Consider the following 72,089-nt stretch of genomic DNA (forward strand, 5'->3'; position numbering starts at 1 on the left):
GCCACGACGTCAAGCATGAAACGAAGGGTTGTCATTTTCACCACTGGTGAAAAGATTTCGTTGAAGTCGAAGTCGAAGCCATATTCTTGTCGAAATCCCTTTGCAACTAATCTACCCTTGTACTTTGGGTTGGTCGAGTCATACGTCTCTTTTAGTCGATAGACCCACTTACATGGAAGAGCACATCGATTCTTCGGTAATTCGACCAAGTCCCAAGTCTTGTTTGCGCAAATGGAGTGCATATTTCCGACTCCATCGGCAGATGCCAGGTGGCTGAGTCGGCAGGTGGTGATGCTTCTTCGTAAGACGTGGGTTTGTTGGCGTCGTTAAAGAAAATTCCGGGAGAGTACCTTTCCGGAGGTTGCGACAATCTCTCGAATCTTCGAGGTATGACTGGACTGGTCGCACCGGGTATAGGTGTCGGATGGTCGGAAGCCAAGCCATTCGGTTGTGCTGAATCGGTGGATTCAAGACGGGAGGTGTCGGTTACCTATGAAACCGATCTCGTGTTGTGGGTTGGGCCTTCATGAAGGGTTGGCACTTTGGAAAATATTACCCTTCGGACTTCAATAGGCCTTTCAGCCGTTTTATGCATAGCCGACTCGTTGAACACGACGTCCAAACTTCAGACGATTTGTCAGTGCTCGAGGTCCCAAAGTCGGTATCCGATCTCGGCGTCGAGTCCATATCCAAGGAAAACGCATTTCCTTGATCTTGGTTCGAGTTTCCGGCGGTCATCATTTGGTATGAGGGCATGCACCTCGCAGCCGAAGATCCTCAGCTTGTTATAATTCAGTTACTGCCGGTCCATGTTTCCTGAGGTATTTTAAGTCCTAGAGGTCTACTTGGCGACATATTTATTATGTGTACTCCCGTAAGTAGAGCCTCCGCCCAGAAGCCATCTGACAGTCCGGAGTGTTGGAGCATGGATACTATGCGTTCTTGAATCGTTTGATTCATGCATTCAGCAATTCTGTTCTGCTCCAGACTATAGGGTGCTGTATATTCACGTCGAATGCCGCGTTCCTGGAAAAATTTGACGAATTTGTGAGACTTGAATTCTCCTCCATTATCGGTTCGGAGACATTTTAGTTTCCGACCGGTCTGGTTTTCGACCATTGCAAGACATTCAGAGAAGATCGAGAACACCCGATCCTTGGTTCTAATGGAGTAAGCCCACACCTTCTGAGTCGAGTCGTCAATAAAACTGACAAAGTATGAAGCACCGTCGAGAGACTGATGTGGCATCTAGGCCACAGACGTCCGAGTGGACCAAATCGAGAGGACTCGATTCTCTTGGTGCTGATGTCGTGTGTGATGTGGCTACCTGTTTGCCGTTGTCGTGAAGAAAACCGTCCACAAGCGGAATCGGTGTACCGGAGCGTAGAAACCGACTCTTCATGCACGTGCGCCTGAAATTGTACATAGGAGATCCTAGGTAGATTCGGTAGGTAAGGAGTAAAGGGGAAACGGCTCCTTCCTTGCCTATAAAAGGAGGGAGACGAGGAGAGTAAAGGGATCGCGGGGAGTCGAGGACGAAGTGCTGTCGGTTTGCGTGCGAAGGCTTCTCTCTCTCTCTCTCTCTCTTTCTGGTTGCAAACGCCATAGCTTCCTTCTGTGCAGGTTTCGGGAGGCTCGCGCTGCTCTGAGGAATGCCCGAGTGCTTCCGGCAGCACCTCCAACCTGTTCCTGTCTTTCTGTGCGTTTACGAACAGGTATCGGCATCTGTTCGCCGGCCTGTTCGGTTGTAACCGACTTCGTGTTTTGTAGTCTTCGTGTTCTTGTTGTTTGTCTTGTCAATAAATACATACTTTCGTGTCTTTCTGTGTCGCTGTCCCACTCGCGTCTTTGCGTCGAAGGGCCGTGTCCCTGTGAATCTACGCTCGCACGTAGTGGGTCTCTCTCTCTCTCTCTCTCTTACTCTTCGGTACAGGACCCCCGAGGTCCCGCCTCACTCCACACATCCGCGAGAAATACCTCGATACCGTACTAGCAATGCTCGCAGAATTGGTGATCCGAGAAGGAGAGCTTGGGTATGTAACCGGCTCTGGATAGGTGCGTTATGCCAGCCTTGCTGAGGTGTCCAAATCGTCCATGCCATAACGATGCCACGAGGATATCAACCAAAAATATAAAGGGTACAAAGACTGTACCTTTGGTTCTCGAGCAAGCGGGAGGTTCCCTTTGTGGAGTGTCCACCCTCTTGATGAGAACCCGGCACGGATGCCGGCTTCGTCAAGCTGTCCGACTGAGATCAAGGGTCTTGAAAGCTCTGGAACATGTCGGACATTGTGTAGACGAGTGTAGAGCCATCCCGAAGGTTGAGCTCTACCGTGTCGATTCCGATTATGGCACAGTGTTGCAAGTTCCCGACTTGAACTAAGTTGGAGTGTCGGTCCGAGTATTGCCGAAACTGAGATTGGTGAGGTGTCACATGATACAATGTGCCCGAGTCCAGGAGCCATGTGCTCGATTCCTCAGTCGTAAGCAGAACTTCTGATTCGACTGGGTTCTCTATGGACAATATGTTCGGGTCGGTCGTCAAAATTTCGGCTGAAGAGCTGACGTAGTTGACCTCCTCGTGCTGGCTACTCTTCTTATCCGCTCTTTGAGCTTTGTCAGTTTTTGCTTTGAGTGCCCGGCAGTCAGCTTTGATGTGTCCCGGTTTCTTGCAGTAGTTGTAGATTCGGTTGTCCCAGGACTTGCTCCGGCTTCACTGATTGTTCAGTGGTCGGGAAGAACTTCTTCCCCGGTTGTTCAATTGGTCGGTCGAACCTTGTACTACATAAGCTTCATCTGCCGAGTCTTTGGCAAAAGAATTTCTCCGAGCTGCTTCAGTCAGGATTGCGCTCGTGATTTCAGAGTACTTAATGGCAGTTGTTGAAGCGTTGCACACGGTTGTGACGAAAGTTTCCCAAGAAGAGGGGAGACTACTCATGAGTATCATTGCTCTGAGTTCATCCTCTATTGTCGTCCTCTGCGACGATATTTGGGAGCTTAGGCTTTCGTAGTCGTTGAGGTGTGCCTAAACCGAATCAGATTCTTTCATCCGCAAGTTGTAGAGGCGCCTGATCAGATACATCTTAGTTGCGGCGACCTTCTTTTCATAAGTTTCCGACAGTGTTTTCCAAAGTTCAAAAGTTGTCGAGCATGATTGCACTGTGAAGTACACTGACTCTGACAAGTGCATCTGAATCGTGGCGTGGACGATTCTGTCTAGCTTTAGCCACTCGTTTGCCTTGTATGCTTCTGGAGGATTTTCATTCTCCATCGGGTCTATTTGACCCTTGATTATGAGATAGTCCTACATTTGTTCCTTCCAGAAGTTGAAGTTCAAACCATCGAACCTCCTTAGACTCATTTCCATGAGCCGGATGTTGATTCGGTTTCGGTTGGTAAGACTCTATTCAAAGTTGACTAGGAACCTTAGTGGGGTGCAGCCGGTCGGCTCACCCGATATCGTTCTAGTTAGTCTTGAACCCGAGTCGATTCTACTTCGGATGACTGCATCGACGAGAGGGACAGATCCAACTGATCCTCCTGAATGTCGATCAGCCGAATGAAGCATGAATTTGGTTGTTGCTTGGAGACCAATCTCAGGTGGTTACAATCACAGGAACAGAGTACAGCCGGCTAGCTTACTCCAATTAGTGATTTAACACAATGAGATGCATACCTCTTGTTTGTCTTCTCTCTTCTCTGTTCTTCAAGAAAAACAGAAACAAAATGTTGTGTGGTGTACTATGATGGCCGACAGTGGGTTGAAGAACCTCCAACACTCTGATACCAAATGTTGGGGACAAGGTCGTCAATGCGGAAGAACAAACAACATCTGTGATGTTGAAGGACCTGTGTATGAGAATAAACAAGATACACACACAGAGAGAGAGAGAGAGAGAGAAAGAAAGAAAGAAAGATATATTAACGTCTTCTAAGGCCAAAATTGGCCCATGAGACAAATGGTGTACAACAAAAATGGGATATTTACCCATTCATCGAAAGTAAAAATAAAAATAAGATAAAATAGAGTTTAAGCTAAATAGTTCTAAGAAAACAACAAACATGTTCTATATAAAAAACATGTTCTACAATGAGAATGATTCTATACTAGGCCTAATTTCATTTCCATCCAAGTCTCTCGAAGAGAAGCGGGGGGTCAAAGGGTTGCCATGTGGATGTGGCCCGTGGTCCCCATGTAAGAGGTACCCCAACCATAGCTTCGAGTCGACGTAGCTCACGTTCCCTTATCTTCTTAATCTTTTCTACTCCACGTTGACTTGTGTTGAAGCCCAACATCCGAGGACGTTTGGTTGCTCTTTGTATTTCTGCTTCCTCAAGGGAGAGGCCGAGCGGCATAAGTGTATCCACATTCATCGTCTCCCCATGTTCCTGAAAAATTACACTAGGTACATGTTGATGAGTAGTAAAAGGGTTATGATTAACACTTTGTAATTTATCCTCCCTATGTTGTTTTAGCTCTAAGATATACCTACCTAGTCTCTTTACACTCGGGGTATCTAATAGTTTGGAGAGGGTGGGAGAGGGTCCTAGTATGTCTTGGTATTCCGCCCGTATCTCGGCATAAGTTGGGCACTTGCATGTGAAGTGATACTCATCCTCTATCTCTATGTGGCATAACCTACATAGCCTTTCCTCTCTAGGGACTCTATTAGCTCGACCATTCTCAATCTCAAGTTGGTGAGATGATATCCTAAGTTGTCCAATGGCCACCCTTAGTGCATTTGATAAGAAAGTATCTTGGTATCTTGGTCGTGTAATAAACCCTAACTTAGAGAAGTGCAAGAAGTGTTCCTTATAGTACACCATTTTAGATGGGAGTGGCTCTCGTGGGGTGATCCATGTGTATCGAGTGTAGATTTGCCATATTTCTTGGCGTATCACTTTATTACGATCTTCACGAGAGATTAAAGTTTGATCAGTCCCATGGTTGTACTTAAGGGGAGGTAGGTTATTAATGTCTATGCCATTTGCAAATAACCAACTCACCACAATGCTATACCAAGAGTTAGTGTCTCCAGACACATGTAAGGATCGGGATGCCTCAAAGGCTCGACGGGATATCCTATCTTGTGGTTGACTATGTATCCGATGAATAAAAGCTACCACTTGAAAGAGTGCTTCTACTAACATCGGGGGTAGGCTAAACTCCGCTCTAATAATGTCATGTGGTACTGTCGATTTGCTTCGGAGTTGACGTGATAACATCACCACTAAAGGTCTCTCCAATTGTGTCCACATGAAAGATGGTAGACCTGGAGCCCATACTACTGATGCATACATGAGGGACGTGTTGGGATTTCGGTCCCTCCGGATGGGATGTCCGGAGATGAATGACGGCAAGCTCGGTTGCGGTTACGGAACCGGATGATGAAGAGTACCCGGCATGAAGCCGGATGAAGAGTACCCGGATACGGATCCGGATGATGAAGACCCCGGTTACGGAGCCGGATGACGAATGTACCCGGAGAGAGATCCGGATGCGGGGACATATTTGTGAATATGTTTGCCAAGGGCCCTTGAGGCTATATTTGTAAATAGCCCGAAAGTCATATGTGTATAAGTATGACTTAGGGCAAACAGTTTGTTGTGTTGTTGCTCATTTTTCTGTTTTCCACTGAGAGGAAGCGAAGTGAGAGCAGCCGAGAGAGAGTGAGCGAGAAAGAGGAAGGAAGAGGTCGACGCCTCTGTGTAATACCGCCGCCTGTGGCGAGGACAACGAGCTCAAGGTCGTCGCCTTGCAGCTCGCCATTGTACATTCCCCGCGTATAGTGATAGTTGGAGTCTTGCACTCCCGTGGTTTTTCCCATTTAGGGTTTTCCACGTAAAATATCCAGTGTACCCTTCTCTTTATTGTTTTCGTGCATTCTTGTATTTCCCGTTTTCTGTGAGTAGATCCTATTCCTCGGTTGTGGCCGAGCGCTGTTTGCAACAGGACGGGGTCACTAATGAGTCGAAAAGCCATCCCTTAGTCCGTGGCTCTTGAAAGTATGCTTGGTGGCATTGTCTCTCTAAGAGTGAGAGGGATGCATATCCTCTCGTTAGCCTATCTTTGGCTGCCTGGGTCATCGAGAATTTACCTGAGCGAGCACTAACAGTGACTCCCAAGTATACATAAGATCCCACCACCTCAACTAGTTTATGAGAGAGGATGAGGTGACATTTACTCCTAACTCTGGACGATGTATGAAAGATAAGGACTTTAGTTTTCGCTAGATTCACTACCAGTCCTCGTTGTGTACAAAAGTCATCTAGGGCATTAAGATGCTTTTGTAGGTCGTGTTGCGACTCCGAGAGCAAGACAATGTCGTGTGCGTAGAGTAAGAGACTAACTTGCGTATCCCCAATAGCCACTCCTTTGCCTCCCTTACGAGCAATAAAATCAGTGATCTCATCAATGTAGATCCCAAAAAGAGTCGGTGATAGGGGGCAACCCTGTTTTACACCAATGGTGCTAGTGAAACAATCGGATAGGCCACCTGGGCATCTTACGCGCCCACAGACTTGCTCATATAGGGCATACATGGCCCAAATCATGTCATTTGGTATCTCCAAGCTCTTAAGTCTATCAAACAACCTCTCCCTAGGAACTGTATCAAAGGCTTTGCGAAAGTCCACAAAGCAACAATATAGTTTCTTCTTACGAGCCTTTGTTTGGTCAATTAAGCACCTAAGTGTGAAGATGTGGTCAATAGTGGAGAAGGCTCGTCTAAAGCCAGCCTGCTCAGGTGCTCGAAGACTTAATGTTTCCATATAATCACTGAGCTCCGCTTCCATTACTGCACCATATAGTTTAGCAAGCGTATGACCTATCATAATGGTCCTATATGTATTTGGGTCCATTGGGTCCCCTCCTTTATGTATAGGGGCCACAATGTTCATGGCCCATTGTGGTGGAAAACCCTCGGCGAGGGCGCGGTTGAAGATTAGAGTGAGAAGGGGAGCTAGGCACTCTCGAGCATATATGATGTGCTCGGCTCGCAATCCTGTGTGGTCCATGGATTTCCTATGTTGTAATTTTTTTATGACCTTCGTGACCCTAGAGGTCGTGAAAAGTGTCCCCATGGTAGGTCGAGGTGTGGAGGGCATTGGATGGGTGGTTGGTTCGGGACATGGTAGAGTCTCTCGGTATATGTGTGCCAAATATTGGGATCCTCGATGGGTGTTTGTGGTCTCGGTTCCCGTAGTCTCTTCCATGCAAGGGCACAATCCCTACTCATGAGCATATGGTAGAGTTCCCAATATTGAGATGCTTCCCAAGCTCGTCTTTTACGACGTGTCATCTTGCGCATCTCTTTGCGAGCCTGTACTAAGGAGATAGTACCACTGAGTCGCGATACTTTAAGTTGTCTATACAACTCTCTACAATCCTCGTCATACCACTTGTTTTGTGGCATAGACCCTATTCTACTATGATTGGAGTCTTTCGTGTATGGGAAGCTACTAGTGGCGGCTGAGTGAAGGATGTGTGTGAGTTCTGTAGTGAGGTTCTCTAAAGGCAAGGAAGAATCAAACGAGGAAAGATGAGCTTGAACATGTCGAGAGTAGATGTCCGCGAGCTCATGCGTGAAATGTATTATAGTGTGATGGGTTGGTTTACTAGAGTTGGTGGTGTGGGAGGTGTCACATTTTAGCTCAAAGTATAGGAAGGTATGGTCTGCCCCAATGGGGCATGGGGCCACCCGGAAGGAGCTAACCATGTGGGTAGCTTCAGGGCGTCCTATTAGATAATCAACGGTGCTTTCCCCTCCTCCATGTGGGAAACATGTGAGCTCTTCCGAGCCCGGCCACTTGGCTAAGCCATTATATATGATCATCTGGTGTCGGCTTCCAAGTTCAAGCAGATGATGGCCAAAGCTTGTGGCATCCGCACCTTGATCCTTCGATGTACGTGTTATGCCTAAGGCTAAAGGGTCGACATTCACCATTTCTAGGTTCACAAAGAAATGTTTTATTTCTTAATAGCAATAGTTACAAATGACAACCAACCTGCATTAAAGGTTACAAAGTCACTTTATATAGTGACTATCCTAGGGCAACTGCCCTTTATGCTATTTACAGAAATAGCCCAAACTTGGGTTGTCCAAAGGGATAGTGTGAATACGGCCTTTATACACTCGTATTCGACAAGATGGAGTGGTGGGGGGAGATGGTGCATGACCGAGACGCTCATCAGCATGTCCTCCTTAGTATTACTTTTAATATTTATATATATAGTGCTACTTGTTTATAACTAACTTCACCTATAAATTCATTTTTTAGATCTAGACGTGCGCGTAGGCTAGAGGTCCCTTCTCCCTCTAGAACTACTAAGAGCTCACATGGCTCAGTGCCATTGTTGGGCCTCACTTGTGTTGGTTCTCTCAGGATCACTTGTGAGATCGACGAGAACCAAGAGATAGTGAGGGCCAAAGGGGGCATCATATTTCATAGGAGGCTCTAGGACTTGGTAGAGTCATATCTACCAAGAGTGGAGATGTTGTGGAGGTATACTTATATTTATGGATATTACATAATTAAGATTGTGATTTTATATTTACTTTTTCTTTTACATTTTCTTGAAGGGATAAAGATAAAGAATACAAAAAGTATGTTATTTATGGATCACAAAGGGAGTTTGGAACCGGATGGCAAACAAAATCATTACTTAAGGAGATATCCGGATTAATCCAACGTAGGAGGGATTGGGTGAGATATAGTATTTTATTTGTGTTCTAATTAATTTGAGTCTTAAGGGATTCGATCCCTAAAAGCAATCTACTTTTCACCATGAGACTCCTTGTTATTAAATTGTTAGAGTGTTCTTGAAAATAATAATCAATAGACGTAAATAAAAATGTTTTATAATACCTTGAAATGTTGGAGTAGAGTGTTGATAATAATATATACACTTTCATGCCCTACAATTATATTACAAATACATTATAAGTTGCAATTATTTTATAGGAGCACGGTCAAGAGAGAACGTGACACGGCTTGTGTCCATAGCTAAAACAACAAGGACACATTTTCAACACGAGTTAGGATTTGGGGCGCAAGCTCCCCAAGCAAAAGGTAAAGTAGGGCCAAATCTATTTTTATGGAGTGACTATGGTTTGATTTCTAATGGACACATTTTCAACACGAGTTAGGATTTGGGGCGCAAGCACCCCAAGCAACAGGTAAAGTATGGCCAAATCTATTTTTATGGAGTGACTATGGTTTGATTTCTAATCCTATGTATTTTTTGACTCAACTTAGGTGGCCGCTACTAGCATATTGCGAAAAGGTCACAGTTCTCGACTCGGGAGTGGGGGCCTAAAGAGATTTTGTGCACAATGTTTAAGTGTATTTTAAAGAACTTTATATGTTATTAGCAATTGTTATCATTTCTAGTATAACTCTATAAAATATCGTTAAAAGATTATAGACATGCATCGAATGAGGAGCAACATATAGCCACCTATCATGTCTATATATACTTGACAGAGCAGTATCCACCACCACATAGAGGTAAGTCTAACGAAAGTCTACCTTAATTATATTTATAATAGATTACGTTAATCTTAAATACATTACAGTGTTTATAAAATATGAAGAGAAAGAAGAGGAGACTACATAGGATGTCGATGTGGAAGACTCGGTAGCAGATCCTCTCGGTGGGACACACGATGACGACAACGAGCCTCATGCATCATTGGATGCATGCGCAATAGCTATATGAGCTATTTACTTGTATATATGATTCATATTTTTTACATGTATTCATGTATGTACATAAATAATGTATTCAATAACTATAATTTTTTTTAGTTAAAACATGTCTTTTACCTTAGATTTCAATTGTGTTTGCTACTATGTCCTCTTGATCTCTTGTTAGCTCATGTCGCTCTTCCTCTGTAATTTCAATTAGGATGTCTTCATTTAATTCTATATCATCTTGTAGATCGCTAGATTCCTCATCTTCATTGTCTTCGCTCTCTGCGCTTTCCTGACTATCTGAACCTCTTAGAGACTCTATAGTTTCAACACATGGTTCATTTAATGACTCATCATCTATAGTGATGGAGGGTGGGATAGGTGTGCTTGTGTCAAATATCCTTCTCCCACGCAGGTTTACATGAACTATTATCCACCATGTTGTATTCAGATTTTTTAAGAAGGCTTGTTGGCAATGTGTTGGCCAAAATATAAGGGTCCTTAGTTGCTCTCAACATCTTAGATGAATCTACTAACCAAAACCCTAATGGTCCACATCGCATAGATGCACGTGGACCTTTATATTTTGCCCTAAAATAATTCACTTTAAATAATGACCTGTATTTTTTTTTCCAAATAAAAACTCCTTCCATTAGTTATAAACATAATGACATGTATTATTTTAATCAATTAGTTTAGAAATAAGATAAATATTGTCAAGGATAGTGTATAAATAGAACAAGGGATAAATAGAAAATAGAAAATAATAGAAATGTATATATATTAATCGTCGAAGATACAATGGTAACTGCAGATACTAAAACTGCAGAGGCATAAAAGGCAAAAAGGATGTGTTGAACCAGAATGGTTCTACAATGAGCCTAAGATGTCCTTATATACTGCACGCGATCCTCGATGCTATGCCACGTGTCATACATGCATGGCCACACTGCATGCATGTGGATTGCATGCAAGATCCTCATGCATACAATGCATGCCATGACCATGATGACCATCATCCCATGCCCATCATCCTCATTCCCATCATCCACATGACCATCATACATCCATGCATAATGTCATCTTCATGTGCATCGATCTCAACAAAATGACATGGTCCATTGCTTAAGACCTCGCCACGTGTATTTGACGGTCAATGGTTCGAGTCAAGATCATGGCACTGATCATGACACTATCCCCCTCTTAGAACGACGAGTCGTACGAGTCGACATGGAGACATGAGGATCGGGCTTCTGAGGATAGCAGGGATGAAACTCCTAGATAAGATCATGAGCATTCACCAAATTCTCAGAAGGTTCCCAGATGTGATCTTGTGGGCCATTGCCTTCCCAATCAACTAAATAATATAGATGACCATATCGGATCTTGGAATTGAGAATGGTTGCAACCTCATATTCAGTTCCACCAACAAGCTCTACTGTAGGCGATGAAACACAGGATGAAGTTGCATGTGAGAAGGTAAATCAAGATGGAATGTCACCTCATTAATCTAAATGGAGTGACCTTTGTTGAGGAGTGTACTGAAATGTAGAATATCCACCCAATTATCTTGTTGATACCTAATAAAACATCGGAGATATTGCTCCAAAGTTTGATTAGTACGCTCTGCTTGACCATCAGTTTGAGGATGATAGCTAGAAGATAGACTGCAAGAAATGTGTAATAATGACAACAAGTGTCGCCGGAATTTAGACACAAACTGTGGACCTTGATCGCTAATGATGGTGTATGGTAGGCCATGATGTTGGAATACTTCTCGCATAACAAGATCTAATATTCCTTCACTAGTAATACTCTTTGTACACACCAAGAAATGTGACATCTTTTTAAATCTATCAACCATTGTTAAAATAGCATCAAAACCTTTAGAACATGGCAAATCTGTGATAAAATCTAAGCAAATAGATTGCCATGGTCGTTCTGGAATCGGTAGGGGTTGTAAGAAACCATAGGGTCTATGTCATGGAATCTTGGTACGACAACAAGTGTCGCATGTGCGAACATAATCTTGTGTTGGGATTACGGTCCCTCCGGATGGGATGGTCAGATGTCCGGGAACCGGATGATGAAGACCCGGTATCGGAACCGGATGATGAAGACCTGGTTACGGAACCGGATGATGAAGACCCGGTTTCGGATCCGGATGATGAAGACCCCGGCTACGGAGCCGGATGACGAATGTACCCGGAGAGAGATCCGGATGCGGGGACATATTTGTGAATATGTTTGCCAAGGGCCCTCGAGGCTATATTTGTAAATAGCCCGAAAGTCATATGTGTATAAATATGACTTAGGGCAAACAATTTTGAGTTGTTACTTATTTTTCTGTTTTCCACTGTGAGCAGCCGAGAGAGAGAGAGAGTGAGAGAGAGAGAAAGGAAGAGGTCGACGCCTCTGTGTAATACCGCCGCCTGTGGCGAGGACAGCGAGCTCAAGGTCGTCGCCTTGCAGCTCGCCATTGTACATTCCCTGCATATAGTGATAGTTGGAGTCTTGCACTCCCGTGGTTTTTCCCGTCTAGGGTTTTCCACGCTAAACCCTGTGCATTCGAGTCTCTCTCTGTGTTTTCGATTTACTACTGCATTGATCCGTGTTTCCTCGGTTGTGGCCGAGAGGAGAAGGTTTGGAAAGCGTCATTTCCTAACAATCTGGTATCAGAGCGACTGCAGTGCAGAAAATGGAAGGCGGCAGCAGCGGACAACCGGGGATGATGGTGCTGAATGCGCAGAACTACGCCGACTGGAAAATAAAGATGGAGGATCTGCTCATTGTTCGAGACCTGTATGAACCGATCGACAGGTCGGAAATACCCAAGGGGGTACTTGAGACGGAATGGAGGCTTCTGAACCGGAAAGCCGTTGCAACCATTCGGCAATACGTCGACGTGAGCGTTCTACAACATGTGGCGAACGACACCAACGCATATGAGATGTGGCAGAAGCTGTCGGGCCTCTACGAGAGGAAGAATGCGTTGAACCGGACCTCCCTGATGAGGAAGATAGTGAACCTCAAGTACCGGGACGGCGAGAGTATGGTGGAACACGTAAGCACGTTCATGGGATTCGTGAACCAGCTTGCGGCGATCAAGTTCCCGTTGGAGGATGCAATGCAAGCCATCATGCTGATGTGTACATTGCCGGAAAGCTGGGAGAACTTGGTGGTGACTCTCAGCACCTCCTGCACCGAAGATAACTTGTCCCTACAAACGGTAAAGACAAGCATTTTGAACGAAGAAGCGCGTCGGAGAGATAAAGAATCGGCCTCCGATCCGAAGATGCTGCTTACCGAATCGGATCGGGGAAGACAACGGAACCGGAGTCCGCAAAGACGGGAGAAGTCGGGGACCCGGTCGCAGTCAAGAGGAAGGCCCACATGCTTCCACTGTGGGAAGCCGGGGCACTTCCGAAAGAATTGTCGGCATTACCGAAAAGACAACGGAGCCGACGACACCGATTCGAAGAAGTTTTCGGAACGGAACGGTGCTTACCGGGGAGCCACGGACCAGAATGGTTCGGATCGGCGAGGGCAGGACCGGAAAGGAACGACGGCACTCGCGGCAAGTGAAGAGGAGATCATGCTCATCACCGAAGAAGGTGAACTAAACATTGCCGGCGATGAGACTACCTGGGTGGTCGATTCCGGAGCGTCGTTCCACCTGACCCCGGAAAGAAGATACTTCTCATCCTACACAGCCGGTGAGCATGGCTGTGTTCGGATGGGAAATGAAGGTACGTGCCGGATTGCCGGCATAGGAGACGTGTGGTTGACAACCTCGACCGGATGCAAAATGTTGCTGAAGGATGTCCGACACGTTCCGAAGGTTCGATTGAACCTGATTTCGGCCGGGAGGCTAGACGATGAAGGCTACACAGGTAGCATCCGGAACTACGTAATGAAGTTCAGCAAGGGGAGCCTGATAGTGGCTCGGGCCCGGAAAGTCAACACACTGTACCTTATGAATGCCTGGTTGTGTCCGGAGGAGTTGAACGTGGCAGCCGACACTGCCGGTGAGCTGTGGCACAAGAGACTGTGCCACATGAGTGAGAAGGGGATGAAGAGGCTTGCAGAAGACAACCTTATTCCAGTGAAGCATGTGCACCTGGAGAAGTGCACCGATTGCCTAGCCGGTAAGCAGAACCGAACCTCCTTCCACTCAAGGCCACCGATGAGACGTAGCGCACCATTGGAGTTGGTGCACACTGACGTGTGTCAAGTAGAAACGAAGTCACATGGCGGAGCCCAGTACTTCGTGACATTCATTGATGACCACAGCCGGAAGCTGTGGACGGCACCGTTGAAGACAAAGGACCAAGTGTTGTGTGTCTTCAAAGAACTCCACGCGAGAGTGGAAAGGGAATCCGGCAAGAAGCTGAAAGCGATACGAGCGGATAACGGAGGGGAATACCGGGGGCAGTTCAAGGAGTACTGTCGCTCGAAGGGAATCCGGCTCGAGTTTACTGTGCCGAAGACGCCGGAACTGAACGGGCTGGCCGAGAGGATGAACCGGACCATAATGGAGAGGGTCCGGAGTATGTTGGCGCATGCGAAATTACCCAAGGGGTTTTGGGCTGAGGCAATGTCGACGGCGACATACGTGATAAACAGATCACCCTCAGTACCTTTGGACGGAGACACGCCGCAGAGAGTGTGGACCGGTAGGGAAGTATCCTATCGGCATCTGAAGGTGTTCGGGTGTCTCGCATATGTGCATGTGGCAAAGGACCGGAGAGGAAAGCTAGATCCAAAGACCCGGCCATGCATATTCCTCGGTTACGACGATGACGAGTTCGGCTACCGAGTATGGGACCCGGTCGACAAGAAGATATTCCGGAGTCGTGATATCATCTTCATGGAGGACAAGACACTTGCCGACTGGGAGTCGGAGAAGAAGATGAAGAGCTCCAAGTCGACCGGTGAGGATCAACTCTACGAGGAGCAGTCCCGACCGGCAAGGGACCGGTTAGCACTCGAGGATCCGGCCGAAGACGGTGAAGAAACAGAACCGGCCGAGGAAGATGAAACTGATACCGGAACCGGCCCCGATCCCGAAATGGATTCGGATGAAGAGGAAACGGAGGAGCCGGTTACCGAAGCTCCGAAACGGAGATATCCTCTAAGAGAGAGAAGGGCCCCCCGGAGATTTCCGGAACCAGAGCACGTGCTGCTAACCGACGAGGGGGAGCCGGAGAGTTTTGAAGAAGCAAAGCTTGACACCCATAGCCGCAGGTGGTTAAGTGTCATGCAGGAGGAGATGGATTCCCTGCATGAGAACCACACATATGAACTTGTGGAGTTGCCGAAAGGAAAGCGGGCACTTCGAAACAAGTGGGTGTTCAAGCTGAAACCGGGAGATGCCGGAAACCCCCCGAGATACAAAGCCAGGATCGTGGTGAAGGGGTTCCAGCAGAAGAAGGGCGTCGACTTCGACGAGATATTTGCCCCGGTAGTGAAGATGACCTCCATCCGGACGGTGCTGAGCATAGCGGCAAGCATGGACCTCGAGGTAGAACAGATGGACGTGAAGACGACATTCCTTCACGGTGACCTCGAAGAAGAGATCTACATGCAGCAACCGGAAGGATTCGAGAAGAAAGGGAAGGAGCACCTGGTATGCCGGTTGAAGAAGAGCCTTTACGGACTGAAGCAGGCTCCCCGGCAATGGTACCGGAAGTTCGACTCTTTCATGACCGACGAAGGGTACCACAAAACGCAGTCCGATCACTGCGTGTTTGTGAAGAAGTTCGAAGGAGGAGACTTTCTAATACTCCTCCTGTACGTGGACGACATGTTGATCGTCGGACGGGACCAGGTCAAGATACGGATGCTGAAGAAAGCGCTTCACCGAACCTTCTCAATGAAGGACCTGGGTCCGGCGAGGCAAATACTAGGGATGCACATCATCTGGGACCGGAAGAAGAAGCAGTTGTGGCTGTCACAGGAGAAGTACGTGACAAAGGTGCTTCACCGGTTCAACATGTCGGAAGCAAGACCGGTCGGGTCAACCCTCCCGGCAAACTGCAAGTTGTCCAGCAAGCAAAGCCCCAAGACAAAGGCTGAGAAGGAGGACATGATGAAAGTACCATATGCCTCTGCCGTCGGAAGCTTGATGTACGCAATGGTGTGTACAAGACCGGACATAGGATATGCAGTCGGAGTGGTGTGCCGGTACATGAGCAATCCCGGCAAAGAGCACTGGAACGCGGCCAAGTGGATACTCCGATACCTGAAGGGCACGGCAAACGTGTGCCTCCGATTCGGCTCCGGTAAGCCCGAACTCGACGGCTTTACCGATTTGGATATGTCGGTTGATGCAGATACCAGCCGGTCCACATCAGGGTATGTGATGACGTATGCAGGGGGAGCTGTTTCGTGGCAGTCGAGGCTGCAGAAGACGGTTGCGTTGTCAACCACGGAGGCGGAGTACATGGCGGCTGTTGAAGCCGGCAAGGAAATAATATGGATGAAGGACTTCATTAGAGAGCTCGGTATCCGGCAGGAGGAGTACCTACTCTACTGCGACAGTCAGAGTGCCATCCACCTTGCGAAGAACGCGGCCTATCACTCCCGGACGAAGCACATCCAGCGAAGATATCACTGGATCCGGGAAAGGATAGAAGACCAGGAGTTCGTGCTGACGAAGATCCACACGGACGAGAACGGGTCAGATATGCTGACCAAAGTGCTCACACCCGACAAGCTGGAAGCGTGCCGGAAGAGGGTCGGACTGGAAAGACATCCCATGCCGAAGTGAAGGGGGAGTTTGTTGGGATTACGGTCCCTCCGGATGGGATGGTCAGATGTCCGGGAACCGGATGATGAAGACCCGGTATCGGAACCGGATGATGAAGACCCGGTTACGGAACCGGATGATGAAGACCCGGTTACGGAACCGGATGATGAAGACCCTGTTTCGGATCCGGATGATGAAGACCCCGGCTACGGAGCTGGATGACGAATGTACCCGGAGAGAGATCCGGATGCGGGGACATATTTGTGAATATGTTTGCCAAGGGCCCTCGAGGCTATATTTGTAAATAGCCCGAAAGTCATATGTGTATAAATATGACTTAGGGCAAACAGTTTTGAGTTGTTGCTTATTTTTCTGTTTTCCACTGTGAGCAGCCGAGAGAGAAAGGTGTATTAACGTCTTCTAAGGCCAAATTTGGCCCATGAGACAATTGGTTTACAACAATAGAGTATTTATCCAGTCATCATAACTAAAAATAAAATTAAGTAAAAAAAAATAGAACTTAAACTAAAAGAGTTCTAGTAGTGTACAATATGTAGTATACTCGAAAGTGACTATACACTAAGCCTAATTTTATTTCCACCCAAGCCTCTCGAAAAGAAGTGGGGGGTCAAAGGGTCTTGATGTGGGTTCCAATGTAGAGAGTGCCCTAGCCATGGCTTCTAGGTGGTGTAGCTCACGTTCCCTTATTTTCAATATTGCGTCCACATCACGTTGAGTTGTTTTGAAACCCGGCACCCAAGGACGTCTGGTTCTTCTCTGGTTTTCTGCCTCATCAATGGAAAGGCCGAGTGGTGCAAGTGTGTCGGCATTCGTTGTCTCCTCAGGTTCCTGAAAAACTGCATTTGTTACATGTTCGTGATCATTAGCAGCATTATTGTCAACATTTTGTAATTTATTCTCTCTGTGTTGTTTTAGCTCTAGAATGTATTTGCCTAATTTCTTTATATCTAGAGTATCTAATAGTTTGGGGAGGGTGGGAGACGGACCAAGTATGTCTTGGTATTTTGCCCTTATCTCGGCATAGGTTGGACACTTGCAAGTAAAGTGGTACTCATCCTCTATCTCTATGTGACATAACCTACATATCCTTTCCTCCCTAGGGACTCCACTAGTACGGCCATTTTCAATCTCAAGTTGGTGAGATGATATTCTAAGTTGTCCAATGGCAACCCTTAGTGCATGTGGTAAGAATACATCTAGATATTTTGGCCGTGTGATAAAACCTAACTCAGAGAAGTGCATGAAGTGTTTCTTATAGTACGACATTTTAGATGGGAGTGGCTCTGGTGGGGTGATCCATTTACACCGAGTGTAAATTTGCCATATTTCTTGGCGTATTACTTTATTGCGGTTCTCATGAGAGATTAAGATGTTATCACTCGTGTGGTTGTACCTAAGGGGAGGTAGGTTATTAATGTCTAGACCATTCGCAAGAAGCCAAGTCACCATCATGCCATACCATGAGCTAGTATAGCCGGACTCATACAATGATCGAGAGGCCTTAAAGGCTTGATGAGATATTCTATCATGTGGTTGGCTATGTATCCTATCAATAAAGACTACAAGTTGAAAAAGTGCCTCTACTAGCATTGGGGGTAACGTGAACTCGGCCCTAATAATGTCATGTGGTACAGTCGATTTGCTTCGGAGTTGGCGTGATAGCATCATCACCAATGGTCTCTCTAATTGCGTCCACATGAAGGATGGTAAACCTGGAGCCCAAACCGCAGATGCATACATGAGGGAGGGGGTCACTAATGAGTCAAAGAGCCACCCTTTAGTCCGTGGCTCTTGAAAGTGTGCTTGGTGGCATTGTCTCTCTAGGATTGAGAGGGATGCATGTCCTCTCATGAGTCTATCCTTCGCTGCCTGTGTCATCGAAAATTTACCTGAGCGGGCACTAAAAGTGACTCCGAGATATACGTACGATCCAACCACCTCGACTGGGCTATGGGAGATAGTTAGGTGACACTTAGCTCTAACTTGGGCCGATGTGTGGAAGATAAGGACTTTCGTTTTCCCTAGATTCACTACCAATCCTCGTTGTACACAAAAGTCATCTAAGGCATTGAGGTGCCTCTGTAGGTCGTGTTCGGATTCAGAGAGCAAAACTATGTCATCCGCATAGAGCAAGATACGAACTTGCGTATCCCCAAGGACCACTCCGGTGCCTCCCTCACGAGCAATAAAATCTGTGATCTCATCAATGTAAATCCCAAAAAGCGTCGGTGATAGGGGGCAACCTTGTTTTACACCAATAGTGCTAGTGAAACGATTGGATAGGCCACCTGGGCATCGGACACACCCGGACACTTGTTCATATAGTGCGTAGATGGCCCATACCATATCATCTGGTATCCTCAAGCTTTTAAGTCTATCAGACAACCGATCTCTAGGGACTGTGTCAAAGGCTTTGCGGAAGTCCACAAAACAACAATATAATCTCTTCTTGCGAGCCCTAGTTTGGTCAATTAGGCATCTAAGTGTGAAGATGTGATCAATAGTGGAGAAGGCTCGTCTAAAGCCAGCTTGTTCAGGTGCACGAAGGTTTAGGGTCTCCATGTAGTCGCTAAGCTCTGCTTCCATTACTGCACCATATAACTTAGCAAGGGTATGGCCTATCATAATGGTCCTATATGTATTTGGGTCCATGGGGTCCCCCCCTTTATGTATGGGGGTCACTGTATTCATAGTCCACTGTGGTGGAAAACCCTCCGCAAGGGCACGATTGAAGATTAGAGTTAGCAAGGGAGCTAGGCACTCTCTCGCATATATAATGTGTTCTGCTCGCAATCCTGTGTGGTCCATGGATTTCCTATGTTGTAATTTCTTTATGACCTTCATGACCCTAGAGGTCGTGAAAAGTGTCCCCGTGGTAGGCCGGGGTGTGGAAGGCATTGGAAAAGGTGGTTGGTTTGGGATTTGGTAAAGTCTCTCTGTATATGTGTGCCAAGTTTCGGGATCTTCGATGGGTGTTTGTGGTCTTGGCTCCCGTAGTCTCTTCCATGCCGTGGCGACGCCTCTGTGTAATACCGCCGCCTGTGGCGAGGACAGCGAGCTCAAGGTCGTCGCCTTGCAGCTCGCCATTGTACATTCCCTGCGTATAGTGATAGTTGGAGTCTTGCACTCCCGTGGTTTTTCCCGTCTAGGGTTTTCCACGCTAAACCCTGTGCATTCGAGTCTCTCTCTGTGTTTTCGATTTACTGCTGCATTGATCCGTGTTTCCTCGGTTGTGGCCGAGAGGAGAAGGTTTGGAAAGCGTCATTTCCTCACATCTTGCACAAAAGCACGAAGTTGTGGCCACCAAAAGGAACGAGATACTAGCTCCAATGTTTTTTGAATTCCAAAATGGCCAGCCATGTAGCCATCATGTCATTGCTCCAATACCCTAAGACGACCAGGTCCGTCTGTAACATATAAAAGCCCTTTGTAGGAGTAAGGTAGGAGCGTCATGACAATGCATCTGCCTTTCCTTGCAATACTTCTCGCTAATATGTAATCTTAAAATCAAACCGAGTAAGAAATTGTGCCCATCGAATTTGTCGTCTATTAAGCACTCGACCAGACTGGAAATACGTGAGGTTCTTATGATCATTATATACAATGATCTGATGAGGAGACCCTTCCAAAAAAATTCGCCATTGCTCAAAAGAATCAACAATAGCTAATAACTCTTTATCATGGATCTCATAATTAATCTCAGTTGCATTGAATTTACGTGAATGAAAAGCTATCAAATACAATTTCCCATCATGTCCTGATTGTGATAGAATACTTCCAAGTGCAAAATTTGATGCATCAGCTTCAATACCAAAAGGCTTACCAATATCAACATGTGCTAGAATGGGTGTTGAGGTAAAGGCGAGCTTGAGTTCCATGAATGCCTTTTCTGCATCCTTTGTCCACACGAATGAATGATTTTTCTTTGTAAGTTGAATGAGGGGAAGAATGATCTTTGAGTAGTCCCTGATGAATTTACAATAAAAATTAGCAAAACCTAAAAAACATTGTACATCATGTATAGAGCTCAATGATTTCCAATCAAGGATTGTTTGGGCTTTAGCAGGATCCATAATAACACCATGTTCTAAAACTATGCAGCCTAGGAATTCCACTTGCTTGCAATCAAAATCACATTTTTCCATTTTCGCATACAAACCATATTCCCGTAATCTTTGTAGCACTTTCTTAACATGAATATCATGTTCCTCCTATGTTTTCGAATATATCAAGATGTCATCGAGATAAATAATAACAAAGATATCCAAGAAATCTCGAAATATATCATTTGCCATATGTTGAAACACTGCAGGAGCATTGGTAAGGCCAAAAGGCATGATTGTATACTCAAAACGTCCATAGCGAGTACAGAAAGTTGTCTTCCAATCGTCCCCAGGCCGAGTTCGAACTAGATTGTATGCACCTCGTAAATCAATCTTCGTAAAAAACTTTGCTCCACTAAGCCGCTCTGAGAGACTTGATATCAAGGGTAAAGCATATCTATTACGAATTGTGACTTTGTTCAGGCCTCGATTGTCTACCACTAAACGAAGGGATCCCTATTTTTTCCTCACAAAGAAAATAGGGGCCCGAACTGGTGATCTCGAATGTCTGATGAAGCCTCATGACAATATGATAGAATACCACCACCGCCCGGAGGCAAACACGGCCCGAAGGCGCCACATAATTGGCCCGAAAGCCTAGAACTGGTACTGGTAGTGAGTCCATATTCGCTTGATGAATGTACATTTCCGTCAGCGGATTCGTTACCCATTCCATTAAATCCAGGTAGATTTATATTGTCTATCCATCTATTGGGATGGGTAGACACCAACAACTTCGGAGTCTAGCTAGCTCAACGATATGGGCAACCTCAAAACAAAAAAATACAATAAGTTTTTTTGCAGTAATGAATGTTAGAAAAATGCAATTTTGTACCTACCCTCCTCAAATTAGTGTATTGGTTTATGCATATGATTCTAGAAGATGCACATCTAAGTAAGTAGGCACCATACCGATGAAATCAAAAGATATCTTCTCTATGTCAAAGGTTTTTCATATAGTTGCTCATTACACTCTTGATATTGGGTAGTATATCCATGCATTTGAAAATTTCAAAGGCTTTGCTATGACTTCATAATTTGGTGAAGTTGGTTTCACCATCCTATGATTTCGTTATTCATTTATCTAAAACATGAATGTGGAAGTCAAACTATTTACTTTTTGTGTTAGTGACTCTTCTATTGTATGGTTGCTCATGATTCTACAACCAGATGTGACATGGTACTAACCATTCATGATTCTTTTTTTTGCATCATGTCCATTTGCTTAAAACAATCATGATTCATGCACATATCTACAAAATGCTAGAGGAGGAAAATTTTTCTTTTTGATGTTATGATCTATTACGGATAATCATCTTCAACCAGTTTATCAAATGCCTTTGGATAGGAACTCAAGATAGCCTATTACACTATCTTAAAGGCTATGCACCTGGGCTACAACATCACATCAGGATAACTACATGCATCTCCACCACTGGAGTGGATTTCTTAGATATCCGCCTTTTCAAAGGAGAAGATTTTCTTCGCACGAACAAGCTTTCTACTAGTTGTTATCAGAAGGAGCTCAACAGGTATCAATACCTTCCACACTCCTCCTGGCATCCTCAACATCAAAAGAAAGTGTTTATTATCGGTGAGCTGCGAAGATACGTCCTACGAGAAAGCACCACAGAGGGCTATAAAAGAATAAGACGTCTATTATTCGAACAACTTCGCGCTAGAGGCTACCCCGATAAGTTCCTTAGATCATGTTTTAATCAGATCACATACTCGATGAGGATATCACTGCTTCACGCACCCTCCAAGAGAAACACAATGGATAAGGGTAATCCTTTAGTTTTAAAACTGTATTTTTCTAAATACACGAAAGCCTTAAAACTCGGTAAAACCCTTATTCGTACTATCCATGAGCTACTCAAAGATGATCCTGAGTTGTGCCATCTTCTGAAACCAATGATCTGCTGGAGAAACCCTAGGAACCTCCGTTCTTACCTAGTAAGGACAAGGTTTCCTCCAAGGGTTTAAAATACCCCGTGGATTTTCCATTTTTTAGATTTTCTCTAAATTTTACCTTTATTGTAAAGGATACTTTAAGAGGCATCACATAAGACCCTCGAAAAGTATACCTTAAACAAGGTAAAATAACGCGTAGAAGTCTAAAAGTCATGGAAGTCCAAGGGTTATAGCCAACAGTCAAAATTACCGTTGCCTTTTTTATTTCTCCCGCATTTTTTATTTTCTCCCGCCTATTTTCGAGACTAAAATTTTCCCTCCACTCGCTCCTATAAAAAGGAGAGTGCGAGGGCTAATTTCTTGTATCCACAGTCTAGTGTTCCACTGAAGAGCTCACGATTAGCTGAGCAAAACATGTATGGAGATACACTAATCCTTTGGTAATACAAGTTTTTTTTTAAATTTTATGTCTCGTTTCTTCTTAATATTGTAATTAAGTTTTATGTAATCTTAATTAAGCCACACTATATCTCTCTCAATCCCTTTCTTCTCCGCTCCCGCATGCCTAATGGTGTCATCGACTTGTCTCTCATATCCTCTCACATAACAAGCTCTCAACACTCTACCTTACTTTTCGCACATCATTATGTTGCACACCATTCATTATGTTGTAAGCATGGGACTACATTCGGTAGCCATGCATTTTCCCATTTCTTATCCCTCTTTCATTGTATATGTTCGGGACTACATTTGGTAGCCGACATTATTTTGATTTTGTATCTCAAACCCTAAACTATATCACCAATCACAATGCTTGTCACCCACATCCCTACATATGCACTCTCTCCTTGTTAGATTTTTCATATTTTTAACCCTACCCCTACCATTTCCCTACTTTCTTCTATTTTTAACCCTACCCCTCCCCTACTTTCTCCTATTTTCGGCCCTACCCCTAATACTTTCTCCTAATCTCAGTCTTACCCCTTCCCCTACTTTTTCATATTTTTACTTATACCTCTCTCCTACACTTTTATTAAAAACATAATCTTTAGATTATATTTACCCACTACCCCCGTCATCAATTTCCATATATTTTTCTTGGTTGCTCCATATGTTTTTCTTTTCTCTCTCTCTCTCTCTCTCTCTTTCTTACTTTCATATCCTCTTTTGTCACTCTTCGTCTCTCTCTCTCTCTCTCTTCCTCTATATTTCTTACTTTTATATCCTATTCTCTCTCTCTCTCTCTCTCTCTCTCTCTCTCTTACCTCTACCCCTCCCTTTACTTTTTATTACCACCCTACCCCTAACCTTAACCCTCTCTAGCTCACACCAAGTGTATCAAACGGTTTGGGTGCGCTCAAATTGTTCTTGGTGAACTTTTCACTTCATCCCCACTTTGTCAATTTACCCCCTTACCCCTCCCTTACCTTCCAAAATTACCCTCCTACCCTTCCCCCTCAGTTTTTCAAATTTACCCCCTTTCCCTTCCCCCTTAGTTTTTCAAAATTACCTTTCTACCCCTCCTCCCACTTTTTCTTATTGCCACCCTACCCCTCCCCTAAACCCCCCCCTCATTTCTTAAAAACTAAACACCCTACCCCCACCCCGCCTCTCTCTAAATATTTTCCTCTCTTTTTTTCCTCTCTCACACTTAAGCTATCACTTCTCCCTCTCTTGGTTTTTCCTTTCCTATCTCAAAATCTTTTCCTATCCTATTTTATCCACCTTTCGATTTTTATTTTTCTACCCTCACCCATGTTTTACTTTTTCTTACCCTACCCCTCCCCATCCTCTTCCTAAATCTATAGCCTTCCCCCTTTTTCTTTTCCTCTTTCCCCACACTTGTCCCTCTCCCTTACCTCTCTCCTATTTCCTCTCTCTCTCTTACTTTGTTTAGTTTACACATGCATCTCTCTCCTCTCTCTACCCTCTTTCTCTCTCTTACTTTTTCTCTCGTTTTCCCACCCTTGATCCTCGTAGATCTACTCACTCCCCTTATGTCTACTCATTCCTCTCTCTCTCTCTCTCTCTCTCTCTCTCTCTCTCTCTCTCTCTCTCTCTTGCCTTTTTCCTTCCTTTCTCATCATCTCACATATTTTCCTTATTTCCCCCTCAATCTTAACTCCCCTTTGAATATTTCCCCTCATTTTACATTTCATATCCTAACTCTCTCTTTTCTCCTTATCTCTCGTTAACATTATAACCTCTTTTCCCTTGTACCAAAACCCCCCCTTGTCACATTAAAGCTCATAGTATCCTTTTCCTTCTTCTCCAAATCTTCCCCTTTTCAAATCATATCCATAAGCACACACCCCCACTCCCTATTGTCATTTCTCTAAACCCTCTCCTAAAACTCCTTATATAAACCTATCCACCCCTAATGGTCATTTTAGCACTGATGAGCACCGTGGTGGCCGAAACTAGTTTGCTCATGACCATATCCCCATGTAATTTCTTTTTCAATCTTAATGATAATTAGTAATAGCTTTGCTCTTAATCACTCTCTCTCTCTCTCTCTCTCTCTCTCTCTCTCTCTCTCAACATGTTAGTAACATTTGTTTTAGTCCATTTAATTAATACTTAATGGCTAGCCCTCTCTCCCTTTCTCATTATATTTAAGTTTTAATCCCTATAATAATTTAAGTTATCAAGGTTTAATCTCTCTCTCTCTCTCTCTCTCTCTTTTGCTCTTAATCACTCTCACTCTCTCTCTCTCTCTCTCTCTCTCTCAACATGTTAGTAACATTTGTTTTAGTCCATTTAATTAATACTTAATGGCTAGCCCTCTCTCCCTTTCTCATTATATTTAAGTTTTAATCCCTATAATAATTTAAGTTATCAAGGTTTAATCTCTCTCTCACTCTCTCTCTCTCTCTCTCTCTCTCTCTCTCTCTCTCTCCATTTAATTAATACTTAATGGCTAGCCCTCTCTCCCTTTCTCATTATATTTAAGTTTTAATCCCTATAATAATTTAAGTTATCAAGGTTTAATCTCTCTCTCTCTCTCTCTCTCTCTCTCTCTCTCTCTCTTTCTTATCTCTCGTTAACATTATAACCTCTTTTCCCTTGTACCAAAACCCCCCCTTGTCACATTAAAGCTCATAGTATCCTTTTCCTTCTTCTCCAAATCTTCCCCTTTTCAAATCATATCCATAAGCACACACCCCCACTCCCTATTGTCATTTCTCTAAACCCTCTCCTAAAACTCCTTATATAAACCTATCCACCCCTAATGGTCATTTTAGCACTGATGAGCCCCGTGGTGGGCGAAACTAGTTTGCTCATGACCATATCCCCATGTAATTTCTTTTTCAATCTTAATGATAATTAGTAATAGCTTTGCTCTTAATCACTCTCACTCTCTCTCTCTCTCTCTCTCTCTCTCTCTCTCAACATGTTAGTAACATTTGTTTTAGTCCATTTAATTAATACTTAATGGCTAGCCCTCTCTCCCTTTCTCATTATATTTAAGTTTTAATCCCTATAATAATTTAAGTTATCAAGGTTTAATCTCTCTCTCTCTCTCTCTCTCTCTCTCCAAGCCGTGCACCGATGATACACCATTCGCACTCCTTGTCGACGATCGTATGATCAACAAAACCCTAAACCCTAAACCCTACCGCGTTCGTATAATAGTCCCTTGTCCTTAGTGCCGCTAACATAGCGGAGTATCCGGTGTGTGCACTAAACGTGATCTATGGTTGGCTTCTACATAAACTAACTTATCACACCGACCGGATAACTGATGTCGGGTTGGGTGACTGTTGAGTAGATTAGGCTTCCAACAAGCTGTCGGAATCATTTCTCATTGCAGGTCAATCTGAAGTTTGGATGTAGCTTCTTGCGGGGGGGTTGCTTGCTTCAGGTCGTAAAGCGACTTCTTGAGTCGGCACACTGTTGACTTGTTCATCTCCTACTGAAATTTGCGGGGTTGGATCATATAGACCTATTCTTCAAGGTCACCTTGAAGAAACACATTCTTCACATCCATCTGATGAAGATTTCACCCCCTTGCCACAACAACTACCAGCACCACACGAATCGTTGACTACCGGAACAAAGGTCTCGTCAAAATCGATTCTGTGTGTCTACGCATATCCTTTGGTCACTAACCAGGCCTTATACCTTTGACCAAACTGTCGGAGTTGTACTTCACCTTATATACCCATTTGCAGCCGATCAGTTCACATTGTTGGGGAGGGTCAACTAGGTCCCATGTGTCGTTGGCATTGAGTGCCTGCATTTCTTCCTCCATAGTAGCAGGCCAATTTGTGTCTTTCGCTACTTCTTCGTAGCTCTCTAGCTCACACACTTCCGCCACTTTTGTCATGTACACATAATGTTGCGCCATGTACTCTTTATACTCATGCCATTTTCAGGGTTCTTCTAGTGGGTAGATCGGCGAAGCTGTTGGTTCACCGATTTTTGGGCCTTCTTGGGCGACTCGAACTTCATTTCTCACAAGGCATTTTTTTGAACCGGGCCTTATACCTTTGACCAAACTGTCGGAGTTGTACTTCACCTTATATACCCATTTGCAGCCGATCAGTTCACATTGTTGGGGAGGGTCAACTAGGTCCCATGTGTCGTTGGCATTGAGTGCCTGCATTTCTTCCTCCATAGTAGCAGGCCAATTTGTGTCTTTCGCTACTTCTTCGTAGCTCTCTAGCTCACACACTTCCGCCACTTTTGTCATGTACACATAATGTTGCGCTATGTACTCTTTATACTCATGCCATTTTCAGGGTTCTTCTAGTGGGTAGATCGGCGAAGCTGTTGGTTCACCGATTTTTGGGCCTTCTTGGGCGACTCGAACTTCATTTCTCATAAGGCATTTTTTTGAACTAAATCAGTTCGAAGTCAGTCTTAAGCCTCCTAGCTATATTTGTATATTCTTTCCACATAATATATCTTTTGTCATTATCATTCTCTCTCTCTCTCTCTCTCTCTCTTGGGGAATGGACACCGGAATCCGATCATAGGACTTTATGTATTGATGTCAAATGTATGCATAGGTTTGATGGCCAAAATGTCATTGAAGATAGTAAACAAACGCACTTGAGCATGAATCTTAAGCGAGCGCCCATGTATTCCAAGATGGTTGAGGATATGTTACAAATGACAAAGACACAACATGGTGCCATGCTAGAATGCAAATGGGAAGCTTTTAAGAATGTCATTCTCTCTTGTACAAACAAATGTTTTTGGATCAACCACACATCATGGAAATGCGCCAAGAAATGTAAGAAAAAATGGTTTGATAAAGAATGTCATGAAGCTCGAAAGTGTCTTATGGTTTTGGATGTAGTTAAGGATAAAGAAAATTACCAAAAGGATTTGTATGACTATAAAAGGCTTATTCAAAGAAAGAGACAAATATGGGAAGTTACTCAACAACTTCTCCAAACGCAAGAGAAAGCACATGCATGTGCTAAATTTTGGGGAAATATAAAGGGGAAACATGTTGAGAGTTATGGTGACTTAACTCTTCATGATTTGTCTATGCATTGTAAGAATTTATATGAGTTATCTCTTGTCGGAAAGATGATGTGTTATGGTTCTCTTTCACATATGTCTCCCTTCTTTACAATTGAAGATATATGCATAGGACTTAAGAAATTGGCCTCTCAAAAGGCAAGCGATCTTCAATGTATAAAAGCTTAAATGCTCAAATGGACGGGAAAGGAAGCACATATATGGATATGCGATATGTTTAATGATGCATTGCAACATGGTATGCCATATGATTGGACTACAAATTGGATCAAACCTTTGCATAAAGGCGGAGATGTAAATAATGTAAACGACTATCGAACCATCATGGTTGGCTCATTAATGGCAAAACTATTTGGATGTATAATGGAATCAAAGATAAGTGTATGGGCAGAAAAAAATGGTAAGAGAGCTTATGGACAAGCTGGCTTTCGAAAACACCATAGCACAGTTGATCATCTTGTCACTCTTCGAGTATTAATGGAGGAAAGTCACCTTAAAGGTAAAGGTTTATATTGTTGCTTTGTAGACTTCAAGAAAGCTTTTGATATGGTACCTCGTGAGCATTTATGGAGGCGAATGGAAGAACTTGAGGTGCCAAGTGAATATATGCTTGCAATTTCCCGAATATATGAGAAGGTTATATGTTGTGTGCGTATGAGAGATAGACTTTCAGATTTTCTCAATAGCACTTTTGGTGTTAAGCAAGGATGCCCACTCTCACCAACATTATTTGGTTTATGCATTGATGAATTAGAAGAAATGGTTACCAAGTTTTTAAAGGAAGAATGTGTTAAAGAAGTTGCCATTGGGAATGTTGTGATTATGCTTTTGTTATATGTGAATGATGTAGTGCTTTTTGCAAATACTTTAGGAGATGCACAAAAGCTTATGAAGGCATTGGAAAAATTTTGCATGCATACTAAATTAAGTGTCAATAGCTCTAAAACAAAGATTATGCTTGTGAAGAGTAAAAAAAGAGATAAACCTTGCATTATGTACAACAATGAGCCACTTGAATGTGTGGAAAGCTTCAAGTATCTTGGCCTTGAAGTTCCTTCAAATCATAGATGGAATGAATGTGCTACACACCGCTTAGAGGCGGGTAAGTGAGCATATTATGCATTTGAGAACACATGCAATCTTGGAGATATTAAGTGTTGGGTCCTAAAGAAATATCTTTTCGACACTTTGGTGACCCTGGTTCTTCTCTATGGGGTAGAAGTATGGGGTAGTAGCATCCCTAAATCTATGCGGAAAGAGTTTGAAAATGTACAAAAACATTTTCTTACAAAATTTCTACAAGTTAAGAAACAAACGCCCTACACCCTCCTCCTCCTTGAGACGGGATCGCTTCCCATTGAGATCATGGCCATGGAAAGGGTTGTTGAATACATGCTTAAGGTTCAAAAAAGCCCCTCACAACGACTTCCTAGAATTGCATGGGAAGCAAGCAAAAAGATCCAAAAGATGCATTAAAGCAAAATTTTGTGTTCCAATTGGATGCAAGATTTAGAAAAATGGCTTGGTAGATGGGATGCAAGACACTTGCTTCATGATGTGTCACTAGATTCCTCTGTAAATGAGGCCTTTTTGCAACTCCAATGTATCATGAAATGGGACAAATGTGGTGGCTCACGCTTCACACATTATACTACAAATGTTGCACCTAACTACAAAACCATATTCTTCGCAGAACGGGGAGCCCATTCTGATATCTGCCATTCGAACCATTGCTTCCATGCGACTTAGCTCGCATGCATTGAGATGTGAGACGGGGCGTTGGGGCACAAGTGATGAGAGTGACCGACTATGCACACTTTGCCCTAACCAAGTTCGAGAGTTTGAGTATCACACTTTGATACAATGCTCTACCTTTGATCATATTTGAGCATGCTTTCCACATCTCTTCGACCAAGCCCAATCCTTGCACGAATTTCTCTCACAACCACGATGTGCACTCTCGATTGCAACATTCATTGGTAAAGTTCTTGAACATCGAGAGTCGCTACTCACCTTCACACGTATGACGTGAAATGTAATATTTTTGGTCTCATAGGTCATATTTGACCTCCGAAGACGATAATATAATCTATCTATCTATCTATCTTCTTCCTTCTCTTGAGTGTTTTACAACCTCTTTCCTCTTAGTACTAATTTCCTCTCTGTGTCAATACTATTCTTGACAGTTACGAGTTGGATCAAAGACGAATGGGGCCGGACAAGAAAACATCTATAACATAATTAATGGAAGTAGTAGTGGTTCATGTCCAGACGTAACTGTTAGGATCATAACTGGCCACAACCGATTTTGTGTGTAGTTATTTGGGCGCAAAGAACGAGTGAAATGATGAACAGACAAACCGAAAAAAAAATAGAGACAGAGAACACAAGATTCTAACGTGGAAAACCCGAATCGGGAAAAACCACATGGAATCCACAAACTCCAAAACTCATCACTATGGGGAGAGGAGTACAACAAGAGGATTCAAGGCAACAACCTTGAGTTCTTCCTTGTCAAGTGACGGCTAATGGAGTTACACTCTTTCACTCTCACCAGTTATAGAGGCCACTACCACTCTAACTATCTTACAACAATAATGATTCGCTCTATCTTCATCATACCATAATGATTGCCCTAAGTGTATTTATATTCATACAACTTTTTGGCTATTTACACACATAGCCCACAAGGGGCACATTTAGACTATTTACAAATACAATCTCCTGAATTAGCTATAAAATCGATTTCGGTTTCAACCTCAACCGAGTTTCCCACTTACTCCACCTGATTCAGTTCGAACTCTTCTGCTCATCCAGAGGGACATGTTATCTAACAGTAACCGCACAGGCTCCCTATAAAAAGGGACATGGAAAGAAGTAAAAACTAATCAGTTGTATCAGTGTATGAAGTCTACGTCATGTAATAGAATATCTATTTTTTTATACTCTATCCATGTGTTGAGAGTTTTAATCCATGTTGAGCATTTGTAGTATGTTACCATGCATTGTATATCACCAGTCGGCAATCCGTTGTACTCAGCTTGGTTTCAAGTCTCCACAATCTCTACAACTTGATTCGTTAGCTATGTAGGTTTTTGCACCTCAATGTATTATCAGTGTTTGCTTGGATAGAGAACTTGTACACGTTTTTGTCTCCCTACCACAAGACCCCGACCCGAGTCCATATCTGACATTGTGTTGCCCTAAGCGCAGAACGAAACTAATGCAAAAGACAAAGGAACAGAACAACAAACACACTCCACAAAGCATAGAGCAAATAGAGATAATTGATACCTCAAAAGAAGCTAAGTAGATAAGACATGAGTAGGAGTAAGCTGAGCAAGAACCAGACCAAAAGAATACGAAGGAAATGCGAGCGCTAGACGAGAAACACAATATGCCTAGGACAGAGCAAGGTGTACAGCCGAAAGATCTATAGACAAAAATGTGTAGATAACGACAATGGTTTAGAGTCAACCTTGCAAGCCAAACAATTACAACGCAAGGAAAGTCATCAAGCCCTTGATGACGCTGACCAGAATGAAGATCAGAATGAAGAGGAGCCAAATATGTTGGACATTTTGATTTTGGATGAAGAGGAGGATGAGAATGAAGATGAGGATGAGAATGAGGATGACGACTACTAGACACTAGTTTTTGTGGGTTTGACTGTGCAAGACACTGTCCCATGAGCGTGCCATGTATTAGCCGATCGGATTGACCAAGCTAGTCAAAGTATATAGGTCAACAAACTAATATAATGAAAGTAAAAAATAGTTGTAGTAGTAGTAGTAGTCGTAGTCGTAGTCGTAACTGACAACTGGGAAAGAAGATAATAAAAAATTATTAACGCCAAGAAGAAAAAATAGAACAATTAGTTGTAAGTGTAGATTCTTGCCAAATGGCAATTGTAAAATCTTGGTAAAGCTTCTCAGACCACCTATAAACATGGGCTGAGAGCATTTTAACAACATTGATTATATTGTTATAAGTTCTTAACATAACTTTTGTTAGTTAGAGTATATCTTGTGCTTTAAACTACTATTTCGTGTCTTCAATTCCTCTTACTCAGAATACGCATAGCTAACAGTCGATCATACTTAGTATTTTTTATAACAAGAGTGGTTAAGTAAGTAATTTGAATCTGTGTTATATGGTATTTAAGTAATCACTTAGCAGAGTTGACCGACTCCAATGACAATCTCCAACCACATCCCATTGACAAAACGACTCTATAAGTAAGTCATTCGACCCTTTCTGTTGGTCGATCAATGCAACAATCATAGACTGGTCAAAGATAAGAGCTTATGTAGCGAAGAAGGTATTGGATACATGGCACATTACCTGATTTGTAAAGTGTCAATGTCGAGATTTAGATGGGGGAGGGCATGCATTCATCATCTTCCATGCAAAAGGTATTTAGTTGGTGTGTGGTCGGTGGGCTGGTTGCCTTGGGCAATCTTGGGTTTCAAAACAAGGAAGAGCAGTTGTTTGGGGACGTTGCCCCAAGAAGAGAGAGGTTAGGTTTTGATGTCTATGTGGTATGGAATGGTATGTATGTGTTTCCGGGGGGGGGGGTTAGTTTAATATGCCCATGCTATGCCATATGTACATATATGTATGTAGATGGAGGGCTACTAATGAGGTAAAAGTGGATACATACAAACATATACATAGTTGAGTTGTGATATACCTAGAGGAAGGTCATCTTGGACCTTGGTTCAGTTCAATACAAACAAACATAAGAGCCGCCTCCGCCTGTTGTTGTTGTTGAGGAAGGATGGAAGGAAGAAAGAAGCATATCTATCTATCTATCTATCTATATGTATGTATGTATGTATGTATGTATGTAATAATGTATGTATGTACGTACGTACGTATGTACATATAAGAAGAGAAATGTTTTCGGTGGGAAGAAGATCTTTCTTCTTCTCCTCCTCCGTTTGTTATTTCCGACGACTTTTCCTTTTCTGAGAGGCAGCCGCAGCCGCCTTTCTTCTTCTTCTTCTTCTTCTTCTTCTTCTTCTTCCTGAAAGCTCCAATGGCGGAGGGATCTCCATAGCTAAGCATCAATCAGACCAGATCCATTTTACTTCTCCCATTTCCACCACCATCCAAAGCAAGCAACCAAGCTTTGACGAACAGAAAATGGGTCACCGTGCAAAGGCAGATTATGATCTTCTCATCAAGCTCCTGCTTATCGGAGACAGTGGTAACTCTAGTCTCTCCTCCATTCCTTTCCATTTCCTTCTGCCGATTCATAGCAGCTTCCTGTTGATGCTGCTATTACAAAAAATCTCATGACTTTATTTATTTATTTTTATTTATTTTATTTTATATCCCCTCCATTCGCCTCTGCTGTTTCTCTGTAGGCGTGGGAAAGAGCTGCCTTTTGCTCCGTTTCTCCGACGATTCATTCACCACCAGCTTTATCACCACCATCGGGTAAGGAAAGATACTTTCTTGATCCAAGCTTCTCTCTTTCTTTCTCATGGAATCCGCTGGTTATAATGTTAAAAAAGCACCGAAATCCCAATTATCAGGCATCTGCAAGGTTCCATGGGTAGGCGTCTTTTCAGTTCCTAAACACAATGTGGATTGATGTTTAGTTTGCATTTCCCTCCTCAGTACAATTGCTTTCATGTGGATGCATACACAAGAAATGATCACAAATTATGGGGGCTTACTGTGGGAATGTGATATTGGAAATTATCTGTATATTGAAAGCCAAGTTGTGTGCATACATAATCCTTTGGAATTTGAGTACAGAATACTGCTACTGACATGTGTTTGCTAATGTGATAAACTGGAAGCTCAGCCTTCCTTCGAATAGAGCAGTGTGAGGTCAATTTCTGAGAAGGATGCCCTGATATATTCAAAGCTAATGTAGTCAGCTCTTTCTACTTTACCGAAAAATAGATGGAAGGGCTGCACAATGATATGCAAAAGGTTGCATTCCTATGAGATCCAAGTAGTAACGAGAGATGGATTCATATGTGAAAGTCGATGGCACATGAAATTCAGGATCTCCTTAGCCACTTCTTGTTTCTGAAAACGAGCTAGGAAGGCGGAGTGCGAAATATTGGAGAGAAGCAGGAATGAATGAGCGAGACCAGTGCACATTTTCTGCCAGAGATTGTAGTTTTTTTAGTTTTCGAGCAACAGAAAACAGCTCTTCTTCTTGTTTTTGAAATTGCCCTGACTGAAAATGCAGGATAGATTTCAAAATCCGCACGGTTGATCTTGATGGGAAGCGCGTCAAATTGCAAATCTGGGATACAGCTGGTCAAGAAAGGTTTCGCACAATTACCACTGGTATATAAATATCGGTTTTGCATCAAAATTTTCATGTTTTCGTAACCATTTTAGCTACTAACTATGTGGTATTTCCAGCTTATTACCGAGGAGCCATGGGAATTCTTCTTGTGTACGACATTACTGATGAGGCGTCCTTCCTCAGTATCCTTTCTGAGTTCCCTGCTACAATAATGGCTGCTCATAACATTAATGTAATGAATGCTTAACCAATGTGAGTATAGACATACGGAATTGGATCAAGAACATAGAAGAAAATGCCTCCAATAACGTCAATAAAGTTTTGGTTGGGAACAAGGCAGACATGGAGGACAAGAGGGTGAGTACATAATAGATAATATGCTATTCCCTCTTTTACTCATTTTGTGGATTTCTTTTCAACATCTGAGCCATTAATGCCATTTTCTACTTATGAATGAAATATATGTTTATACTTCTTCTGTCAAAATACTTTATTGTTGAAAAAATACAGGTTGTACCTACTGAAAGGGGTCAGGCATTGGCTGATGAGTTTGGGATGAAGTTTTTTGAGACTGTGAGAACACTAACACATATAATGCTCTACTTTCGTATATTCATATTGATCTGTGTTCATGACTTGTAGCTGATATTACTTTTGGCTGGGGGTAGAGTGCTAAAACAGGTCTGAATGTGGAAGAGCTCTTCTTTACTGTTAGCCGAGACATAAAAGTGCGTCTAGCAAATAGCTACAGCAAACCAGAGGTATGTGCAGTAAGTGTTTGTCTAATCAGAAGTGAGTGTCTTAAGTCGAAAAGTTTGCAATGATATACTTCTTTCACAATATTGCAGTTACCCATCAATATTGCCAAGCTCAATCCAACTAATGGGTTTTCAGAGGATGGCCAGAAAACAGGATGTTGTGGGGGAGCATGAGTGTTTATGCTGATTCTCTCTCTATATATAATTCTGGCAGATTTTGATGTGTGAAAAGTGTATACCAAGGTTTCAAGTATTTGGATTGGGGTATGCCGGCAGATTTGGTGTGGGGCCTTAAGATAGAACTCTGAATGCATCTCTCTATCTGCTCTGGTGGCAAAGGTCATGCTCTTACTATTGTTATTATTTATAGCCAGTTCATCATTTTTACATGGGAGTGGGGCTGTTTGCTTCAAATGCAAGACCGATGTTTCTATTTTTTGTTTCCTGCCTTTGTTGAGAGCATCCGAGTGCTCCTTTTTTGTGACTTACACTATAACGCCAAGTTATGATTATGCTTCAGGAGTGGCTATCCTTGAGCTTCTCAGATGTGAGAGATCATGGGTTTGGTTTCATGTCTGAATTAGAATTCTTTATATGCCGTATTTCATATATTTATATATATACATACATATTTATGTGAACATCCAATAATGTGGGAGAGCCAATGGAGCCTTTGCATAATATTCATGTATATGCCCATTGGTTACGTCAATAATGCCTGGGCTTGATTTCTCTTTGATTGAATGGTAAATCATGCTGGCATATGTTTTTGTGCCAAAATGTTTGAACAATGAGTGTACCACCGGCATGATTATTATGCCTTTGATGTTTCATTGCACAAAAAATGCTGCTGGTAACAGGAGGCAAAGAAACCCAGAGCTTTTTTATTAGTTTAGAGAAAATGAAAGTGCTGTAATAATGATTCTGATTCTTAATTATGAGTTTTTTGCTTTCCTTTATGATACAGGAGGCCATATGTATCATATTATATGCTAATTTTGCTGAAGCTGTCAAGCTTCTTGAAAAAGGAGATTTGTCTTGATTTCGTTTCTAGAGAAAATTTGGGATTATTAGGGAACTTACATATGAAGATGAGAATGAAGCACTAGGTAGAATTCTGAAATTAGAAATTTGTGTGAGCACTGAATTCCTCCCCTGCTTCAAATCGGTCTTAAAGCCTATAAGCGTTATGCTATTTCTGCCTGATTCAGTATCTGTTGAGAAGTCTGATATGCTGTACATGCGAGTCTATGCGGCTGTGAATATTCAAAGATTACACAGCAATGGCTGGAAAGAGCACAAACAAGTTGAGAAAAAGTGATGAATGGACTCAAATTGAGCTGTTTTTTGTGTGCTAATGCTACATTATTGGTATAATTAGTTGATTAGTTAGCGACATAATACTTAATGGAGTCATCAATAACATGTTATTTCATTGCACATTATTTAGCTACCCTACACAGCTTGGATAATCATTAGCACATATGTAATCTTGCCATAATCTAGTTTGAGATACATAGCACACCCCTTGTAAAAAATGGCTTTACTTTGTCAAGATTGCAATATTTTATCCAACTTCCCCTCCCCCCTCTCCTTCCTCGTAATGCTATATGTGGTTAGCAGTGATTCCAAAAGCGTATAGCCATAAAAGAGTTCTAAGAATTGAACTCCAAACAAATTTTGAAGTATAATGGCTCCTCAAGCCCACAATCAACACATTGGGCATACCATGTAACTAACAAACATTGGAAGGGGGTTAGTGACCAGAATCTAAGCATATGCAAGCTTTGATGCATTATGAGTAAGACCTTTAAAGACATGACATTATGCCTTTCCATTCATCAATGTATAGATAGATGGAAGCAAGCAACCATAAGGAGGCCAAAAACTTGACCCATGATGCCAAATCAACATCTCATCTTGTATGTGATGCCATTGCAAGAAGGGGGGAGGGGGCTTATTACTTTGTAGTAAAATGTCTCAAATGTGAAAATGATGCCCTTCTTGGTGAATGTTTGAGATCATATTTCTCGTGAATTACCTTAAACATTGAGCATGTTATAAGTAAGTGATATTCATCCTCCACTAAGGTTTCATTGCATACCTCATGTATCTTCATATTTGGGTGATGATGTTGTGATGCTACCTCAACATCTAGCTTGTGTGGGCGAGTTCAAAGAAATGTTAAGGGTCTCCAAGAGCAAAGGCTCATGGGGGAAGTGAGATGCAATTGGATACATTTTGACATTTCTCCTTATATTGGAGGTAACTATTAGCAAAAAGTAATTGTCCAATTTTGACATTTTAGCATCTTGCCACTTCATCCCTAGTGCATCTAGGGAATCCATCCTCAAAGATGACATACTTCATAGCATGATGTGAATTGTCAATGTAAGAACATTTGTTTGGTTTGGTTTTTCTCTATTCATGCACAAAGTGAGGTAATGCCACCCCACACTTCCACTCAATAAAGAAGCACTTGGACCACCATGGGATAGAAAACCTAAAGGCATGAATCTCACTTCCCATCCTCGAATATCACTTTGGTTGAATCGATTCTTGTATACGTAATATGTAACCATAGTCTACATCCAACCTGGTCAAGTCTAGACTCATAGCATAATACATTACCACCCATTTTTCCATGTATTGCCATCATTTAAAGTTTTATCCACGTTAATGGGAGAGTTAGTTAGCCCACTGATTTGAAGCAAAATACACATCACATCATGTTGCATGATCTTCCATTCCATTACATATGTATGTATCATTGTATGTATCATTGTATGTATGTATGTGTGTGTATGTATTACATAGTATGTATGTATGTATGTATGTATCATGTATGTATGTACATTGTACATATGTATGTTCTCAGGTGTAACCCAGCAGAAAGAAAGGAGAAGGCAGGAAGGAGGAGATGAAGATCCGTCCTGTGCCCTGCTTGCAAGACAATTACGCCTACCTGTATGTATTCTCTCTCTCTCTCTCTCTCTCCCTAGGTAGGTAGGGTTTTCTGGTTTCTGTTCCTTCCTTTTTTTTGTCATTCACGCATGCGCAGGAAAGAAGAGAATACAAATTCTATGACCTGAAGAAATGGTAGGTATTGTTTGTTTGGTTGGGCATAAGAACGCCTCTTTTTACATACATACATGCATATTGTTATTGTATGTAATATATGTATGTATAGCCTGGTGGATGATTCATCAAAGGATGCAGCAGTGGTGAAATGGTAGGTATTGTTTGTTTGTTTGGGCATAAGAACGCCTCTTTTACATACATACATGCATATTGTTGTTGTATGTAATATATGTATGTATAGCCTGGTGGATGATTCATCAAAGGATGCAGCAGTGGTGAAATGGTAGGTATTGTTTGTTTGGTTGGGCATAAGAACGCCTCTTTTTACATACATACATACATGCATATTGTTGTTGTATGTATGCATGTAATGCATGTGATGTATGTATGTATGTATAGCCTGGTGGATGATTCATCAAAAGATGCAGCAGTGGTGAAATGGTAGGTATTGTTTGTGTGTTTGAGCATAAGAACGCCTCTTTTTACATACATACATGCATATTGTTGTTGTATGTATGCATGTAATATATGTAATGTATGTATGTATGTATGTATAGCCTAGTGGATGATTCATCAAAGGATGCAGCAGTGGTGGACCCTGTGGAACCTGAGCGCCTTCTCCAGGAGGCTCAAGCACACGGAGCATCTATCAAGTTTGTTCTCACCACGCATCGCCATTGGTACGCATCTCTATAAAGTTTGTTCTGGATGAATGAATTGACTGACTGAATGAATGCAAGAAGATATGAGATAGATAATGCCCAGATTTCTTTATTATCCCCCTCCAGGTTCCCATGGAACCAAAATGAATCTTCATTTTCCACTGACAGAAAGAAAGATGCATATATTATGTATAGACTTGATCTATGGGACAAATCTGACATATCCACCACATTTGCATTATCTCCTCTGGTCACAGAATATGCAGCTCAGGTGGATATTATGACCCTCTGAAACTAATAGGTAAGCCCAGCCCCCATGGCCCTTCCCATATTCTCTAACGCTCCATGATATATGAAAGGGTAGGATCTCTCAACAATAGACCCTGGTATCTGCATCTACCAGCAAAATACTCCTTATCCGTCACCTCCAAGGTGCTTATATGATAGATCCCCTCCACTCTTTTGATGCCTCTAACTCGACCCATCTCAATCTCTAGCTGTTGTAGTATACTCTTTGGTGACCTAGCTCTATTCGTGAGCTTTGGTGTATGTATATGTGTCCATGTATCAAAATCACTGAATGATAGATACCATTGTGCTAGGATTGCCATGAACTGGTTTTGAAACTACATCTTGAGAGGAAAGGGTTTTCTAATTGTGCTGCAGGTCTCTCTTATGTAAATCTGGCATATATAATATCTGAGCGCTGTATTTCTCCCCCTGCTTGAAATCAGTCTTCAGCTCGTGAATGGTGAGTGACATGCCTTACTCCTGCCTGACTCAGATCTGTTGGAATGCCTAATATATTGTACACACGAGTCTATCTGGTGTGGATATCCAAAGATTACAGCAAGGGCTGAAAAGAGCACAAATAAAGTCAAGAAAGAAGCAAAGTTTTGTTTTTGCTTATTGGCAAAAGGATGCAAGAGAAATAATTGCGCCAATATTAGACATGCCTAAATAAATACAAAAGGAAAGAAGCAAAAGGTGGTGTAGCAAACTCTGCTTTGATAATGCCTCACGGTGCCGATGCCTTTCTATGTATGAGGCCTGATATTCTACATATCTATGGTCTTTGTCTGTGTATTAGGTGTGAGATTCTAAATGTCTATGGTCTCAAGAGATGTACTTGAACCAACTACATCATGTGATTCGTTTCACATCCAGTTTCATCCAGTTGGCACTTGTTTGTACCAACCCCATCAAGCACTGCTCTTGTACCAACTGCTGCATCTGGTTCATTTCAGGTTTTGGGTTTCATATTTTACATGGCATCATCCGTTGTTAAACTACTGCATCATCCGATTAGCCTTTTCTCCACTTGCCTGTATTCTCTTACTTGAATGATCTGTAGTAACTTCTTAATCTGCTCAGATCCTAAGACCTTCATGAAGTGATCCACACAATTTGCCTCTGAAGGACATTACTCCACCCTCCTGTCAATTTCTTTACAAACATGTGATTTCAGTTGGTCAGTTATTTCTAGTTCATGGGTTAAATGGAATGATAATGCATAGGGGTGATGTTTATGACGAGAGAGAGCAAGAGAGAGCAAGAAGGAAAGAAAGTTGGGACATTTAACAGGGATCACGCAGGAGGGAATGAGAAGATAAAGAAGCTGATACCTGGCATAAAAGTCTATGGAAGCTTAGAAGACAATGTTGAAGGTCAGACAGATGTGTTAGGAGATGGAGATGAAGTATCTTTGGGAGACTCGATAACAATCAAGGCTATCCACACACCCTGGTTTGCCTACTTTACTGTTGCAGTCTCTTGAAATTCTATGTGATAATGTTTTTTGTTGTCAGTCTATGTGAACTTAATCCAAGGACTCATATCAAGCAGACACTCATAGTTGGTCAACTGCATAAAGTTTCTCATATTCAAGACACATAACAGTAAGATGGCCTTTTTGCATTTGTGGAGTATAAGTCAATCTTCTTGGATATATGGCTCATGAAATTTGTCAATGGACATCATGGAGGATAATGAATCTAGAGTTTCATCAACAATATGTGGAAATATAATATCAATTTGTGTAAGCTTGTTGTCACTGGGAACACCAATTTGAGTATTGTCCAACGATAGAAACATGTGCAGAAGTCTCTTGTTGTAGCAATTAAAAATATTCCCAAAGAAGCTTTTTATCCCCTCCAAAGTCTTGGTGTATTATTCACTAATCCAAATACAAAGTCCTAAGGGATGTTCAGCCCTCCGTCTTCTGGTGTATTCCTCGTTGATCCCTAGCCGTGAATGGGGTCGTGTCCATCCCAAAGTTGCATTTCTATTTTTGGAATTGCCTTAATTCTTTGATGGCTTCCAATCACGCAAAGCTGCCATCAAGACTGTTAGATATAATCAATGATCAGCCCCAAGTTGTAAATCTATCCCCATATGTGCTCTTAGAGTGCACATTTTGTGATAGCGCCCCAAATGAGGAGCGGCTAGTGTGCAACTCGACCATATGGGTCGATAAGGTGTTAATCTAGGAAACCGTAGATGCGTAGGACACAATATATTTAGGAAAGAGAGAAATAGATAAAAGGATTGGCTAATCAAGTCAGCTAGAATATTTTGTGGGCAAGTTACGATGTACTTAGTCTTGAAGTATGCGTCATTGACTTCAAGATAAGTATTATCTAGCACTAGCCTGTACCTAGGGAGTTGGGTCATATTAAATGACAAGTCAGTTGACAGAAAAGGAATATCTCCACTACTGTCAACTGACTTGCACATTTATACTAAGACCAAACATAGATTATAAGTCACTTTTCTCACACAGTGGTCAGATTGATCATCAGTCCCCACTAATTTTGTAGTGAGCCGGTCCATATCCTATCTAAGCTCTAAGGTGTGAGCGCATGGGAAAACTACCATTTTGAACTACTCTCATATGTAATAGAAATTCTGTTTTCATATATCCATCTCTGCAGTTGTAACTCTATATACCTATCTACTCGATTCTCAATATTTCTAATTTGGTATCAGAGCGAAGAGGTTGATCTAGATTAGGTATATACGGGTAGTTGCTGTCTAGCAACAGAGAGAAATAGAGAGAGAGAGAGAGAGACAGAGTATCAATGGCCTTGTCCACGAATGTTGCAGCTGCTCCATTGCGCATTCGCCCACCTCCATTGTCTGATGGAAAGCTAGATGGAACCAACTACACTCTATGGAAGTTCAAAATGTCTGCCATTTTGGATTCCTACGAGTTGTTGGAAACAATCATGGGACCCACAGGGGGAGACCCTGAGCCCATGGCAACCTTTGACCCTGCACACCCTACCACATCAATTCCTCCAAATGCTGATCTACTTCGAGCCTGGAAGAGAAGGAATGCTGATGCGCTATGTACCATAGTCACTGGTGTATGTGACTCTGTACTAACACTAGTGCAACATACAACTAGGGCACATGAAGCTTGGAGCATATTGGCCAGCCAGTATGAGACCAGAAACTATACAAGGATACAAAACCTCGAAAATCAGCTTGCTGCAGAGAAGCTCGCTGATGGAGAGAAAGTAGAATCCTTTGTAAAAAGGATTAAGGATCTTCAAGATCAGCTGACGGCTGTTGGAGTAGTCGTCTCTCAAGAGGATATGGCTCGTCGGTGCATTCGAGTACTTCCTTTCAAGTATGATGGCATTGTGACAGCATTGAACACTCAGGTTCGACCCACTCCTTTAAAATTTGATGAACTAAGTGCAATGCTGCTTGAAGAGGAGCTTCGGCTGAAGACAAGAGAAGAAAGGGAAGATTCAGCATTTGTCTCTAGGACTAAGGGTGAAGGGGCATCCAATTCAAACAATGCGAATAGGATACCGAAGAAGAAGAAGTTCAATGGATTGTGTTTCTATTGTGACAAGAAGGGTCACACAATCAAGGATTGTCGAAAGAAGATGGCGGATGAGAAGAATGGTTCTAATAAGACTTCTTGGAGAGAGCCCGAGTCCGCTAACAATGTCGTAGATGAACTAGAGTTATGGGTCGCAACTGAAGAAGTGTGTTCTTCAGTTGACACTCAAGTTGTTGATGAGTCTTGGATTCTCGATAGTGGAGCATCCCGACATATGACCAGTAATCGTGACTGGTACAGTTCTTGGACACCTCTACAAGAGCCCATCAATGTTGTGGTCGGAAACAATGCTCGATGTCCGGCCAAAGGAACCGGAACCGTCTCCCTCAAAGCAACGACCGGTGGGACAAAGCATCTCTCTCAAGTGTTGTACGTGCCAGATCTGAAGAAGAATCTACTGTCCATTTCTGCACTGACTGACAAGGGTCTTGATGTTCGATTCAAGAAGTCGGGTGCAGAAATAACAGATTCTGCTGGCAAGGTTGTAGGAATAGGGGTGAGGCGCAACAATCTCTATGAGCTGAGCGCGTTTACCATTTCTACTGACCACAGCACAAGTACCAACACAAAGCAATGGCATGAGAGATTTGGGCATCTCAACGTTGCTGTGTTGAAGGAGATGAAGAAGTCGAATATGGTAGTTGGGTTGCCAACCCTATCTGACTTAAGTCATGTTTGTGATGCTTGTATGATGGGCAAGCATCAAAGATCAGCCATTCCAAAAGAGAGTCAAAATCGGGCAAAGACTCCTCTACAGCTAATACACATTGACCTCTCTGGAAAAATGGTGACTCCTGCAATGGGTGGATCTCTCTACTATATGCTAATAGTCGACGACTTCAGCAGAAAGATGTGGGTTTACTTCCTTCGGGAGAAGGCTGAAGCTTTTAAAATCTTCAAAAGATGGCATAAGTTTGTCGAGCGAGAGTCTGGAAAGTTAGTGAAGGAGCTACGCTCTGATCGAGGTGGAGAATTCTTATCAATAGAATTCTGTGAGTATTGCAAAGAGCATGGAATTAAGCGCCAACTTACAACTGCCTACACCCCACAACAAAATGGCGTTGTCGAACGTCGAAATCGAACAGTTGTCGAGATGGCTAGGTGTATGTTGAAGGCACAAGCGCTGCCCGACCCATTCTGGGCTGAAGCAGTGAACACAGCAGTTTACATCCTCAATCGGAGCTACACGAAGGCACTTCAAGGGAAAACACCCCAAGAAGCTTATTCAGGCAAGAAACCTTCAGTGCTGCACTTCAGAACCTTTGGGTGTATGTGCTACGCACATATTCCAGATGTGAGCAGAAAGAAGTTGGATGCTAAAAGCAAAAAGTGTATCTTTCTCGGATATAGTGAAGAGTCAAAGGCCTATCGACTCTACGATCCAGAGGCAAGAAAGATATTGACAAGCCGCGATGTGGTGTTCGATGAGGAACAACCACAGCTAGCTGAGAACAACGATTCTCAAGTTATCTCATCAACTGAAGAAGTATTTTACCCAATCCCGACCCATTATCCAAAAAAGGAAGCTGAACCATCTGATGGTAATGGTTCACTAGTTCAGCCTATGCCAGTCCCACATGTAAAGAAAATACCTAAGTGGGCTCAGCAACTCTTCAATGATCATACTCCTAAAGTTGAGTTTCCTGAAACTTCAACTGATGGATTACGAAGATCAAGAAGAATACAGGAGCAAGGAAGAACCTCTGACCACATTGTCAACATGGCTCTGATGGTGGACATCATAGGCTCAGTGAGTGAGCCGACCTCGGTGGAGGAAGCTATGGCCGACCCGAAGTGGAAAGAGGCGATGATATCAGAATATGATAGCATCATGAAAAATGACACATGGGAGTTGGTAGAGAGGCCAACAAAGAAGAAGGTGATAGGCACGAAGTGGGTATGGAAAGTAAAGTATAAAGCTGATGGCTCTTTGGAGAAATTCAAGGCCAGGCTAGTAGCGCAAGGATACTCCCAAATTGAAGGGTTCGATGTACAAGAAACATTTGCCCCGACAGCTTGCATGACAACAATTCGAATGGTCATAGCGTTGGCTGCTTCAAGAGGATGGCCGATTTATCAAATGGATGTCAAATCAGCATTTCTGAATGGGCATCTCAAGGAGGAGGTATATGTGACACAACCACCGGGGTTTGAGATACCGAATTCAGAAAACAAAGTTTGCAAGCTGAAGAAGGCACTATATGGTCTAAAGCAAGCACCAAGAGCTTGGAACAAGAGGATAGACAGCTTCTTACGATCAATCGACTTTAAGCAATGTGCTTCGGATGCAAGTATGTATGTCAAAATGAAGGACGGGAAACAAGTCATCATTATCATTTACGTGGATGATCTAGTACTTATTGGTGACCATGAAGAGTGCATTGGCCAAACACAAGAGTGTTTGAAAACTGAGTTTGAAATGACAGACTTGGGGATTCTACACTACTTCCTTGGAATTGAGGTTTGGCAAACCTCGGTCGGCATCTTCATGTCACAAAGAAAGTATGCAACAGAGATCTTGAAGACCTTCGGGATGATGGACAGCAAGTCGAAGTCGACTCCAATGGAGTCAAACTGCAAGCTATCCCAAGAAGACTCATCACCAATGGTTGACATAAGGAAGTATAGACAACTAGTAGGAAGTCTAATTTTCCTATGCAACACTAGGCCGGATATTTGTTTTGCAGTCAATGTGGTGAGTCGATTCAGCAACAAGCCGAAGGAGACTCATTGGAAAGCTGCTCTACGTGTATTAAAGTACATTGTGGGTACTTTAAATTATGGAATCTTCTACAAGCCAACAATTGACCAACTTAGTGGATATTGCGACTCCGATTGGGCTGGAGATAGTGATTCCAGAAAATCAGTTTCTGGATATTGTTTTTCAATAGGATCTGGAGCTGTTTCATGGAGTAGTAAAAAACAACCAACAGTGGCACTATCTTCAACGGAGGCAGAATACAAAGCAGCATGCATAGCGGCATGCGAGGTAGTTTGGCTAAGAAGAATCCTTATGGATGTGGCAGTCCCAATAAGGACGGCAACGGTATTGAGGTGTGACAATCAGAGTTGCATGGCCATTGCCAAGAACCCCGTATTTCATGCACGTACTAAACACATAGAGATTCAGTATCACTATGTGCGGGAGCTAATAAATGATGAGATTGTGGAGCTTGAGTACTGTCCAACATCAGAAAATGCTGCAGATATCTTCACAAAGGCGCTTGGAGTAGAACAGTTGCAACAACACCTTCGACGACTAGGTGTTGGCCCAATTCCAAGTGAACTCAATGGGTTGATCATTGAGGGGGCGTGTTAGATATAATCAATGATCAGCCCCAAGTTGTAAATCTATCCCCATATGTGCTCTTAGAGTGCACATTTTGTGATAGCGCCCCAAATGAGGAGCGGCTAGTGTGCAACTCGACCATATGGGTCGATAAGGTGTTAATCTAGGAAACCGTAGATGCGTAGGACACAATATATTTAGGAAAGAGAGAAATAGATAAAAGGATTGGCTAATCAAGTCAGCTAGAATATTTTGTGGGCAAGTTACGATGTACTTAGTCTTGAAGTATGCGTCATTGACTTCAAGATAAGTATTATCTAGCACTAGCCTGTACCTAGGGAGTTGGGTCATATTAAATGACAAGTCAGTTGACAGAAAAGGAATATCTCCACTACTGTCAACTGACTTGCACATTTATACTAAGACCAAACATAGATTATAAGTCACTTTTCTCACACAGTGGTCAGATTGATCATCAGTCCCCACTAATTTTGTAGTGAGCCGGTCCATATCCTATCTAAGCTCTAAGGTGTGAGCGCATGGGAAAACTACCATTTTGAACTACTCTCATATGTAATAGAAATTCTGTTTTCATATATCCATCTCTGCAGTTGTAACTCTATATACCTATCTACTCGATTCTCAATATTTCTAATTAGACTGCATCCTGACATTCTATGTCTTCATTTTGTAGTGAGCTGTCTGCAGCTATTCTCCCAATGTTTCGAATTCCCTGTTTGAATCCGTAAATTCTTCTTCCTGGTGTATTGTTTGGCGATCCATCAGGTCCTAAATGAGGTTCGGCCATGGCTTCTTGATGTCTGCTGATCCCTAGCTTTGAATCGAGTCTTATCCATCCCAAAGTTCCATTGCTACTTTTGGAATTGCCTTAATTGTTTGATTGCTTCTCATCATAGGGAGCTGCCTCCAATTCTGTATCGTGACTTGCAACATCTTCATTTTGTAGTGAGCTGTCTGCAGCTATCCGACAGATAATTTCAAATTCCCATTTGAATCCAAGGAGCTGGTTGGCCTTTATCCATTTGCTTACACAAAACATGTATATTCAAATTTCCAAAAATGCGGCTGAAATTTTAGCTCCAAATATGCTGAAACTGAAACATCCGTTGATTTTACGACGTCTGTACTATTAGATTCTTGAGTTTAATGTGGGTATGAGTAGGAAGCACTCGTTTTGAGGGGAAGTACCTCCCTGATTTCTGCAAAGCATGTCCATTGTCTGGCAATATTTCCTCTTTACCATCTTAGGCATGATCTAATTTGCTAGTTCCACCATTTGCTCCATCACTTATTTTTTAAAGGTAAAGAGGGATGTTTGACGGATCAGCTATTGAGAGATGACATTCAGCAAACAGGACTGTAGTAGAGATGAGAGTAGAGACACACAGATCTTTGGTGTACCCAACTGCCTTGATTGGTACACAAGAAAAAAAAAGGTTATTATATTAGTTAACCTTACAAAGAAAGTGGTGTGTTCACATTACAAAAGGAGGTGTCCTGTCCAGGTGAACAATGTGTTCACATATACGAATAATTACCTAATTTGTGAACTACGGGCCTTTACACCTAACAACCTCCCACTTAAAGGTCCGATGTGAACATTCAAGTAACTCCCACTAACTGTATGCAATACTCATGTCGAGCTTTGCCAAGACTTTTAGTGAGAATATCTGCAGGATTATCCTGTGTTTTGATCTTAGTCAATGTGACTAGACCATCCTCCAAAACTTGTCTAATAAAGTGATGTCGCACATCAATGTGTTTGGTGCGCGAATGAAACATGGCATTCTTAGCCAGATACACAGCACTTTGGCTATCACATCCTAACACAGGAGTACTAACAGACATGCCAAGATCTTCACCAAGCCTGCTGAGCCATATAGCTTCCTTTGAAGCTTCTGTAGCTGAAATATCTTCAGCTTCAGTAGTATTCAGTGCTACGATCTTTTGCAATTTGGAGCACCAAGACACTGCTCCACCAGCAACTGTAAATATATGCCCGCTAGTAGACTTACGTGTATCCAAGTCACCTGCCATGTCTGCATCACAATATCCCTGCAAATTTAATGCACCCTTCCCATAGCATAAACATTTTCGCTGTGTACCTTTAAGATACCTGAAAACACACTTGGCAGCCTCCCAATGTGCTTTCCTGGGATTAGACATATAACGACCAACAACTCCCAGTGCATAAGCAAAATCTGGACGAGTAGCTACCATAGCATACATTAGAGAACCACATGCTGATGCATAAGGAATTCCCTTCATAACATTGATTTCCATCTCATCCTTTGGACAATCAGCCTTGCTGAGTTTAAGATATGATGGCAAAGGAACTCCAAGGGACTTTGCTTCTGCCATATTAAATCTGTTAAGCACTTTTCTTGTGACAAAAACAACAATTTGTCTTTTCTGTTTCTACTGATTCTCATGCCCAAAATATGCTCTGCATTTCCCAAATCTTTCATAGAGAAGACCAATTTCAGTTGATCTTTTAGAGCATCAAGACTAGTCTTTCTTTTCCCAGCTAGCAACATATCATCCACATATAGAACAAGTATGATAGGACTGTCATCGATATCCTTTTTCGTGTATAAATAATGATCTGCATAGCTACGATCAAAGCCTTGAGAAAGCATAAAAGTATCAAACTTCTTATACCACTGTCGTGGTGCTTGTTTTAGGCCATACAAGCTACGTTTTAGTTTGCATACCAAATGGTCCTTGTTAGAGACTACAAAACCCTCAGGTTGTTTCATGTAGATCTCTTCATCAATATCACCATGCAAAAAAGCTGTCTTTACATCCATTTGGTACAACTCCAAATTAAGCATTGCAGTGAGAGCAAATAGCACACGAAGTGTGGTCATCTTCACAACAGGAGAGAAGACCTCTTGGAAGTCAATACCTTCCTTTTGTGCATAACCGTTGGCAACTAATCTTGCCTTGTATTTTGGTTTCCCTTCAATTTCCTTTACCTTATAAATCCACTTATTTGGAAGAGCTTTCCTTCCTTGAGGTAAGGACACAAGATCCCATGTATCATTTGCATATAAAGATTTTATTTCTTCTTGCATTGCAAGCTCCCACTTACTACTAAGTTCACATGACATTGCCTCCTTATAAGTAAGAGGTTCACCCTCATCTGACAGCATGACATAATGCAAAGAGGGGTCATATCTATATACCTGCCTCCTTGAACGATTAGACCTACGTACCCAATGATCAGTATTTTCTGGGATTGGTTCTAAATCTGGAGGAAAATCATTTTCAGCACTTTCTGGCTGTTGCAAACCATGTCCAGCATGTTGTTCGACATCTATATTTTGTTCTTCAGTACCTTCATCTCGTTGACCAATACCTTCATGAGCATCTCTTTGCTGTCCAACTTCTTCTGGCTCAAAGATAACTGGTTGATCATCATATTCAACCTTTGGTATAGCATCATGAGGTTTATTTTCAGATTTTGTGGATGGCTGTAATTGCTGAAATGTAACGCTCTTAGAGTTCCCAACAGAGGAACAAGCATTTTTCAGCAATTTTTCTTCATTAAAAACAACATCCCGGCTGCGTACAATTTTTCTGGACTGAGGTAACCAAATCCTATAGCCCATTTCACCTTCATCACCATAGCCCATAAAAATGCCCATGGTGGACTTAGCATCGAGCTTATTTCTCAGCTCACTTCTAATGTGTACAAATGCATCACAACCGAAAATTCGTAAATGGTCATATGAGGCTGGTTTGCCAGACCAAACCTCCTCAGGGATTCCATTTTTTAAGGACTTGTTAGGAGAACGATTACATATATGAACCGCGGTTTTTAATGCTTCTCCCCAAAATTCATGAGGGAGATTAGCTGTGGACAGCATGCATCGTACTCGCTCACACAAGGTCCTATTATACCTTTCTGACACCCCATTTGACGAAGGGTTATATGGAGCTGTAAGCTCTCTTTTAATACCATGTAAGTCACAATAAGACTTAAATTCTGCAGATGTAAACTCACCCCCATTATCTGTTCTGAGACATTTCAGTTTTGTCCCTGTTTGAGTAGTCACAAATGCATGAAAAGATTTAAATGCATCAAATGCATCACCGTTTCTTTTCATCAAGTACACCCAAATCTTCCTAGAATAATCATCGATAAAGGAAATAAAATATGCAGCACCGCCCAAGGATTTTACAGGCATGCTACATACATCAGAATGCACCAAATCTAGCACATTTGGTTTACGAGAGATACCAGAATAATAAGAATTTCTCACTTGTTTGCCAAATAGACAATCATTACAAAAAACCAGCTTTGATCCTTTAACATCAAATCTTTTTAAAGCAGAAAGGACTTCAAGTCCTTTTTGGCTCATATGTCCTAATCTCTTATGCCAAAGCTCTAAATGAGAGTTGAATTCAGCAATAGCAAGAAACTTTCCAGGTAAAGCTTTACATTGCAAACAGTACAAAGTGCCCTTTTTGCAACCTTTCACAATAACCATAGATCCTTTCTTTAGTTTCCATAATCCACCACCGAATAATGTGGTGTAACCATGCAAATCCATCTGTCCTACAGATAGCAAACTTTTCTTAATGCCAGGTACATACCTAACATCTTTGATCACAAGCTCTTGACCATTATCCAAAGACAAGTGTATGGTTCCAATACCATCAATATTGTAAGCACTATTGTTACCAAGATAAACTTTTCCATAACTGCCTGCATCAAATGTGGTAAAGCACTCCAAACATGGAGTAACATGAAAAGAAGCCCCGGAGTCTACTATCCATGTCTGTGTCAATCCATCATCGATTGACAATAAAGCATCAATAACATCTTTTTTGGTGATTTGCATGTCTTGAACATGAGCTATAAAGGCATCACCTGTAATACAAAGTACATCACCATCTTCACCAGATAGGTCTTCAATGATAACATTTGAAGCCATATTAGCTTTCTCTGTTGTATTAAACTTATCATCTTTGTTTTTCTTCTCTCCTACATTCTTCTTCCTTTCTAGTTCCATCTTCCAATATCTACAATCAGGTTTCTTATGACCTTTACGGCCACAATGATAGCATGTGATATCTTGTTGTTTTCCTTTCCCTCTACTCTTACTTCTATTTCTTTGTCCTACATTTGGGTTCCTCTTATCATATCTCCCCCTAATATTGTATGTTGAACCACTACCTTCTCCGCTAGATTGTCTTCTAATCTCTTCACCGAGAATAGAGCCCCGCACACCATCGAAGGTCAAGGTGGGGCTATTAGATAGTGAAACAACTAATGTTTCCCACAAATCCGGTAAAGTCAAAAGTAGGAAGATAGCTTTGAGCTTGTCATCAAAAGCTGGTAATCCTGAATCTTGTAGTTGGGAGAGAGTACTTGTGAATAACGATAGATGCTCTGTTGCACCTTTCGACTCATCAAGCCTCATACTGACAAGTTTTCTCATCAAATGCACCTGATTCATAGGAGTAGTATTCTCGTAAGTTTTCTTAAGTTTCTCCCAAACTTGATGGCAGTAGTCAAGCCCTTTACATCTACAAGAATTTCATCAGAAACAGCCATTTTAATATATGTAATGGCTTTCTTATTTAGAGTGTTCCAAGCATCATTTTCCATGCTCTCTGGTTTCTTTTCTACGAGAGCATCTTCACAATCTCTTAGAAAGAGGATGCCCAACATACGCTCTTTCCACAATTTGAAACCTTTTCCATCAAATCTCTTGATTTCAAAGAGGTTTTTCACTTCAGCTGAAGTGGAGGCCATTGCTCGCAAGATTTATGACAGATGCCTTCAGAAATTGAGCAGAATACCAATAGGAAAGGGTCTGACAGATTTTATTTTATTATTATTTTTATTTTTTAAATCTGTGTTTTCTGCTGATTCTGAATCTAAAGAAAAACAGCAAAGCAGAGGAAAGAGATTTGGGTCTGATACCAGTTAAAGGTAAAGAGGGATGTTTGACGGATCAGCTATTGAGAGATGACATTCAGCAAACAGGACTGTAGTAGAGATGAGAGTAGAGACACGCAGATCTTTGGTGTACCCAACTGCCTTGATTGGTACACAAGAAAAAAAAAAGGTTATTATATTAGTTAACCTTACAAAGAAAGTGGTGTGTTCACATTACAAAAGGAGGTGTCCTGTCCAGGTGAACAATGTGTTCACATATACGAATAATTACCTAATTTGAGAACTACGGGCCTTTACACCTAACATTTTTAATGTGTGATATGAATGGTGGGCACTCTTTTGACAGGAACTCCCTTGATTTGTGCAGAGCATATTTATTGTTTCTCAACTTTCCTAGACTACCATTCTTAGCCATCTATCATATGACTTGCTTGTTCCAGAGGATAGTTTCTACAAGTGTTATATTCATTTGCTTCATCTCTTGATTATAATCTGACATTCGAAATAACTTCCTGCTTGATTTGTGCAAACCATCTTCATTTTCTGGCTACTTTTCTTCTCCACCATACTTGGCCATTAGAATTTCTCTAAACTATTATTGTTACTTTATGCTTCACGAAACACCATGCTCCATATCATCTTTCTCTAGATATTGATATAGAGTGGGATGCTCCTCCTAGAGTTTTTGTTTTGATCTAACTGCCATGCCGGCTGCAAGCTTCTGCATGTCATTCACTTGCATCTTCTTTAATATGGGAAACCCAGATAGCTGAACCATCCATGTTACACCATTGTATCTTTGATAAATCCATTGGGCACTGTAGATCACACATTCTGTCCCATTGCATAATGTACAGGTGAGCCCAAGTTTGTCAAATCATCTGCCAACACCTGGATTGGTTGTGCTGAGGAGATTTAGTTTTCCTTCTGGTGGTTTGTGAATTGTAAAGTTCAAGTTAAGTTTTTAGCAGGGTAAATTTACTTGAGCACTCTTGTTCACTCCTTGGCCGAGGCTTTTAAGCTCTGTTTTGGATCATAGAGGCTTCAGTGTAAAAGTTTAACTTGCAGGTACTAATTAAAAGTTAATATCATGTTCCATCACCATTGTCATATGTTAAGCCCAGTTTACCATGGAGTAATGGTTTACAATACAGGAGTCATCAGAGATTAGAGCCACTCATTTTCTAGCTGAGGCTTCTGAAAGCGGTGTAATTTTAGATCTTAATTGTCGATTGTACGTTCAGAGTTAAAATTATAACGTTATGAGCAGTGGGTGCTAATTAAAGTTTAATATCATGTTCCACCACTGTTCTTGTTTGTTAAGCCTGGTTTCACATGGAGTCACAACTTACAGTACAGAGGTCTTCAGAGATCAGAGCCATCAGGCCAAGATGAGCTAGACACAGACTGCCTTGAACTTTCGTAGAAATAGATTCACACAAGGCACCTATTATGTTGACTTAATTTAACCATGTTTATCGTCATCACACATGATACATGCGCCTCAACAACATTCATAAATCTAAAGTTAATCCTTGATATTTACAGTCACACAAGGGGTCACATATGCTACCATGTGACCGATATCAATGAAAATCATTCAGCTATCTTTACTGGAGACACTTTGGTGAGATGGACTCTATGTTCATGTTTTGTGTTTAACTAGTCAGTGCAAACATTAAAAAATTATCTGAATAAACAGTTTATTGGAGGCTGTGGAAGGTTCTTTGAAGGTACACCTGAACAAATGCACTACTCTCTTTGCCAGAAGCTAGCTGCATTGCCTCCGAGCACCCAAGTATTTTGTGGACATGAGGTAGATTTGTTAAACATAATCACACATTAAAGTTTACATTATCTTCTTGGATGTCTCATTACCCATTATGTGCAAGCAACATGTAGGTCTGCACAAAGTGGAGTGCCATGTAGTGTAATTTAGTGAAAAATAGAGGATCTTTATTCTCCATTTACGTTTTGTTGAATATCTACATAATGATACTAAACTGTAGATTTTTGTGACTTTTTTATTGTTTTTCCTAGTAAATATCTAGTTTTTGTGATTTTTTCAAAGCACCCATTCTCCTTGTAAAGTTGTTCTTGAAGATGCTTGGTCAAGCATTAAATGCTCCCTGAAAGTTGTTTTTTAACAAAAGAAGCATATTTGTTGCTTCTCTCTTTTTTCCTCAATGATTTCTTATACATAAATGTCTCTCTTTCTTTCTCTTCTTGATGCTTTGCTTCACCTTGTCTGTATTTGGTTTGTTTCTGCAGTATACTGTAAAAAATTTGAGCTTTGCGTCAGTAGTTGAACCAGATAATGTTGCCCTTCAAAGAAAACTGGCTTGGTCGAAAGACCAGGAAGCAGTGAGTAAACCTACTGTACCATCGACTATTGGTGAAGAATTGGAGACAAATCCATTCATGCGTGTTAATGTGAAATCAATACAGGTATAATGATCGAGTATTATGGAATTGTGTAGTGTATGGAATGGAATTAAAAATATAATACCATTAGCTTTTGTTGATTAGGATGCCACTGGGTTTAGGAATCCAACTGAGGTGATGGGGGCCTTGAGGCGCTGGAAAGATGGATGGAAGGGTTAATGTGGAGAGTATGGTGGTTCTGCTATAGAGATTGTGTAATTAATGCTGTCTTATTTGTATGCCTTGCATGAGGGTACTGTCCAAATTAACATAAACTACATGTACCTGCAGTAGTGAAAGTTTCTGGAATCAAATTCAGTTAAATACGTGAAAAATGAAGTTCCAATGGAATTACTAGCATCATATATATTTGCAGGAGTTAAGTGTCCAAACTGCCATATAAAATTGTAATTACCATTTATTTCGTTTAGATTTCACAAGGTTCTTTACCCTATGGTCTATGGAAATAATTTCCAAACATATCAAAGGTTCTTTATACAAAGTGAAAATTTGAGCAGGTGGATGGAAGAGTAGTGATGATTCTATATACAAACACAACTTACTATATATAAGATGTCGACTGATGTTAATCAAGCCCATATGTACATGACTAATGGACTGTTTGAGTGGAAACCTTATTAACAAATTTGGATAGAAAGGTAGTTGCCCAAAATTTTGCTCATTACTAACAATTTAAGGTGTTCGTAGAGCATTAACTTCGACACATGCTGAAAGGGTATGCTTCCAATGTTAAATCAAGGAGCCAAAAGCATTAGAAAGTCCAAGGGCATTATCAAATACATAACGAACAAATGGACTGTCCGAGGAGGTTGCCTGAGTTGTCACTTATTATTAACTATTCAAGGTGTCCGTAGGGCATTGAATTGGACACATGCTGAATGGAATTGTCTCATTATGAAGTCAATGAGCCAAAAACAATTCTCGAATTAGTGATCAGGGATTTGTAACAATAGGTAACAAGTGCCTTAAACAAGTGATGAAACAAATATTCTTGATTTGGGGAAATAATGACTTAGAGGAAATGGACAAATTTGTTTTCCACAGGAATGTCTACCACCCTCATGATGATTGCATTTGATCTTACATGTTAGTTTTCACTCTGATAGTCCATAGAGGCAAGCTGGGAGCAACAAATGTCCATTGATCTTCTAATCTTCTTCCAATAATGGAGGTGTAAAGGATATGGTTTGATGTAAGTCATTATATTTGTTACACAGGCCCCTATGGTGCACACCAAGGTTGTCTTTTTTCTTGAATTGTAAAAAGAAAGTGTTATTCAATTAGGAGTGACGTTATGGTATTGTCATACAAATTGTGAGACAATTAAAAGTCCTATATTAGGGGCTTTGGTTCAGTTGGTTAGTAGTAAATAACATAGTGATATTTATTTGGCCTCTTAGAGCTACCATGTTTACCCTCCTAAACCCACTATTGACTTCACACCACTTTTTGGAAATAGCTAATAAAGTTGGGCCAAAAAAACATCCCGAAAAAGACAAGTCTAGAGTTCACAAAATTTTATGCCTCAAGTTCATTGCATGAAGTATCTAAAAGCATTTGCATTCATGATTCTTTTTAATCGCAAAATTAACAAAGTGCATGCACTTTTCAAGCCATATGTGGATATGTATGTTCAACATAGATTTACTCTCATTATATATATACGTATATTCAACATGATCCTATTCTCATTATGCATGATATCACAAGGGTTTATGCTTGAATAAGTGTTCTAAAGGATTCCCCAAGAGGTCAATGATTTGTCAATTTCCTTCAACTCGAGCATTATACCTTACCTTTAGCAAGCATTGAACGTGACTTTGTTGTTCCAATGCTTACCTTCGGCCATTTGAGCTACTCCCCAATTTTGTTTTAATGTTCTTCTTTTCGCCTTTCTCTCTTCCTTTGACCAAAATTCTGACTTGTAGTAAAGCATGACCTTTTGGTTCTTTTCTCCCTTTGCACACACCATATTGCAACAACGTACAAACTTCTTACGTTCTTTAGGTGAGCATGTATCTTTAGTAAAATAGACATATTTTACTATAGCAAGGCTAAGTGATGTGTGTCTTGTTTGATCCAAGATGATTCTTGGTGTCCTTGATGCTATGAGGAGATCAACCATCAATCATGTTGTTCTAGTATAGCTACTTTATTCTCTAGTGTTTCCTCTCAATTATCCTTTGTGCCCTAGTTTGTGTTGTTTGGGTTAACCTGAGCATTAGGCAATTGAGTGACCTCTTGTTGGTTGACAAACCTATTAATTATCTCTATTGACAATCTTACATTTCTAGTTCAACAATTAGGGAGGCAAAAGCTTTTGCATGGTGAGCTCTTTTGGCTGTTAAATCCTCTTGAAGTTGTCTCATTGTGTTTGTGTTAGATCCTGCCCCATGTTTCTATTTAACTACCTCTTCATTCATCCAACCTACAATAATTATCCTTTAAAATGATATCCTCGTCGATGAGTTAGTTCACTTTCTCTTGAGCTTCTCATGTCCTTCCTTCAATTGTTATAATTTGAGCCTTCATTAAGTCTACAATCACTTCATGCTTGGTGTCCAACTCGGGTACATTTAGCTCTCTCTATCTACATAGGTGGTCATTACTATTAGACTATGTTTTCATTTATGTAAAAGTCCCCACTGGCTATGAAGTATAACTTTATCAATGCAATGGAGATTTTCAACAAAGAAGAGTTCTTGTTCATTCTTTCTAAACTCAATTATCTATCAACTAAAGTCATGTCATTAGAGCAAGAAAACCGAAAACTTGTATGGGATTTTACAACTACCAAGTCTCTAGAAAGAAAAACAACATGAAGAACAAGTAAAATGGGTTTTCTGGCTTAAAGTAACTATGCTACCTTTGCGTCAACAAGATTCAAGTTTCCAAAACCTCCACACGGAACCAAATGTCAGCCTACAAGGATATTCAGATAGTACCAATTATCTTGCATCTCAAATTTGAGGATTTCTAAGCCCAGTGCGTCTTCTCATTCAAATGCATGCTAATAGATATCCTATAAATACAACTTAATTCCCTATAAATCCCAAGTGCATTAACTTCATGTCCAAGTAGAATAATCTTACTACGTACAATTTTGCACTTATTAGGATTCAATTTCCCCCCATCTTCATCTCTCTTAGCAAATCTCTAATCAAGCTTTTCTACATGGCTCTTCCTATGACTGTATATTCCTATATCACCCATTAACGATCTTGCAAATTTTCCAAAGGGGCTTAACAATCTATCCATACATCCTTGAAAGGTTGCATAAGCATTAACTAAACCAAAAGGCATCCTACGACAACAAAAATTGTCAAGATGGTGTGATGAAGCTAGTTAACTTTGGATCCTCAAGGACAATTTCTATTTGAAAAGATCCACAAAGAACATCACATATTGAATATTTTTCATATCCAACCACTTTGTCTAATATCTCATCTTGGATGGGGATTAGGTGATGATGTCATTTGGCTACTAGTAGGGGATAACATCACCATGAGGGATAACATCCTCCTTAGGGACATTGGGTTGATTCTTGGTAGCTTCTAACCAAATACCACATATTTCAATCCTTGTGTGTAATATCATAGACCCCTCATCAATCTCTTGATCCTCCTCCCTTGAAGAAAAAGATTCCTCATCTGACAACTATTGGATGTCATCTTGTTGTTGTTCTTCTAAGCTATCCCCTAGAAGATAAAGTAATTGTCATGTTTCCATATCACATTTCACTCTTTGACCATGAGGTCAATCAACGAGTAATTCTAATTCCTCATTATGCCAATCTTATCTTAGTCTCACACCCATTAACCATACTCTTCCAAGTATTAATGGATATGCCCTTGTCTTGTGGGCATGACGTGCTACTCCACCAAGACTTGTTGTCCTAATAGATACGATTCTACTTGTCCTCCTACTCCCAAACATTGCACTATCACATTATTTGTTGTATTCATGGTATAAGTATGCTTTCTATTAATATTTATTTACAAATTTACAATCTTCTTGTTGTATCCTCTGTTATGACACATACTTGTGCACTACCGTCTACATACATCAGAATCACTATTTGCCCTTGACACCAAACCTCGAAGACTAGCAACAAATCTTTCTCATGATTATAACTATGATAAACAAGAAATAGAAAGAGAGGGAGAAAGAGAGAGAGAGAAAGAGAAGAAATTTTTATTTAAATGACTGTGTTTGTCTCTCTCTCTCTACAACCAACCGACCAGAGAGAGAGAAAAGGTGGTGGTTATAGGTGCACCCTATTTTTGGGGTGCACCTTTTCATATCATTAGTTTTTTCGTTTTTATTATTTATTTTTATTCTAACCTAATTAGTTTATTACAACAACCCCCCATAAACTAATTAGTTGTGAATCGTTGTAATACTAAATTTTCACAACAAGCTTCAAATTTGTTCGGAGGGAGAGCTTTTGTTAGAAAATCAGCCCACATATGTTTTGTTGATGCAAACTCTAAGGTAAGCTTGTTTTCTTCGGCCAACTCTCGTATAAAGTGATATTTTAAATCCACATGTTTTGTTTTCTCTGAGTGCTTTGGATTCTTCGTTAAGTAGATACATGATATATTGTCGTAGAAGATTTTCAATTGAAGTAGTTCACATAGTTGAAGTTCTTTTAACACTGTTTGCAACCATAATCCTTCTTTAGCAGCCAACGCCACTGCTACAAATTTGGCTTCAACAGATGAGAGTGTCACAGATTCTTGTTTTTTTTATTGCCATGTCACTGCTGCTCATGCCATTATAAAAGAAAAACACAACAGTAGATCTTCGAGAATCAACGTCCCCCCCCAATCCGAATCAGACCATTGATGAATTAATTTTGATGAATTATCAAAGTGCCCATACTACGATTGTGTGTAACTTGCATGCCTAGGAAATAAGATAGGGGGCCTAGATCTATTATTAAAAATGCTTTGGAAAGCTCTAGCTTTGCTTGAATAATTTCAGATGGTGTTCCGACTATAGGAATGTCATCAACATATAGTGGTACCATTAACAACCGATTAGATGTATGATTATGTCTAATGTATATATTTGGTTCTGATAACAATCTAGAATAGCCATGTGAGTGCATAAAATTGTTAAATTTTTGAAACCATAACCTAAGAGATTGTTTGAGTCCATAAAGTGATCGATGTAACCGACACACATAGTTTGGTTGAGAGTGTGACTCAAACCTAGGAGGTTGTGACATGTAGATTTCTTCGGGTAAATCACCATGTAGAAATGCCGTTTGTACATCCAAATGATGTACCTCGAGATCAAGAATGGTGGCCAAAGCCATTAGGAGCCGAAAATATGCTATACGAAGAACGGGTGACAATGTCTTAGAATAGTCAAGTCCTTCAACTTGAGAAAAACCACGAGCTACAAGTCGAGCTTTGTAACATGTGACAGTACCATCAGGGTTTAGTTTTTTCTTCAACACCCATTTGCATGAAATAGGTGAGCGTCCCATTGGGAGTGGTACTAGAATCCATTTTTTGTTGGCCTCAAGAGATTCAAGTTCTTTTGCCATGGCAGCTTGCCATTCGACACGATCAAGACTTTGCAATGCCTCATTGATAGTTAATGGATCATCGGGTTCAAATTGATGGTCCGCAACAAGGGCATCTATTTTTTTTGTGTGATCATAAAGATCTTGAACAGTACGAACTTTCTTTGGAGTGGATGTAGGGCTAAGTGAAGTAGGTGATTTTGCAATGTCAGAACTATTTTTATCTTCTACATGTTGATTATTAGTGGGATATGAAGTACTTCTACATCCTATTTTAATTAATTTTGCATCATTGTGACCAATGGTTTTCCCTTTACCATTAAGGCGTGAGGATCGTCCTAGTGGGATAAGGAGATTTTTAATAGGATGGGAACCTGAATAATCAATGTGAGTTAATTGTGTTCCATCTAACAGTTTTTCCTTATAAGTGTTAAGGTGTTTATTAAGGCTCTTTTTAGTTTGGATAGAGTTAGTGTTTAAAATTGGAGTATGTACATCAGTTTGTTGTGATTGTTTGGTTATTAGAGGCAATAAGTTGGAGTCATTGGTTGAAACTGGGACTTGTGGGCGAACCTCTAGAGATGAGGGCATTAGTGGAGGAGGGTTAATTGACATAAGGTCAATTTTGACTTATTGAATTTCCGAGGACATTTGTGGAGCCCGCCAAGAATTAGTAGGTGATGATTTTACTTCTCTGTTAGATTCAATGTTAGACATGGTAGTACCGTCTTGTATCTTTTCATGGCCATGATGTGGGTGAGGATTAGATATCAGTTTATCTTCATCAAATATCACTCGTCGACTAAATATGAATCTTTTGGATTTTGGGTCATATAATCGATAACCTTTATAGCCATGAGGTTCGCCATGCCTAACAAATATTGTGCGAACTGCGTGATTATCTAATTTTGATTGAGTTTCTAAGGGTACAAGTGCATATGATGGACATCCAAAGATTCTTAGATTTTCATAATTTGGATTTTTTCCAAACCACAAGGAAAATGGAGTTGTCCTAATTGATCGACTAATATGTTATTGAATACATAACAAGTGGTTGAAGCGGCCTCTTCCCAATATGTTTGGGGAAGGTATGCAACGAGTGGCATCCATATACAACCGGTTTTGCCGTTCAGCCCTTGAATTGTGTTGGGGTGTATATGGGATGGTAAACCGTTGTTGAATCCCATGGTTTTGGCAATAAGTTTGGAAGTTTTGGGACTTGAATTCTCCACCATATCTAATTGGAGTACTTTAAGGGGTAAATCTTGTTGATTTGTTACAAGTTTGTGGTAGGCTTTAAATTTCTCAAGGACTTGATCCCTACATTTTGTCTTGAGAAACGTGACCATCGTGAAACGAGTAAAGTCATCGATAAATGTTAGGAAATATACATTTCCATATAGGGATTATTAGGAAATGTTAGGAAATGTTAGGAAATAAATGTTAGGGACCACATATATCTGTATGTACTAGTTGGAGGGGTTTGGTGGTTGTTGTAGGATGGGATGGAAATGGCGAGTTAGAGAGTTTTCCAAATATACACCCTTCGCAAAGGGATAATTTCGATTTACTAGGAAAAGTAAAGCCAATTGCTATATGTTGTTGGTCCATGTGAACCATTGGTTGATGGTTTAAGTGACCTAATCGATAGTGCCATAGTAAGGTCACATAATTTGATGTGTTTGAATCATCTATGTGGTGTGCTTCTTCAGCAGGTACCACAGAGCGGCCTAAAAGGTAAAGACATCCTTGTCTTGGACAATTAACGACATAGCCTCGTCCAGACGGTGTCTTATGACGAATGATACAATATTTGTGATAAAACTCAACGGATGTATTATCATTTGTGAGTTTATTGACAGATATCAAGTTTTTTGCTATGTTAGGTATATAATAAACTTCATTGATTTCAATGAAGTTCCCATTAGAAAGTTCAAGATGGGCAGTCCCATGTCCAAGGGCATATTCAACCCCATTGTTCCCAAATCTTATCGGGAAAGGATGTTCTTAAGGCCTTATAGTCTTTGAACCACTCAACTCTTGAGGTGAGGTGACATGTGGCACATGTATCAAGAATCCACATTGAAGTGGGAGAATTGTTGAATGATGTGAGGACCATGAAGGCAATGAAAGAATCTTCATTATCCTCATCAAAATTTTGGTCATTATGACATATGTCATTATTTTGATCGTAGTCATCATGTGATACATTGTAAGGTTGGTCTTCTTTATATGTTCTTTTTCCGTTGTTAGAATTCCTATAACAATCTTTCGTTTCATGTCCACTCCTTTGACAATTTTTGCAAAAGGATCTAAGGAACCTAGATTTGTTATGATTCCTCGATACATTAAATTTAGAGGTCTGTGAATAAAATTTGGAGTTATTAGGTTGGTATGTTGATCTAGGTTTATTGTAAGGTTTTTTATTATAATTTGGATGTTTGATATAAAGTGCGGTGTGAGATGAGGAGGGTTGATTTATTGCCCTACGAAGTATGTTTTCTTGTGAGATTGATGCCACTAATGTTGGCTGATGTGGACTTTGTGCTTATAAATGGCTGCCATGATGGGGGTAGGGCGGCTAATAAGAGGGCGGATTGAACAAAACTTGGCAAACTAAGTCCTAAAACGATCACATCATCAAGTCAAAGTCTCCAATTTTTAACAAAGTCTTCTACATCATCATTTTCATTTATATTCATATTTATTAAGGTTTTTAAACTTGCAACTTGGGACATAACGTTCGTATGGAGGTAATCAACCTCTAATCTATCCCATATTTGTTTGGAGGTAGTCAAGGTTCTCACACTTTGCTTAAGTGTGTCCTCCATATGAAGGAGAAGTTCTAAGCGAGCGTTTAAATCACGCCGCTTCCATGTTTGCACGTCAAGTGCATTTGTGGGGACATTAATGTCGGGGCACACGTCGGTTCCATCGACGATATTTAACAAGTCATGTTGTTCTAATATAATTTCCATGGTCATACGCCATGGTTGATAGTTTTTATCATTCAATTTTTCAATGTGGTAAGTGTGAGACGATACCTAGGCGGCATTTGCCGCCACATTCGCTATCACTCCACCATTTGACATGGTCGAAAATCGTTTCTTTAATTCACACATTCATTATTAACACTACGACACAATTCTTGGTGGGGTTGGACTCCTTACCGCTCTGATACCATATGGTAAACAAGAAATAGAAAGAGAGAGAGAAAAAGAAGAAACTTTTGGTTTAAATGACTGTGTTTGTCTCTCTCTCTCTACAACCAACCGACGAGAGAGAGAGAGAGAGAGAAGGTGGCAGTTATTGGTGCACCCTATTTTTGGGGTGCACCTTTTCATATCATTAGTTTTTTCGCTTTTATTATTTATTTTTATTCTAAACTAATTAGTTTATTACAACAATAACATATTCGAGGGATCTCTTGAGCACATACTTTGCCTACAATATAGTAGACATTGAGTTAAGTGCACACTTTGACCGGAAGGGAAAGGTGCATACTTAACCGAGCTGTGCATTTAGGGCTTTTTTAGTAAAAAAAACCCAATTTTTTCTTTTATTTTCTAATTCTGAGAAAGGCCAACCCCAACAACCATCGTTGAGGCCCTCCTTGTTGTAATTGCTCCCACACTGCTACAATCCACGTCTCTCACCACGTTTCTTTTCTATGTCTATTTTTTAGTCTCTATGGTATAAATGAATACAAGAGAAAGAAAAGACCGGGGGGGGGGGGGGGGGGTCTTGTGCATAATTTAGATGGCATGATTCTCTTCATAGTTTAGATAGTAATTGTTTTGGAGATTGTGCGTGATGTTGTTAGTTTGATATATGACATGCGGTTTAGGAGAAATGATCCGCATACTTGGCTGAGATAGTGCAACAAAAATATCTAAAAGTAGGGATTTAAATCCAAATACTTGTGTTAATAGATCAATTGCTATTAATCAATTAATAGGTTTCCCTTCATGTGAGTCCACATAACGAGCTATTAATCGATTAATTGTTTTTCCTTTATGTGAGTTCACATAATGAGCTATCGGTTAATAACTTTCCCTTCATGTAAGTCCACATAATAAGCTATTAATCGATTAATCTGTTAATAGTTTTTCCTTTATGTGAGTTTACATAATGAGCTATTAATCGATTAATAGCTTTCCTTTCATGTGAGTCCACATAATGAGCTATTAATCGATTAATAGTTTTTCTTTATGTGAGTCCACATAATGCGTGATTATGTTATTAATCGATTATCCGATTAACCGATTAATCGCTTTCACTTCATAGACCCACACGCAACCTATGTAATCGTAGGAATGGAATATCTAAGTTTTATTGAATGTTGATCATATTTTTGTTGTTTTTTGAATGTCTGGAACATAGTTTCAATTTGATTTTATGTAATTTCATCATAAGAAATTTTTATGATCTGGATTTCGACCTCTAGAAAAAGCACACTTAATATAGTAGTGCACTTAAGCGGACACACACTTAACCGAATGGTTACTGTAGTCGTCGTCCTTCATTGAAACAGCTTTCCTGGCCTTCAGTCATGGCTCTAGAGTCACCACAAGCTTTCACGCAGCATACAAATGTAACAGCGTTAGGAGACACATCTGTCTCAAACACCCAAGGGCTTCTTTTGCTTGCATATGCTCAACATAACCTGCAATGAGTGATATCCATGCAACAACATTGGGAGCCCAAATCTTTGTAAACACTTCATGCGCCCTAGTAAGCAAGCCAGACTTGGCATACATATCAATCAAGGTGCTACTAATGAAAAGGTTGGTTTCCAGAAGCCCAATTCGGGCAACCTCTTCATGTATTTCAACACCTCTTTTAGCATCCTTCAGAGCAGCGACGAGAGCATAGCCACGGCGAGACATATTGAGCTTGACATCAACGTTGTGGAAACATCATGTATGCATCCTAAATGGATGCCATGAGATATTCCTGCTTGGCAGTAATAGTGCAAAAAAAAACGGAAAAAAGTGTGCTTTTGTGTGGGAACAACTGATCCAATAGGATAACGAAGACTTTTTTTGTACAAAAAACATCAAATTAAAGTAAGAAAAGAAGAACGATCTTCTTGTAATATACATATCAGGTGTATAAAGTCCTCAAGCTAGATACAATGCATCACATAAATTCATTATCCATAGTACATTAAAGAAAATAGTGCCCTTACTGAGCACATATACAGAAAGGAACGCACCCACAAACTCCACTGGAAAGACATTGCATCTAGTAGCTATAGTAACATTGGGATCAGGAGCTGCTACAACAGCATTTGGAACGATGTGTTTGGTCTTATCAAACCACCACAGGCTAGTCCGATTCAAAACCTACAGAGAAAATTGATTTTTTACTATGAAAGAAATAAAAATTCCAATTGTACGAACAGAAGTTGGAATGTTTTTGAAACACGGAAATGGGGCCTCAATATAAGGAAATAAAGACCATAAAACTGGGGACAAGGAAACACATAGCAACCTCCGAATCATTTGTCTATTAAAGTATTGTGCATTAAATACTTGCATACCTTCAATTATTAGCGCATTGAAGCATGTGTATCGTGGAAATGACAACTCGACATGAGGACATATAGGTTATAAAACGGGGTACAAGAAAATAGATTGCAACCTCCATATCATTTGTACATTTCAGCATTGTGTATTTGACATTCACTCCAACGATTAGTGCATTGAAACATGTATATATTTTATTTATGCACGCATTCTTCCGTCCCCTCAAAATACATACCCAATTGGCACACACACAGACAATTTGATTTTGAGAAGCCAAATTCATTTTCTTACATCAATCAATGTTGCCCAGTTCTTGGCAATTGAACTTTTTAACGAGTCTAAAAAAATGCATACTTGTCCTTTGAAAGGAACAGCTGCTAATACTCTATCAAATGCACTCAATCAGACTCAACTTAGGGGATAGACAAGCTGAGGAGACAAAGGTACACCAAAACGGCTAAGGAGGCATGGGATACATTGATGAAGTTGAATGAATCAACCACGATGGCTAACGTCCTTCGACTCAAAAGAGAATTTTTAACAACGAAAATGAAGCCGGGTGATAAAGTTCGTGAACATGCTCAAAAACTTAGAAATATTGCATCTCAGCTTTAAGTGATTGGCCATACGCTTCCCAAAGATGAGGTAGCATACATTTTACTTAACAGTTTGCCTAGTTCATATGGGCATCTTGTGGTTTCAATGCATGATTCAGATGCAGTTCAAGACCTAGACAAACTAATGGCAATATTAGAACAAGAGGAGCAACGACAAAGTTTACAAAGGGAAGAGTCTTCTATTAATGAACATGCTCTCCTAACCCCTTCAGGTAAGAGACATGATTATGTTAAGAATTGGCATGATAAATTTCAGAAAACTTCACAAAAGGGATGGGAAGGAAATGTTAGTGCTTTTCGACCAACGGATCCATCTCAAGTGGTATGTCATTACTGCCAAGAAAAGGGACATATTGCACGTGGGTGTGCTAAGAAGGTAGCAAATAATTACAGAAGGAGGAGGGAAAACAAAGGCACGGAAGGTGTAGCGCTCACGGCATCACTACATGACATTGAAGATGATGAAGCAATCACAAATACAAATCTACTAACTTGGTGTGTAGATTCTGCTGCATCAGCTCATATGTGTAAAAACAAAGAATGTTTCACAAAATATCATGTTTTCAATAATCCACGCCCAATATTTTTGGGAAATGGTGCACACATAATGGCCATTACAATAGGAAATGTGAAGATTAGAGACGGAATCATTCATAATCTATTGCATGTTCCTCTCATAAAGAAGAATCTATTGTCTGTTCATGCACTAGATGTAGCTGGTATAAAGGTTGTTTTTTCAAAAGGATTGTGTGAATTATGGAGAGGAAACATGCTTCTTTTTGAAGCAAAAAAGAAGCATGGATTATATAGATTAGATGTAAACATTCATCGTCATTCAGCAAATATTGCTGCTGAAGATTTTGGGAAGAAAGCCTTACAATGGCATAAAAGATTCGGGCATGTCAATTTTGACAAACTTAGGAAAGTAAGGGACATCAATATCTCAAACAAAGAAATTCTCCAAGTAAGTCAACAATACTTATGTGAGAGTTGTCAGCTAGGCAAGTTTACTCGACAACTATTTAATACAAAAAGGGGAATTTTAGCTAGTAGGCCTCTTGAATTAGTCCATATGGATCTTTGTGGACCAATGCATGTGCCATCAATAGGAGGCGCAAGATACTTATATGTTGTCACAGATGATTGTACACGAAAAACTTTTGCATATCCTCTTTCATGCAAAGATGACACTTTTGAGTATTTCCGAAAATTCAAGGCACTCACAGAATCTGAACTTGGGCTCTCGATAATCAAAGTAAGATCAGACAGAGGTGGAGAGTTCAAGTCACATATTTTTGGCTCTTTTTGTTCTAATCATGGTATTACACAAGAATTTACCCCTAGCTACACTCCTCAATTGAATGGTGTGGCTGAAAGAAAAAATAGGACTATCATGGGTATGGTAAGATGTATGTTGATAGATAGCAAATTATCATTAGAATTTTGGGGAGAAGCATCCAAATGTGCAACATATATACTAAATCGACTCCCAACAAAGCCTATACGTGGAGGATGCCCGGAGGAAATCTGGCAACAGAAAAGGGTTAGTATAACTCATCTTCGTCCTTTTGGTTGCAAGGCATACTTCCATGTACCTCGTCCACTTCGTCATAAGTTGGATCCAACTGCCAAGCAAGGAATTATGATCGGATACGAGGATCCAGGCTATGGGTATAGAGTTTGGAATGAAGAGCAAAAACGAGTGTTTGTCACTCGCAACGTGTTGTTCGATGAAGATCATTTCCCTTGCAAAATGCAAGAAGAAGATAAAGCAAAGTGGGAAGAGGCAATACATTTTGAGCTTGAAGCGCATCATCAAAAGAACGGTACATGGGAACTTATGAAAGGAAGTGAAAGGCAACAAACCATAGGTTCCAAATGGGTGTTCAAAATCAAGAGAGGATCAAATGGGACTCCTATCAAATACAAGGCTAGATTAGTAGCTCAAGGCTTCAAACAAATCGTTGGCATTGCCCTATCGTGGGCTAAACCCTTTTGTCGATGTAGCCTTTCCCAGTATACCCCTCTGTTGGTGTGATGTGTCTAATCATTAACTGTAAACGTAAGTGTTTGCGAAAGCGTAAAACAGAGAACAACACAGAGAGAGAGAGAGAGAGAGAGAGAGAGAGAGAGAGTGGAACACAATTTCAAAATTATATAAAGACTCTGTATACACACTGTGCTAAGTAGCACTATTTATACAAGTCCTCTTGGGACTGACAGAAGTACCATGTACTTCAATGCTCACACGAGCATCTGACACTTACTACGAGACTATAGCTACCTAGTAGTCTATCCTATACTAGGCTTCCGATTGGACTTCCGGTTACGGATTGCACTCGACCTCCACTGCTTGCCGGTTCGATTGCTCACCGTCATACCGATCCGTCTCGCTTACCGGCTTCGGCTTATTCAGCCGATCCGGCTCCGGTTTGAGCTTGCCGCTCAACACTCCCCCTCAAGCTCAACCTGAGGTGGGGTCGTAGTGTCGACCTCTGTGGCAGTCGGTTCTTCCAACCGACTTCTCCTGGCGTCACTCCGCCTTGCTCGTGCTCCTCGTCCGGTTCGGTCCCGTTTGCCGCGACCCCTTTGGTTCTGCGCGCCTCGACCCTCTCGGTCGGCATGTCTGCTCAATAGGCCCATCTCAACACTCACGTTGTTGTGACTCCGGCGCTTGCCGATCCGTCGGTTCTCCCACGATGGCATCGACTTCCGCTGTGTCCGTGTCCCCTTGGCCTTCAGTCGATCCGACTCATCCGGATCCATCTGTTGATCCGAGTCAGCTGTCTCCGACTCGTTCCAGCTCTTGTCCGAATCGGTACACTCTAATTCGACTTCCGGCTTCAGGCCTCTCACCACATCGGACCACTTCCGAGTCTTGGCCTTCTCCATGCTTCCCTCGGCTTCTTCAGCCGGTGAACCGAAATCCAATTCTTCATTCGACTCCGCATCATGGTTAGTACCGTCGTGATGACCTCCGCACAACATGCACTTCTCTTCCTGAGTGCACAACTCTTCTTCACAGCCGCTTGCTCCGACCTGTTCGGATGTGTCGACTTCCTTCGTCGACTCGGCTTCCTTCATCTTCTTGTCTCCTCTTCTTCCGGCTCTCCTCTTACCGACGGGTTCAACAGTTTTTTTGCCTTTGCCCGTTTCGGTAGAGACCTTGCCCTTGCCCTTGCTTCTCCCCCTCAAGTGCGGCACGTCGAGATGCTGAATACCAAGCATGTCGGTAAAGTGCTGCAACTTGTCCGATCCGAGCGGCTTGGTGAAGATGTCGGCAACTTGCCGATCCGTATGAGCATACCGTAGGTCAACTTCACCGCTCAGGACCCGCTCACGCACGAAGTGGTAGTGCACCTCGATGTGCTTTGTGCGAGCATGGAACACAGGGTTCCTGGCGAGCTGCAAGCTGCTCATGTTATCGCAGTAAATCGGGATCGGGGTCGATACCTCGATCCGCAAGTCTCGCAGCAGTCGCCGAAACCAGATGGCTTCACAAGTGGCAACGGTAGCGGCCCGGTACTCAACCTCAGTGCTTGACAAAGCCACTGTGGGCTGCTTCTTGCTGCTCCACGCAACGGCCGCGCTACCTATGGAGAACATGTATCTGGAAGTTGAGCGGCGATCAGACGCATCGCCGGCCCAGTCAGCATCTGTGTAACCGACAAGCTCTTCGGGTATCCCTCGCCGATATAGCAGTCCCCGGTCCTTAGTACCGCTGACATACCGTAATATGTGTTGCGCGCACTGAAGGTGCTCCACGGTCGGCTTATGCATGAATTGACTTACCATGCCGACCGGATAGCTGATGTCGGGTCAGGTGATGGTTAAGTAGACCAGGCTTTCGACAACCTGTCATAACCGTTTCTCATTGCAGGTCGATCCGGAGTTGGGACGGAGCTTCTGGTTCCGGTCCAGGGGTGTGGAGACAGGTCGGCAATCCGTCATGCCGAACTTATACAGCATATTCAACACGTAATGTCGTTGTGAGAGCAATACGCCGTCGGGGGTCCGGATCACTTCGATCCCAAGAAAATAATGAAGGTCCCCCAGGTCCTTCATTTCGAATGCGTCCGACAACTGGAACTTGACGCGGGTGATTTCGGGAAGACTCGGTCCGGTGATGACTAAATCATCCACATACAAGAGTATACATACCAAACCGTCAGAGCCTTGCCGGATGAACAATGAAGAGTCCGACTTAGAGACAGCAAACCCCAGCTTACGCAACCGGTGCGTGATCTTCGCGTTCCAAGCTCGGGGGGCTTGCTTCAAATCGTAAAGCGACTTCTTCAATCGGCATACCGCCGACTTGTTCATCTCCGATTGAAATCCGGGGGGCTGAGTCATAAAGACTTCTTCTGCAAGCTCTCCTTGAAGGAAGGCGTTCTTCACATCCATCTGGTGAAGATGCCACCCCCTTTCCGCAGCAACCGCCAGTACCACACGAACCGTCGTCGTCTTCGCCACAGGAGCGAAGGTCTCGTCGTAGTCGATTCCGTGGGTCTGCGCGTTGTCGAGATATTACGCAAGTGCGTGTGGAATAGAGGCGGGACCGCGGGGGTCTCGAACCAAAGAGCAAGCGAGGGAGGAGAAAGAGAGAGAACCGGCTACGCAGGACCGGGGATACGCAGGGACACGGCCCTTCAGCACGGAGAACGCGAACAGACACCGACACAGACGGATGCGAATGACTAAATATGTGTATTAACAAAATGGCTAACACGACTACAACCCCCGATGGGGCACAGGTTGGTTGCAACCGAACAGGCCGGCGAACAGATGCCGATGCCTGTTCGCTTCGACGCTCAAACGGGGAAATGGGGGGGGGTAGCAGGTCGGAGGTGCTGCCGGAAGCACTCGGGCGTTCCTCGAAACAGCGCGAGCCTCCCCGGAACCCTGCACAGAAAGCTTTGGAGCTCCAGAAGGAAGGAAACAGAGGGAGCGAAGCGTCCAGAAACGGTCCGACAGCACTTCGTCCTCTCCGCGCCAGATCCCTGCAACAGCTCTTTCCCGCTCCTTATATAGGCCGACGAACAGGCCGTCGTGTCAGCTTTATTCCCTGTCCCTTTTGGACAGGGATCCGCTCCGTTTTTCACGGATCCGCGTAGTTACGCCGCCGACTCGTACAGTTCGCGCGCGCGACCGAAAAGACTGTTCGCGCGGTCTTTGTCTCCACTTGAGTTAGGGCCCGTTCCTGCCGATTATCCTCTCAATTCGTTTCTATGTACAACTCGGAGCGTGCGCGCGTGAAGAACCGGTTCCCACGCCTTGGTGCGCCGATTCCGCCTATAGACGGTTTTCTTCACGACATCCGCCCCCACCTAACCGCGCATCCTCCGGTATGCGCCAAGAGAGTTGGGACGGAGAAAACCGGCCCGTCTTCATTCCTCGCCCGTCGGTTCTTCTTCATTTTCGGATCGTTCGTCATTGCCGACCAGGAGAGCCGGGTCTGGCTCGTCGTCGTGTCGCTTCTTGAACGCTTTGATCCGCTTCCCTGCAACCGGTATCGCCATTCTCGTGCCGTCAAGTTCTGCCAGGTGATATGTCCCGTTGTCATTGGCACTCCGTACCACGTAAGGCCCGAACCACCTTCGTGCGAACTTCCGTGTGGCTCGGTGCTGGTTGTCGAGGCTGCTGTCGTAGACGAGCACCCAGTCACCTTCTTCGATTTTCTTCGGTCGTAGCCGGTGCGTTCGGTCGAACCGGGCTTTGTTCTTTGTCCTCGCCACCCGGAGCTTCTCCGTAGCCAGTGCCACGTCCTCCGGCCTCCGCTCGAGCTGTCGTATACGTGCGACCAACAACTCCTCCCGGCTCATCTCGTCCCTCCAGTCGACCGTTGCCCACGAGGAGATCGTCCGTTCAATCGGCATGATCGGCTTCTGGCCGAACATGAGCTCCGTCGGCATGTACCCGGTTACCGAACTGTGCGTGGTCCGGTCTGCCCACAAAGCATAAGGTAGCAGCCGCGGCCAGTTACCGACTTGACCTCCGCATGCCCGAATCAACGCCTTGACGATCGGTCCGTGTCCGCGCTCCACCTTTCCATTCGCCTCCGGATTGTACGCAGTGGTGAGCGAGAGCTTGACTCCAAGCCGGTCGAACAGCTCCGCGGCCT

The 72,089-nt window shown here is 42.0% G+C and overlaps 2 protein-coding genes across 2 annotated transcripts; both read left to right on the top strand.

Annotated features, from left to right (window-relative positions):
* Positions 1-32,932: 32,932 nt before the first annotated feature.
* Positions 32,933-35,659, top strand: LOC147855067 (ras-related protein RABE1c-like). The gene is made up of 8 exons (XM_087330304.1): positions 32,933-33,193; positions 33,354-33,426; positions 34,196-34,296; positions 34,375-34,440; positions 34,521-34,615; positions 34,769-34,831; positions 34,927-35,019; positions 35,107-35,659. Exons 1-8 carry the CDS (start codon positions 33,130-33,132, stop codon positions 35,188-35,190), a joined length of 639 nt encoding a protein of 212 aa, XP_087186430.1. The 5' UTR covers positions 32,933-33,129; the 3' UTR covers positions 35,191-35,659.
* Positions 35,660-37,885: 2,226 nt separating this feature from the next.
* On the top strand, positions 37,886-54,733 carry GLY2 (Metallo-hydrolase/oxidoreductase superfamily protein). The gene is made up of 7 exons (XM_087329944.1): positions 37,886-37,983; positions 38,655-38,777; positions 40,344-40,505; positions 53,388-53,466; positions 53,542-53,655; positions 54,111-54,287; positions 54,369-54,733. Exons 1-7 carry the CDS (start codon positions 37,937-37,939, stop codon positions 54,441-54,443), a joined length of 777 nt encoding a protein of 258 aa, XP_087186070.1. The 5' UTR covers positions 37,886-37,936; the 3' UTR covers positions 54,444-54,733.
* The last annotated feature ends 17,356 nt before the right edge of the window (positions 54,734-72,089 follow it).

The sequence above is a fragment of the Azolla caroliniana genome, unplaced genomic scaffold (genome assembly GCF_043228905.1).
Source record: "Azolla caroliniana isolate FFs.n. ecotype wild unplaced genomic scaffold, voAzoCaro1.0.p SCAF_14, whole genome shotgun sequence".
NCBI classification, from domain to species: Eukaryota; Viridiplantae; Streptophyta; class Polypodiopsida; order Salviniales; family Salviniaceae; genus Azolla; species Azolla caroliniana.

Coding starts and splice junctions, on each gene's coding strand:
- GLY2 (XM_087329944.1), top strand. CDS start 37,937: ATGAAGATCCGTCCTGTGCCCTGCTTGCAAGACAATTACGCCTACCT. Junction 37,984..38,654: donor CAAGACAATTACGCCTACCT/GTATGTATTCTC, acceptor ATGTATGTATAG/CCTAGTGGATGATTCATCAA. Junction 38,778..40,343: donor CTCACCACGCATCGCCATTG/GTACGCATCTCT, acceptor GACATTTAACAG/GGATCACGCAGGAGGGAATG.
- LOC147855067 (XM_087330304.1), top strand. CDS start 33,130: ATGGGTCACCGTGCAAAGGCAGATTATGATCTTCTCATCAAGCTCCTG. Junction 33,427..34,195: donor AGCTTTATCACCACCATCGG/GTAAGGAAAGAT, acceptor CTGAAAATGCAG/GATAGATTTCAAAATCCGCA. Junction 34,297..34,374: donor GTTTCGCACAATTACCACTG/GTATATAAATAT, acceptor TGGTATTTCCAG/CTTATTACCGAGGAGCCATG.